General features: G+C 37.1%; 5 protein-coding genes across 9 annotated transcripts in view; 2 read left to right on the top strand and 3 right to left on the bottom strand.

The window, feature by feature from the left end:
* The window catches only part of LOC128198758 (uncharacterized), a 5064-nt gene extending 3362 nt beyond the window's left edge, over positions 1 to 1702 (bottom strand). Inside the window, exon 1 of one of the 3 annotated variants that reach the window (XM_052885588.1) lies at positions 1 to 1702. This exon is cut by the window's left edge and continues 1156 nt beyond it. The gene's annotated coding sequence lies outside the window, so the exon portion shown is untranslated. The other 2 variants (XM_052885589.1, XM_052885587.1) reach the window with 2 other exon arrangements.
* A 3365-nt stretch (positions 1703 to 5067) lies between these two features.
* LOC112047721 (uncharacterized) lies at positions 5068 to 8726 on the top strand. Its single transcript, XM_024084934.2, has 4 exons — positions 5068 to 5365; positions 5925 to 6063; positions 7562 to 7714; positions 8012 to 8726. The coding sequence occupies exons 1-4, from the start codon at positions 5153 to 5155 to the stop codon at positions 8218 to 8220; spliced, it is 714 nt and encodes a 237-aa protein (XP_023940702.2). The 5' UTR covers positions 5068 to 5152; the 3' UTR covers positions 8221 to 8726.
* A 179-nt stretch (positions 8727 to 8905) lies between these two features.
* On the top strand, positions 8906 to 10939 carry LOC112047722 (uncharacterized). The gene is made up of 4 exons (XM_024084936.2): positions 8906 to 9237; positions 9669 to 9763; positions 9830 to 9991; positions 10227 to 10939. The coding sequence occupies exons 1-4, from the start codon at positions 9162 to 9164 to the stop codon at positions 10290 to 10292; spliced, it is 399 nt and encodes a 132-aa protein (XP_023940704.1). The 5' UTR covers positions 8906 to 9161; the 3' UTR covers positions 10293 to 10939.
* A 13931-nt stretch (positions 10940 to 24870) lies between these two features.
* Positions 24871 to 51556, bottom strand: LOC112047718 (putative inorganic phosphate cotransporter). Of its 3 annotated transcripts, none has more exons than XM_024084932.2 (11): positions 51376 to 51556; positions 32905 to 33035; positions 30872 to 31051; positions 30402 to 30540; positions 29903 to 30129; positions 29358 to 29507; positions 28716 to 28848; positions 27995 to 28119; positions 27454 to 27573; positions 27071 to 27203; positions 24871 to 26681 (listed from the first exon to the last, which is right to left on the bottom strand). In XM_024084932.2, the coding sequence occupies exons 1-11, from the start codon at positions 51410 to 51412 to the stop codon at positions 26605 to 26607; spliced, it is 1452 nt and encodes a 483-aa protein (XP_023940700.1). In that variant the 5' UTR covers positions 51413 to 51556; the 3' UTR covers positions 24871 to 26604. The 3 variants fall into 3 exon arrangements, with proteins under 3 accessions (XP_023940700.1, XP_052741423.1, XP_052741424.1); XM_052885463.1 differs by lacking the exon at positions 51376 to 51556 and adding an exon at positions 38740 to 38898; XM_052885464.1 differs by lacking the exon at positions 51376 to 51556 and adding an exon at positions 33121 to 34637.
* A 19757-nt stretch (positions 51557 to 71313) lies between these two features.
* The window catches only part of LOC112047717 (putative inorganic phosphate cotransporter), a 16075-nt gene continuing 15299 nt past the window's right edge, over positions 71314 to 72089 (bottom strand). The window contains exon 12 of the mRNA XM_024084931.2: positions 71314 to 71687. The gene's annotated coding sequence lies outside the window, so the exon portion shown is untranslated. The remainder of the gene's footprint in view (positions 71688 to 72089) is intronic.

The following is a 72089-nucleotide window of genomic DNA, read 5'->3' as shown; positions in this document are numbered from 1 at the left end:
TTATTTGGCGTAACGGTGGATGGCCGAATGACTGGGCTCTGTCAGTCGTAGTTTCTCTACATAAAAAGGGATTTACGCAAAAATGCGATCATTATCGAACACTGTCTCTAATCTCCCACGCCAGTAAAGTACTGCTCTATGTAATTAACAACCTAATCCGACATTACTTGGATTAGCAGATCCCGCAAGAGCAGGCAGGGTTCGTTAAAGGCAAAGGCACCCGTGAACAAAATGTACGGCAATTAATTGAAAAAGCCTATGAATTTAACACGCCAGTGATCATGTGTTTTATCGATTATAGCAAAGCTTTTGACTGCGCTAACTGGGACTGTTTATGGAGAGCGCTAACAGAATTGGGAGTACCACATCATCTAGTTACACTGCTAAAGAATCTTTATAATAGTAGTGTAGGAATCGTAAGGATAGATGACATTACTTCGAATACTTTTAACTTTCGCAAAGGTGTCAGGCAGGGCTGTGTGCTTTCTCCTATCCTGTTCAATATATTATGAGACGGACTCTCGAAGAGTGGAATGGTGGCATCAGCATTGGTGGAGTAAAGTTAACTAATTTGCGTTATGCTGGTGGCACAACTCTTTTAGCAGGATCTGAGACTGAAATGAAAACCCTATTGGACAGAATGGCTCAAGTGAGCGAAGAAATGGGCCTCTCTATAAACAGAACCAAAACCAAAGTAATGATCCTAGACCGTGCTAATAAATTATGGGTTTACTGAATTTGGAACTCGTGCAAAACTTTGTAGATATATAAAGTTTTGCCCGACTTCCGGATCGAGTATCAATAATACCGGCTCGTGCGAAACTGAAATCCGAAGAAGAATAGAAATGGCCAAAAGTGCCATGTCTCAACTGCATAGAACGTGGAAAGACAGGAATATCTCTATAAACACAAAGAAGCGTCTTGTCCATGCACTGATCTTTCCCATATTTACTTATGCAGCTGAGACCTGGACGATCAAGTCAGCTGATTGGCAGCGCATAGACGCTTTCAAGATGTGGTGCTGGAGAAGAATGCTCCGTATTTCTTTACAACGTTCGTCTTTATTTATCAATTGAATTACGTACGCAGCTAGTAGAGGCTTTGGTGCTGTCTAAACTTAACTACGCTGACGTTGTCTTCGGACCTCGGCTTTTGTGTCGTACAAAGCGTCTCATACAAAGAGTGCAGAATGCATGTGCAAGATTTTGTTTTGACATTCCTTCCAGAACTCTTGTTACTCCTTTTTTAAACTATCACCGATTGTTAAAAATGAGGTCTAGGAGAAAATTGCATCTTGCAGGTCTTCTCTTTGGCGTTATCAAACTGGGCAAGCCACCTTATTTATTTAATAAGTAGAATTGGTCTAGTGACAATGAAAGGGGTCTACGAAGTTGTCGTAATGTGCTTCGAGTCCCTTTTCATCGTACTGCAGCTTTTAGGGGCTCATTCACGTACTCCGCCACTAAATGCTGGAATAATATCCCTTCGCCTATAAAGAACCTTAAGAGTAAGGTTACATTTAAGAAGAAATTAAAAAGATATTTGCTCAGCAAACAGGAGGAATTACAGGATTATGTGGCGGAGTTTTCACTTCTTTAGTGAATGAAATTTCCTAGTAATCTTCATAGATTTCGTTATTTAGGTACATACTACAGTAGTTTTGTAAACTAGATAATGCAAAAAAAAATATTTTCTTTTTCTTTTTGTTTTTATTTTTATTTTATTTCCTCATTTCATGTTTCATGTTTCAATTATTATACTCGTAGATAGTTAGATATAAAGCATATCATTATTGTGTATGTGTGTGTGTGTTTTGACGTGACAACGTCTTATAAATTGGTTTGCCGGGTGACACTTCAAGAAACTGTGTTACGCTCCGCTCACGTTACGCGCTCACAATGAGAGCGAGTGAGAGGCACGCGTCCCTTCCACTCGGGCCTGGTTAGCCCGTCTAAGAGCGAGAGAGACAGACATAAAAAGTGAAAGGCACGCGTCCCTTCCACTCGAGCACAGTTAGCCCGCCTAAGAGCGAGAGAGACAGAGCGAGAGAGAGAGAGAGAGTGAGAGAGATAGGCATACACACCGGTTCAAATTATGAATATTCACATTAAAATTATTTTACCACAAAGTCGTTGTCACGTAAAACTTTCGCCCGTATACCGACTTTACAGGCAACCAATTTTTATTTTTACATTTTAATTTTATATTGTTGCTTAATTTGTTGAAACACTGTTATTTGTTTAGCGTATTAATTCAAGATTGTTTGTTTTTGTTTTTAATTTAAAGGTAATAATATAGTATAATGTCACTGTGGCTATGTATATCCGTGGTGTCACCTGGATCGAGGTAGCAGCTGAAAATCAGCGCCGCTTGGCCAAGTACTTTGCTTGGTTTATGCGGCACAATGCTGAGCTGTTACCTTTTTTCAAGGTTGTGCCAAACATAATGAAGTGGTTCTTGATGATTCAACTACTTTAGTTTTGATTTTCAATTGATCAGGTGGTTGAAGCATCAGACACAACAATAGTTCTTACTTAGGCATTGTGGTGTATGGCACAATTTTTTAAATAAATGTTTTTTCTTTCTTTCTATTCCGTGGACAGCACATAGAACCATATATCACCATGTATCGGTGCTAAAATAACTTAACATCTCGAAGAGGCTGTCCACCACCTGTCTTCAGAGGATCCTCGAGTACTTCGATCACATTGCCAGGAGAGAAGGAGATAAATTACAGAAACTAGTGATCACTGGCAAAGTGGAAAGAAAGAGACCTCGAGGACGTAGCTCGATGCGTTGGTCCGACCAAATCCGCACCATTCTCGACACCAAAGTACACGAGGCTCTGAAAATCGAAAGGCGAAAAGCCGAGCCACATGGCGCGTCATTGTGAAGAAGTAAGCTTGTGATAGGGGGTAATGAGGAATACGAAGGAAGAATTCCCTTAACGTGATGCTACTTTAGAATTTTACTTAGTTAATCAATAAATTAGAATGTAACTAAAACATACTAACAACTTTTGTGTTCCACCGCTGCTTATCATTATACTCACCTATGTTATGTAACAGTTATTAACGTTCTTGGCGAATTTCTATAATTTAAATTCCTAAACGTGTATGTACCTTGTGTAAATGTAACAGTACTTCACATAATTTAGAGAAATTATGTGAAGTACTGTTGTATTATGACGTATTTGTTTTATTTCTTCTCCACTCCTACACACAGTACAGAACCCGAAGCCAAGATCTTGGTGGTGACACCGGGGTCCTGGTCTACAACAGAGAGCTAAGGTTGGCAACGCACTAAAATTTCAACTAAATCCAGTCATGTAACAACAGCCAAAGCTACTCTGCTGCACTATCCGAACTCCGACACTCAAAGACGACAGAGAGTTTGATCCGACAACTCACTGCTGACGATGGTGAGGGCGCAGCAGTAGAGCTGGCGCGAGCGCGACACGCTCACGCGCGCGGCGCCGCCCGCCGTCCGCCGCACGCGCAGCGGCGCCACGCCCAGCACGCGGCCCGCCAGCAGCGCCGCACGCAAGGCGCCGCGCACCGCACATGACTCCGCCGCCGCCTGCCGGACGAATCATTGAGAAAGGCAAAGAGCAGAAAGGGGCAAGTGGCAGTAGCACTGACTAGTGCCACTGCCACTAGCTTGCCGTGACAGGTATATTTCTTAAGCTGGACCGCGTGACCGACTGCGGGAGCTGTGTGTCACTAATGTAATAAAAAAAAAATTAAAGTTAAATAATTTCACTTTTAGTTTTAGCTGAAACTGAATTCTGAAGAAAATTAACATCGTGTATTTTCCATAACAATTAAATGTAAATTTGCGAACTAATAATTTTATTATCTTATATGTTCGGCGACTGACGTATAATATAATAAATAAGCTCTATGAACATGTAATTATGTCATTAGAATGTTTTATGATAATAATGTACTCAGCATTATAATGTAGAGAAATATTGACTCGACTCGAAGGAACGAATAGAATGTATGCACAGAAACGGTCATTTAGATTGTATCAAGAATCAACCGTGCAGCAGAAACAACACACATTAAATCCTATTTGTATTACATTGTATTTCATTCTAATAACATTATTTTATCAACCCTTACATGATTATTATTTCTAATATAATTGAGGGCTGTACTCGTATACATTGTTGTACGGCGAGTCGTATGGCCGAGTAGGTAGGCATCGACGCGTCGACTGAGCGCCTAGACACTGATTTGTCTGAGCATGGATCGTGGCACGCTGGGCGTGGTGCTGCGACTGTCGCGGCTGGTGGGCGTCGCGCCGTTCGTGCGTCGTGCGGGGCGGATTCGTGTGTCTGTCGCGTTGTTCCTCTACGGTGTCTTCATCGTTGCTGGCTCTGGTAAAGCTCAACGTACTCTCGCCCGATTACAATTATCGTAACGCATTCACCACCGTACTCTTCAAGTCAAGCGTGTATCTCAAATATCATTTTAAGAGTCAAAAATTTTCAAAATTCAAAATTCAATATTCTGAGAAGAAAGAAGAATTTCTGGTTCTGCTGAGAAGAAACCGGCAAGAAACTCAACAGTTGCTCATTTTAAAACAAATCAAACAGTATTATAATTTGCAGTTTAAGACAACATTACAACTTCTAATAGTTTTACTTCCTGTGTGAAGGCGGAAGCTGATCTAATGGCCTCCAAGCGTCTTTATCTTTAAGGAACTCATCAATGGTGTAGTAACCTCGACTAAGTAAATGTTTTTCAACACATTCCTTAAAGCTATGCATCGGCAGGTCCATCACAGTCTTGGGGATATTGTTATAGAAGAATACACCCAAACCAACAAAAGATATGTTTACTCTTTGGACGTCTCCAAAGAGTAAAAAAATGCAGAAATAACTAACTTATGCCCGCTTCCAGTAAGATGTGGGTTTAAATATCCTTGTTGTTTGTACAAATTAATATTTTGTCTTACATAAATTATACTGTTATATATATATATATATATATATATATATATATATATATATATATATATATTGACAGACTACTGTTAGTATACCTATTTCTTTAAACTTTTGACGAAGGGACTCGCGTGATTTTATTTTATATATTGCTCGAATTGCTCTTTTTTGAAGTTATAACGCTATATTTAGCGCTACATGTCTGTAGATTTTGATAAAACTTTCTCAGGTGTTCAGGCCCTGACGGTGGTGAAGTTAGTCCTGCAGAACAAGCAGACTAATACATGGCGGACCGTCGACGTCATGTACATCGGCTGCGCGCTGGTGGATGCGCTGCTGCTGGCGTGCGGCGCGCTGACGGCGGGCGGCCGGGTGACGCGCATGGCGGAGCACTTGGAGCACCTGGAGCGGGTGAGGTTGCGGAGCGCCACGAGTCGACAGGTGTTGGTGAAACTTGGACAGCCTTGCACAATCTGTACAAAGATTGGATCAACCGAGACAATCATCAAGATACTCTACTTTCTACTGAACTATTTTAAAGAAGAACGTTATATTCATGGCGAATGTACGGTGATCTGCTAATACTAGCTTATAGATCACTTCAGCCAGCAGCTTTTTAAAGTATTTTTTATTACCACTGCAACAGAGGCTTCAAATTAAAACATGATAATCAGGTGGTCACATCAAGGTTTAAAGAAACAATAAAAGCCACAAGTTAGAAAAGTCCTTGTAGATCAAGAAAACGGTGGGATTGTGACATTATTAGAAAAGTAGAGCGTAAATGGATGACACTTGCCAGAGATAAAATATATTTCTGAAGAAGAAAAAGGAACTCTTCACCCAAACTCGAACCACATCACAAGAAGATATTAAGCCAAACTAACATTAGAATAAGTTAAACTAACGCGACTAATAAACATTTGAAAAGTAAAATACTTATTAGATGTGGAAATATCATGCTTATTTACAGATCGATTCGAAATGCAATCCGCGACTGAGTGGCACACAGCACAAGCTGACAGCGTTGGTGCTGTTCTATATTTTAGGGTGTATTTTCCTGCGGTACTACGAGTTTACAGTCTTCAAGGAAAGATTCCTTGCAGATAAACGTACGTATTTAATTTTGAAAATTCTTGTTACTTTATCATAAGACTTATACAGGAAGAAATTTTTTTTAGTACAGATATTTTTATATTTTGTACATAAACAAAATTTAATGAACATGTATTTTTTCTTTTTTTTTTAAACTCAAAAATAACAAAGTTATCGTTAACTAAAGTTATTTACGTTTAAACAGAATTTGAGGGTCACCCTATCGCTGTACTAGGTAATAGACAACTACAAAATCAGCTGGTAGGTACTACGTTAGCGAGCGCCCGCGCCGAGGGCCGTTGACCTTTGTGCGTTTATTTTATTTTTGTTTGATACTTATTATTTTTATAATAATTAAAGGTCGTCACTTTTGAGCTGAGTACCGATATTCTCTTCATACTTTATTGGGCTTAGGACCATCAATAATGCCTGAAGTGCATGCGTAATAATAATGAACTATCTATGAACCTATGAACTTTCGATTGAAATAATGAAATACAAATGATGATTATTATTAAACAAACTTTTGCATTAAAGACGTATTTAAAAAATTGTAATCAGCTTATTTACATTAATCAATGATATCTACTTACTAAGTTTGTTTTTGTTAATTTTAAAATGTTAATCACTGTATTTTAACAATTGCTCGAAATGAAGTCCATTCCTTTCAAGGCACAACCGAACACGTTTTAATAAATTGTCATTTAGTTTATTTAAAACACTTGTCCCTCACATTAGGCACTGCGGGGTTCAGGATTCCTTGGGCTCGTAGCACGTAGCCTAGGAACACAATACAGTCGCATCATTTCGTAATATTCGCGATTTGAAAATCCCGACATAGTGGCTTGCACATGCGATTTATTAATTAGGTAACTTAAATGCGCACGCGACGGCAGATTGTCTGTCACTGGTCGCCCATCGGCAATTCGGTAGGCGTCCTCAGGGATTTTTCGATCCCCTCACCTCTGCCACCCCCGTCAGCCGAAGCCGAAGCGATATGCCTACGGCCGGTTTTTCTTTGTCGGCGTCTTGCAAAGTGCCGCCAGCAGTTGCGCAGTTTGTTTGGTAATGTATCCATTATTTTGTTATTTCTGAGACATAAATTGAAAAAAAAATATTTATGTAATATTTTTGTATCGAACTGTTTGTAGATTTATGTTCTATTAATGATACAGAACCACGAAAAAAAATATCGGTACTAAAGTCCGAATCACCCTGTATAATTAAGAAGTCATAGTTTCGATTCCCGCTCGCTGGATGATTATCGTGCCTAATCCTGACTGTTAATATTGTACAATTTTTTATACACATTTGTAATTAATTTATATTCGTAAATATCAGCTAATTAAAATTATATGTGTAATAATAGATTGCATTTACCTGTAGTGGGCTGTTAAAGTAGGCTATTAATGATGATGATAAAGATTTAGTGTAGTTGCTACCATTGAATTACTGAATTCTGTGATTTTTCCAAAATTTTCATGTCATAAATTTTTATGGCCACATGTATTTCAGCGGAGGGCTGGGTCTCTCAGGCTGTGTTCGTGTTCATGCATCTCGCGATAGATCTGCTCGTGCTGCAACTGTCGCTGGCGGCGCGCGCGGTGCAGCGCAGCATGCGGCTCATCAACGACAGCCTGCAGCGACTGATCCCCGGCCGACAGTCGCGTAAGTGTGCGCCGTGCCGCTGCCGCCCTACGCCGTCGGCCACGCATGCTTACGGCTGGTGTGCCTCAGGGTGGCGTGTTATCGACTGAAATATTGATCATGTTTTAACAACAAACATATATTATATTTTTGAAAAAATATATTCGTAATGAAAACCCCAAACATATCCTTTTATGCTCAACTAATTTACTAAATTTGCTATTTGTGGTTATTCTTTCAACAGCATTTATTATATAATTTTTTTATTCGATATATTTTAGCATTTCGGAAATAATGTTCCTTTTAAACACATTTTAGCGACATCGGAAATTTACAAAGTTTCTGAACATACACCGAAGCAGGCATGGAAAGCAGAAGAGCATAATGCGAGAAAGTCTCACGTTAATTTTATTTCTAAAAGGAGTCAGCACCAAATCGTGCAAACGTTCTCGGATAAGGTTGATTGTGGTAAGAATAAATCGATACAACTCATAAGTTTCACTATTGAAAGTTCAGCATCAGATTGAACACAGGGCAGAGGCAGGTGTGGGTGAGTTTGTGGGTGGGTTGGGTGGGTTATCCGCTGTTTAAGACCACCCTCATATTTAGTCCTAGTCGAAAGTGAACTCAGCATATTGTCCAATGAGGGCGATGGTATTTTCCGCTTTATGAACACTTCCTCAATAATATGGTTGCTATTTTTAAGGGTTATAATATAATATACCGTACAATAGTTGCTGGAAGGAAACAATATCAAGTCACAGCAGGGATACAATAGAGGGAGGGAGATTCTATCATAGAATTAAAAAAGAGGATACCAAGATTGAGAAGGTCAGCAAGGGACAATTTGTTTTTTGTAGCATTTAACTTATGAGTGAAAACTTCATGCCATTTAAAAGTGAAGGCATTATGATCTGAATACCAAGACACATAATTTGGACATTTAGCAATAAAAATTTTTGCAGCCTTGAGATGTCCCAACTTGTCTACTATTTTCTGGAAAGCCTTGTCATTCAGGCTTCATTCCATTTCTGAAAACTGAACGTCTTATCAAACTGAACGGTTGATGTGGACTGAAATGATACAGATAAGACAGCCCATTCCTTTTTATATTAGTATCACACTTTAATCGTGTATTCAATACTTGTGACATATGACTACAAATGAAAAAAAATCATTACTTTACCTCACAATTTTTTATATCTGTTTAAATAACATAAAACTAGTTACTTAAACAACAATGTTCTGAATACTCGTATTATGATCTGATAAATAAAATAATGTTCACTATGATGAGTTGATCCGTAGTATACATCCGTACTGTTGCTGTCGCCCAGCCCCCGCCGCCAGCGCGCGGCCGGCGCGCGGCGAGCTGCCGCACACGCTGCGGCGGCTGGCGCGCAGCTACGCCACGGTGTGTGACGTCATCGCAGCGACCAACTCCGGCGACGGGCTGCTCGTCCTGCTGATGCTGAGTTCCTTCCTGCTGTACATGGAGAAGTACATGTACAAGATCGTGGCGTGGCCGACCATGTACACGAAGTGTATGCATTTCTACTAGACTTTAGTAACGCTTTTATCACTGTTGATTATGACATCTTATTGGGGTTGTTACACTCTATTGCCATAATCTCTATCGGTGATAGACTGGTTGCGTGGTTACTTCAATGGCCGTCGGCAACACGTTCAGGTTGATTAAACTTTATTTTCTTGTGTTGTATTTCCTGGAGTACCTCAGGGTAGAGTGCTTTCACGCTTACACTTAATTTTTTGTGTTGATATCAATTCAAGAACTTAATTCTGTTATTTTTTTAGTTACTCGACGTATATTCCAACTTAAAGAAAGCTTCATCAAAAGCGGTTTAGTAGTTTTATAATTATGTGTGTAGCAGTAATTACAAATACGTGTTGTTGGCTTAACATTTTAAATCTAATACAACTTTCTTTAATAATTTAAATTTCTTAATTATTCCAGATAATTTAAATTTCGCGACAACGCTGATGTGGAGCGTAGTGCTGTCGCTGAAGCTGGTGTGCACAGTCGAGCCCTTCCACCGCACGCAGGCGCAGGTGACTCCCGAGAGTCTGCTCAACGGTCTCGTTCACGACCGATCTACATTTACATTAATGTTGTAGATGCTCAGAACCAACACGCTGGTCAACACCCTCAAGTGTCGCCAGTGGGAGGACGAGGCGGTCAGCAACGAGCTGGACACGTTCGTGCGCCTGCTGATGCTGCGCCGGCCGAGCTACGCGCCGCTCAGCATGCTGATGCTGGAGCGCGCCCTGGTGGTCAAAGTGAGTGTCAACAGTGAGCCAACAGACGTTGTACAATACTGTATCATGGTTCGGGAATGAGGACTTGCGAATACAACCGAATTATTGACTCTCGTGTATAACATAAAATAAACACGAGTTTGTAACACCTAATAGAGAGAGTAGCGTGATAATATTAAACATGCGTTCAATTATAGATGAATGATAGATTAATCGAATCGATTTAAATTAGTGCATCATTCGTTTTTTTGTTTAGATTTACGGCTGCCTGGTGACGTACTTGGTCATCATGCTCACCTACGGGCCAGAGGTACAACAGTGACGTCACAATCAGCCGACTGGCGTCCACTGCTGGGCATGGATCTCCAAAGACCTCTGTCTTGAGGTGCCTCCATCCAGCAGTACCTACAACCCGTTTTATGTCCCTGGTTCACCTATTGGGGGTTAACCAACACTGATTTCCGGTTTTAAGTCACCATTTCAGCACCTAGAAATCCCAACATCTATCGTCTCTTCAAACTACGTGTGATTGACTCGTTCAACTGTGTCAGCAGCTTTGTTTGTTCTACAGATCTTCTAATTTCTAATACAATCACGCAGATATTCCTATACAGTTCGCTCGCGTTTCACCAGACATGAATCGGTAAAAAATCGGCCTCTATCCACACCAATTACAAAAAGTTATAACATGTTCTTTGTTGACCTAACAAAAAGTTAAATTAGCGGAGAGTATCTCTAGTTCACTATTTATCACTCCATTTGAGGGAGTCTGGTAATTAAATTGTTTTCTGTCAAGAATGTTTGAATTTCAATTATCCTGTTCTGTGTTCAGAGCACAAAGACAGCGAGAGGTCGTGTTCGAGGACGATTTGAGGCTTTGCGGCTTTTCACCGCTTGCACGTTTGTCTACTCCATAACGACGTTAATTAATGTTTTAATTCAAATCTTGTATTACACGAAGATTGTTAATTACACGCAAAAGTTGTTTTATTTGTATAATACAATTAATACGTTCTTGTGGTACAATTGGACATTGTCATTTGTTCCTTCAAGTATATGCGAGGAATGAGACTTTTAATCATTTGTGCATAATGAAACTGACGTATTAATGTGTTTGTGGTTTAATGTTAAGTAAAATTACTTAACATTAAACCACAAACATATAAGAAGTACAAACATTTTTCATAAGAGCGCAAATGGCCACAAAGCAGCGTTCGAGTGGAGGCTCGGCCCGCCGCCGGCGCGCGCTGACACTTTAATTACTGCAAATGTTCAGCAAAAACTATTTGAAATAATTATTATTTTTCTGCGCCGGTGTGAAATTATTGTCAGATTTTTATTTGCATTAGATCTCAAACCACAGAAGTCAGAGTGGCTTGTGTGTGGCGACTGAGACGAAATCGTTTAATAACACTTAATTTTCGACGAAAGTTTATAATGGAAGTTTTTGCTGACCTCGAGCTAGCTAGGCTAGACCTGGCATACTATTGCCGATGACATACATTTCTCTGAGTTTGTAGTGTACCGACCAATATGATGAAATTCGGTTTAATTGAGACAACTTTGTTTCTATTCGTTCAATCCTAACGAAACAAGCAGCACATGAAAACATTATCGTTCAATATATCTACTCGTAGGCCGAGAGTGTGAACATACACAGATAGACAGGCACAAGTTACAAAACAATATAGTACTCGTTACTATTTTAAATAAATAAAATAGAAGTGACTATCTGTGATTTCAAAATAACAGTGATAAGGTGAAACTCTTATTACTATTATTAATATATTTCAACAATAACACAAAAACTGCGGAACCAGTTTCAAACACTCTTTGACCAATAGAAAGTTACATCCTTGTATTCTTTTTTCCCGGTACTCCCGCGGGGTTGATAGCATAAGCAGTTTTATTTTCCATAACGCGGTAGCGCTCGGCGTCAGATTTTAGTGAGGCCGCTGTAAATTACCGCGGGAGCATTTCCACGTAATGCACAACTTCTAAACTAAATTTTGAGTAAACTAAAAATATGGAGACTGAAAGAAATGTTTTTCTATTTAAGCACTTTAGTGAAAATTGTGTTTTCAAAGCCACATTTACTCCCGAGTCTCGAGAGCAATTAGCAGAATGTCAAGGAAAAATTTGTTTGAACGGCTTCGACTTCCGTCAAGATAGTCAGTGGTAGGAGTCACATAAAGTGATCGCGATTGTGTAATGGTGTAGGGGTCTGCGTGGCCAATGGTTTATCATTTTATTAAAGCGAAAAGTTAGTCAGCCATGCGCCGACCGTGGGTAGGTGCGATAGGATACCACTACGAAGATTCGACGTTCGACGTCCGTTGAACAATAAACTTGTGTCTCTGACAAATTATTACCTTTGAAACGAGATACCTCGAAGGTCCACCAAAGCCAAAACTCTGTAGTTGCTTACCGTAGTTAAATACTTAAAGGCGGGTTGATGGGCAGACGTACTTTTAGCTTTTGTAAATGACGGCCATCAAAGTCCCTCACTTTATCCGCCAAATATAGATATAACTTTTATTTTCATTTCCTTCCGACTAGCCGGTAAAGTGTTAGGAGTGGGTATGACAATAGTCCAGCGGACGGGAATTGAACCTCGATCTCTCGGTGATGAGTCCGGCTCCTTTAACGTTGAGCTGTTGATGCTTTTGGCATGTCATTGCGAAATAAAAACATTTTATTAGCCCAAGATTTCGTTCGCATACAATTCTTATTTTTACAAATCATGCGGAAACCATGGATTTTTCCAGTATAAAAAGTAGCGTGTGTTCTGTTCCATGTTCCTATTTAATTATATATCAAAGTTAATCTAAATCGGTTCAGTAGTTGAGTCGTCAAAAGATTACAGACAGACAGACAGACTTGCGCTTTTATAATAATATTAAGTATGGTTAATGAGCTTTAATAATTTATATGCAGGCTACCGCTGGAAGCACTTTGTAATACTACACGAGTGTATCATGAGCGAATGTTGTTCAAATATTTGTGAATAATGGATTCGCCGCCGCCCTCCGGTGTGCGGCGCGTGGTGTTTGCGTTGTGCCGACTGTGGCTGTGACCCGAGGCCTGCCGAGGAGTGTGCTAATGCGGATGGTATAACTCATAAAAAAATAATGCTACAGTGATTTCAGGAAATTAAAGCCTTTTGAAATAGCCACACTAAATCTCTCAAAAACAATGAACCCTTAACTTAAACCTTTTTTTCAGTTTCTACATGCCGTTTGAGAGACCCCGGGCGAAATATTTTACTGAAGCCAAAGACACACACGTGTTCTTGCTGTCGCAGAGTGCTTTTTGTATTTACAAGTTAGCCCTTGACCACAATCTCACCTGATGGGAAGTGATGATACAATCTAAGATGGAAGCGGGCTAACTTGTAAGAAGGAGAATGAAATATCACACCCCTTTCGGTTTCAACCAGACATCGTATCATCATATATAAGTATATACTCGTAGACGTTTCATGACACGATACATTCATTTCGTAAACTCTTAGCAGTCTTTGAAACCGGAATCAATGAAAGCTCCAAGGCGACTTCACTTGTTACCAGGATATCGGTTTTGTTGAGATTTAAAAATTTCCGAGCACAAAAGATGAAAGTAGTGTTTTAATGTGTTAAAAGCTTAAACCTTAGAATGACCACTAACAACCCCGTATCCCAGAAGAAAGCAATAGTTTGATCTAAGGATCCATCTTTCCGAAAATAAATGCGACACGATTCAGTAAGCAGCAGTCTGAGAAAGATGTCAATCGCGGAAACAATTTCAGCGTTGTGTTATGTAGTCGCACTGCGAGTATGAATAACAAATTTATTTTACTGGTTTCCGCCATTTTGTCTCCCTACATCGTATCGTCCTCAAGATCGGAAAAAACATACCCAATGTTCCCAACGCTCGATTTATTTCTAAATACAAGATACAAGATATTTGTAACAATGGCTCAGACTATAATATTATGATTTCAGGTATGGGTACCTACAACACTAATTATTCAAATTAATTTATTGTCAGAATGTGGTACCTAATGCAAGACTATGGGCACACAATGCGTTGCGGCGGCGATGCGGCGCCGGAGCGGTGTCGCTGCGTCGTCTTACATACACATATCTGTGGCATGGCACACGATGCGCTCCGGCGTCGCACCGGACTTGTAACCACCAAGACAAGGCGGGGAGGGGTGAATGCGTTGCGACGTCGGAGCGGCACCGCTCAGTTGTTTATGCGTCCCAACATTACTTTATTTATAACTGTCCAACGTTGCGGCGCCGCACCGCTCGTGTGCCCGCTGATACGGTGAAATCTTTGCGATGCGGTGCCGCAGCGCATCGTGTGCGTTCAGCCTTAGTGTTCATTTACACAAGCGGCAGCTGCTACTGACGACTGCAGTAGACTGCTTTCGTAGGTAGCGTTGCCGCTCGAACATAAATACATGAACCCTAAGGGATATGAAATGACATGGTGTGGCTCATACATAATCTGCCATACGCGCAACAAACTTACATTTATTACTAAAATACTAGCAGACACAGGTGACTTTGACTCCCGTGGGAGTGTCCCGTGTTGTAAAACTGAATTTCACGTGGACGGTGTCGCGGGCGTCCGCTAGTATATTATATAGCTCTAGAACGTGGGCTCTAATTACGGCCTTCTTTTATAAGTGCGGAATTAATAAAGCAATTAAGAAGTTTTCCTGGCGCGGCTGCTAACTTAAGCTAAGAAAAACAAATTAAGAGGCAACCCACAATGTTAACAAGGAAATTCAAAAAATATGTTTGCCTTTTACTTATTATTTTTTTAGATTTCACGATTTTCAAGTCTTTGGTTTTGGACCACGAGAAGCTGGGTCGGTTATAGAATACTAAGTTTTTGTTTCTTCTAAGAAATGTTCAGTAAAAATTGACTGCATACAGTTGGGAAGTTGGTGGTCTGACACCTTCGTGCCCCGGAAGCACGTTGAGTGGGGTATAATGATATTGGTACGTTTATGTCGTTGAAGTCAATTGTTTTTTTTTATATTTATAGCAAATCTAGTGTCTAGTTGATAGGTGCACTGATTGAACTAGACATTTATATTATAATAGCGACTCGGTTTGCATGAAATACTATTTTCGTTTATTCCGCTGGGGCTATGGATATTTCCGGTCTAAATAACCTCTGTTTATTTTGTCTCTATACCAAATTTCAGCCAGACCAGCTCAAAAGTTGCGGCGTGAAGGAATAACAAACATACACACGTATGCAAAAGAACTTTCGTCTTTAAAATATTGGTGTGAATTAACCGATTGCTAATTCTAATTGAGCTGAGATTAAAACAGAGTATCTGACTATAACGATGCAAATCGCACTGTACCACACTCTACCAAGGATGTCATCAAAAAGCAGTCAGTCGCCAAACGTATCAGTAATGTGTAATAATAAAGGTCATAGCACACAATATATCAACGCAGAACGAGATCGGCACCGTATCAACTGGAGTTCATCTAATATTCTTTATATGATCTTTATATGAAACTCCTCACTGCAACACAAACTAATAAATATGTCGTCACGTGATCGCCTCGCCTCGGACAATTCCTCACCTTTGCGCTTATTTCACCGACCTGAATAAACTGATTGAACTAGCGATGATTGACCATCAACCGGAGCACATAAAACTGTCATGTAACCCAAATACACTAAGATCTAAACGCGAGTCAGAACTTATCAAACCACACCATACGGCTGTTGCAAGCCGTCATTATTTCCACATAGGTTTAGACAAACTTTATAATTGAATTAATAAAATACTCAACTTTCCCTTTGCTTATACCAATTGCCAAAGCAATTTGTAGAATGTGGAAAAAGGTCCTATAAGTAAGTAACTTATCTTCCACACAATCACAATCTCCGTATAACCACTTCAATGGTTCTTTACATAAGCACAGCACAGTTTGTTATTTCTGTGGGGTCACCGTTTTCATATTTTCTTTAGGGATACTGTTTTTAAATTGTTTCAAATAAAACTTTTATAATCGTTTTTTTGTAACTGCGGCCTAGCCGTATCTGAGTTGAGCCTGGGTGACGGCGAGGCCATACGACTGCGGTCTCTCTCCGAGTTGATAAGTTTGCTGTGATCTTTGTTCGTTTTGTGACGATGAGGGTATTTCTAGTGTTCCGTCGGCCGGAAAGGACGACAACACGATCTCACGAGCTGATACCGTTACACACTATTACGACAGTAAGTTCACTTATCTACTCGCTCAGAATAGACAAAGTTATATAATAATCAGAGTCTACGCGTAAATGAATTCATTACTTCTAACTAAGATACAATATACGAGTAGTTAGTAATCACAAAATGTTCTTCAAGATTCAAAAATTTAAATCAATTTACTAACTTTTTAATCTGTCTGTATGTATATTAACATAATTACGATGTCGTGTAGAAACCGAAAGAAGTGTGGATTTTCATCCTCCTCCTAACAAGTTAATCCGCTTCCATCTTAGATTACATCATCACTTACCATCAGGTGAGATTGTAGTCAAGGGCTAACTTGTAAAGAATAAAAAAAAAAATTAACAAAATTTTGATCCGTCTGTCTGTCTATCATAGACATCTATCTATCTCATGTGCCGTGATAGTTAGCTAGTATAATTTTTACAGATGATATATTTTTCTTGCCACTATAACAACAAACACGAAAAAACAGAATAACGTGATTTTTTATTGCCGTTATTAAAGTTACGGAACACATTGTACACGACTCGCACTTAGCTGGTTTTAGCTTAAGTGACGTATACAGCTTTGTTGACAGATCCAGTTTTATTACCCAGCATTTAAAATATATAATTTTACGTTTTTAACGAGGTCGCTCTCAAACTGCTGTCGGGGTTTTCTCTCGTTTTATTTGAACCCCGTCTCCATTGAAGCCGCGGCTTTACACAGCTTATCAACGATGTATAAGCTCTTGAACAATAAAATAAAATGTAGCGCTCGTGCCCGCCACGCCCACCGCGCCCGTATTGTACTTCTTTGTTCCTATTCCGTTCTAAAGGATTTGGTATCGCTCCCTTCATAAATCGCTCGGACACGGTTTACTAATTGTACAGTTCACAGTATGTATAATTTATATATAATTATTATGTCACGGTAATAATTTTAATATATTTTTTGAATAGAAAAAGAGATAATGAAAAATTACCTTTTTAAATAAAGCATTTTAAGACTCTTTTTTCAAGTTACTCTTCATCCTTTTGTAAGTGGAGTACCATCATACCCATAACAAAGCAACACTTCAAAGTTCATTCTCTAAGTACAAGTCACACTATATCCTTAACCCAAAAACTAAACTTTACATTTTCTTAAATACCGTAAAATACTGCATCCTGTTTGGCACTATTTACTCAATACCTGATAGAATTTCTACTCGTACTCATTTTAATTTCGAACGCAACGTATCAAGGAACTATCGCCCTACTGTACGCTAGCTAGTCCACAGCAATAAAGTATTAGTATTGGTTCATGAGAGCCAGAGCCGGCTCACTCTACTCGATTGCTTCCACTTTGTTTTGTGAACAAGCGATATAACACAATACAGCCTGCGGTACAGCCTGCGCGCGATCGATACCCATTGTTATTTGAGTTAAGCGTAACTGGGTAAACGTTTAGTTTATTTAAAATTAATTTATTTAGAGTAGGCTTAGTTTACAAGCACTTTTGAAACGCCAAGATTGGCTATTTGTTAAGACTCTACCACCGGTACGGAATACAGGTTATAATTTGAACCCCGGTATTACATGCATCCTAATAAATAATTTTAATGCAAAAATAAGTTTGTAGTTCTTTAAAAATCACACACAGGCATTACAATTTTATTTTTTATACAACATTTGTATCGATGTGTATGTCATTTGCCTTTATATTATCTTGAAACCGATCTAATTTCATGCCATGATTCGCATTAAGCATGTATAATTATATCACTAGCAATTAGGAGGAATGTTATTATCATGCATTATAGGGATCTTAATCGTGTAATTTATTATACTGGCGGGCGCCTGTGGCTTCGTCTGCGAAAAATTTTTGTAAACTTCTTTATATACCGATTACATTTTACATTCTGACGACAGTTAATGTACCTTTGTACAATGTATATTCAATAATATTGTTAAAAGATATTAAGAACTGATCAAACGTTTAGTAGGACTGAAGTTCGACAATTAAAAGTTAATAATTAATTAAATTAAGTTTTGTTTGCACTCCAGAAATCAGTAGCAAAGGAGTCCTTGTAGACAGACAACCAACTCTGACAAACAGACCCGCATGAGCACACGAGTCTGTATAATTAGCGAACTTTATCCGTTTGTCGCGAAACAAACTTTTAAGGAAGTGACAAATTACTAAGACTGTTTTAAAACATTTTGGATGTGAAATATAACATCACTAGCTGACGCCGCGTTGCTTCGCCCACGTAGTTCCCGTTCCCGTAAGAATACGGGGATAATGTAAATGGGCTATCTGACACTGAAATAATTTTTGAAATCGGACCAGCAGTTCCTGAGATTAGCGCATTCAAGCAAACAAACAAACTATTCAGCTTTATAATATTAGTGTAGATAACACCATGGTTAACTCCCATGGTTTTTATATCTATCAAACACATGATATGTGCACTAGGATGTAAGCAAGAGTGTTAGAAGTTTTACTTACCTATGCCTATTTGTACATCGGTGGTGTTCTCAATGAAAATTACATTTTAGAAAAGTTACCTACTACATCGCTGTGCTTAGAAAGTGTCTGTCTGAATACGTTGGATTATGAATTTATAACGTATTTACATATTTGTGACTTTAAATCAATAGAACTAGCGTCCTACTGGAGCTCTAGTTATCAAAATTAATATTGTTTGCCTTTTAAACTGCTTATAATTCGGTAGATTGAGGGCAAGTTAACGCAAAATCGCAAATATTGGAGCATCGCCGAAAGGTTACTTGTGTCGATCAAGACTTATTTCGGAGAGTACCCCGGGAACTTTTAGATTTAATTTCTGCTTCACCCATTTATCAGAGAACTGGCTGGCACCACATTGCACCCTATGACTATGTCCCTAGGATTTGTCATTAGATTTTCACAAGAAAAGATCTTAAAACATTATGCCGACTTTGTTTTACAGAGAACATACAGATAGGTAAAATAATCCGACGAATTCTAAATATCAATAAATGTGATACACACATACAAAAATATGATAACGTGTATTGTATTTATTAATTGATTCCTGTCACATTGAATGTAATTCTCAAACCTGAATCCTCTCATCTCTGAAGTAAGAAGGCAACCAACAACGCATACAGAATTCAGCTAGACTTTTAAAACGCAAAATGCTACATTTAATCCAACTGAAACTACTACTATGTAACACAATTTAAAGAAATTCGTTTGAGCTCAGAAAATCGTTCTGCGAATTTGGGAAATTTAGTCAAATTTGAAATTCCTCCAACAGTTCTTTGAAGGTAATATCAAATTACCGTGAACTTTGAACCCCCGTCATGTCACGTGCAGGTATTTAGGCCTTTGACGGAACATTTTGATTGATTTTTTATATAACTGACCCGATACCTTTGAGATCGGGATTTCGCGAAACTCGATCCCCCGGGGAGGGGGGAGCCGAGGGGTACACCCACTAGTCTCCATACCTACTAAACATTTAATAAGATGGAACTTTTATTGAAATCTTACTTTATCTTGGTAATTAATTAAATGAGTGTTTTATTTATACCTACTTAGCTTTTCAGATGAAGATTTATAATTTATTATTATTGTTATTTATTTATTTATTTACAAACTTACACTAACATTACAGGTCACTCCCAATTCACTAGTGTAGCCATATACAATTTACAAGTAACAAAAAACTAAAACAATAAAAAATCAAAAACTTATTTTATCTAGGTACTATAACAAATAGCCCACTGGGCAGCCTTTGTGAGTTCACTCAAAGTACAATGAAATAAATCTATGTTGTCAGCGACGATGTTGAGAGTGAATGAAGATGAACTGACATAGAACATTAGTTGTTGAATAATGAACATGAGTTGCTGAATAACGACACGAGTTGTCGAATAATGACTTTTTTTGTTTGTTTGGACTGTGATGGTTTTGAAAGTTAACCAGTTTCAAGGGTCCAGACACACAACCGTCCCAGTATAAAGTACTTTCAATATATTCTTAGACACAATATGAGTCGCAATAGCCCTTCGGAAAACGCAATCGAGTAGTAATCTTGACTACAGAGTACATAATATGAATCTCTCTATACCTCTATCTCTCTAATATGAAGGAAGTCTGAGACGCTAGTGCTGTATACTTAGGTACTTATATCCCAGACATAACCTTCGCTCTTTCGCTAGAGAGGTCAGTAAGAACCGGTTTATGGTTGGCTTAGATATGTTTGAAACGTTCCCGTGCCCGTGGAAATACGCGAGGCAAAGTATAGCCTATCATACTCAGTAACGACGTGACTTTCTAATGGTGAAAGAATTCTCAAAATGGGTTCAATAGATCTAGAGTTTAGCCTCTACAACCTCACAAACTATACTTCTTTATAATATTAGTATAGATAAAACCTTGACGCAGGCTATACTCGTAAGTACTTCGGTTATATATAGTGAGTCCTTCCAACGTATAGAATGAATGTCGTTGTTTGTTCTCCGAAGCCTACGAAGTTGCGTTTGATGAACAGCTTGTGAATACGTAAATAATAAAAATGCGGTTGACTTCCATATATTTGTCACAATTTCATACAAAGTAATATACATGCTCAATTTGTAGGACGCGACCGTGCGCGGCGGGCGGGCGGCGGCGAGCGACTCGTCGGAGAGTCGAGCTGTTTTGGTACTAGGGAGTAGATTCAAGAATTCTAAATACATTAGTTCTACAATACAGAATTTCAATTTTAAATTTATAGAAATTACAGCAAATTGCAAATATAGGCTTTAAAAGGAAATACTCGTAGGTACATCCCACGATACAACATTTTGGTTCGATTCCCCCATTGGAAACTTATGCTGCTAACTAACTAAACTACAAATATTACTAAAATTAGCTACTCTTGCTAATTTTAGTAATATTTGTACTTTAGTAGTAGATCTGGAAAACAACGGTAACTTTAATTCACATCCATCAATTATACTTTCCTGTAATTATGAGCTTCCAAGATTTGACCGATACTTAAACATACTTCTATTATTTACAAACAGTGCTTTTATAAAACATAAATTTTCTATAATGAATATAATTTTTTAAACATGATTCTAATTCTATGTTCTTTATAAATAAAAGTACACAAAATGAAAAAATGGACATGCAAGCCAAACTCACTGGTGGAAACATTGTTTTACTTAAATTTTTAATGGACATGCAAAGCCAAATTCACTGGTGGAATTTAGTTTATTTTTTGCAAAATTATAGCATGTAAATGTAAAGCCTGCATCACTAAAATAGTACTTAATCGATCAAATACATGGAAAACTATTTTCAGACCCTGTGGTCGCATACTATGCCAAAGGTGTACTGTGTGTGTTCGTCCCCTAGGGGAGTTAGGGGAAAACATTTTTATATGCCATTTGTAAACTACAGTGACGTCACGCGCCCTACTTTCACGTAGCTATTCTCTTTGTAGATATCTATGTAAAGTCGAGCGATAAAATATATTTTGCTGCCATAGATCCAGTGGTTAGCTTATGTCACTTCTGACCGTGAGGTTGTTGGTTGAGTCATAAATTAATATGTAAGGTTTTCTATTTACGAGAAATTCTCAATAGAGAAAAGAGAGAAAGGTGGTGGAGTCACACCTGACGCCACGTGCCTCAGAGAGTAGGTATGTTAAAACCGCCGACTTCAAACTGATCATATGGTAAACATATTATAAGACAAGACTTTTCAGTTGTGTGCATTTTAAGCAATTAAATATCACGTGTCTCAACCGCTGAAGTAAAAACACCTTGATCAAACCTGCGTACCAGAGAATTTTCTTAATTCTCTGCGAGTGTGAAGTCTGCCAATCCGCATTGGGCCAGCGTGGTGGACTATTGGCCTGACCCCTCTCATTTTGAGAGGAGACTCGAGCTCAGCAGTGAGCCGATTATGGGTTGATCAAATCAATACGCGTTAAATTGAGAACCTTTATACGTCTTTGCGTCGGTTAAAAATGAAGACTATTAGGTTATATATGTATAATATTGAAATAGGTACTATTATAGAGTGGAAAGTTTTGTCCCATAAATTGTTTACGTGTTTAACTAGTTTGAAACAAAATAATAAAGAAGGGTCACAAAAGTTTGATTTATTTAGGTTGGGTCCGTGAGGTACCTACTATATAGGGACTTATTACTTTGTAGTACAGACATTTACATTGTAATAATAATGTTAAAACTTTGTTATTGTTGGCTACTTCAATATAATAATATTATAATAGGTATGTATTATTTTATTTTATCTAAGGCGTGTACTTATTTTCTAATTTCACACAAGAGTGAGTTTTGATCCCAGACCCTTACTATTAGTTTATTTAACAAACAAAAACTTGTGACAAAACTGAGTTTGTTGTGGGCTCTTCTCGAACCGAGGCGCATTTGGAACCCTCGTTACTTTGATTTTCAGTTTTGGTCTATTAATTATCACCATTATTGAAAAAACTTTCGACGTTTCAAAAGCTCTTGTAAATTAAGCCACATTGAAGACTTGGTTCCTCAAGAACCGGTAGTGTAACAATTTTCCATGTCAAGGCTAAGATTTTTTACTTGAAATTTCTTAGAAGCAAGAGTACCTAGTTCATTACACTTCCCGACCAAACTCGAACCTACGTCTTCGTTATCCGAAACTACATTTGATAACCGCTGGACCAACGGGGCACTAGAGGCAGTTTAGTTTGCACTCAATTACGTTTCGGAAAAGCGTCATCTAGTTTACTCGAGTAGAACTCAACCTGTAAGTGCACAAGGTTTAGGTAACTTACCTACTACCTACTGCTGAACCGCCAACAAGTAGTTCGACATAATGTTAACAGATGGCGCTTTAGACAAGTAAAAGGTGTTTGTAGTCAAAGGTGCTATTACAAAATCACAATAAAAATAATTATGTTATATTCACAGAGTTAAAGATCATACAGAGTGAGTCTTTACAAGCAGCGTAGTGAAGTCGGTAAAACCCATAAACAAATAACAAACGTCACGCGTCTCCTTGACCTCCGCATATACAAACTTTTCATATTTTGTAGATATTTCAAAATTTAACACTAACAACAATTATGTAAATTATTATAATAATCAATAATTACCAATAAAAGAAAACTCCATCTTACTTAGTTAGGTTAGTCAGTTCTTATACTCTCAGTTTTTGGGAACAGTTTTAAAAATATTTACAAACATAAGACACGGGCATAAGTTAGTTATTTCTGCATATCGTCTCCAAAGAGTAAAAAAATCTTTTGTAGGTTTGGGTGTACTCTTCTATAATAAGATCCCCAAGACTGTGATGGACATGCCAATGCATAGCTTTAAGCAATGTGTTAAAAAACATTTACTTAGTCGAGCGTACTACAACATTAATGAGTTCCTTAATGATAAAGATGCTTGGAGCCCGTTGGATCAGCTTCCACCTTCACACAGGAAGTAAAACTATAAGAAATGTAAACAGTAATTGTTATCAATTGTAAATTATAATACTGTATGACTTTTTCAAAAGAGCAACTGTTGAGTTTCTTGCCGGTATCTTCTCAGCAGAACCTGCCTTCAGTCAGTCAGTTGACTATTTGTAAAGATTCTACCACCGGTTGGTAGAATCTTTACAAATAGTCAACTGACGTGTCAAAAGTGCTTGTAAACTGAGCCTACTTAAATAAATGATTTTTGATTTTTTTATTTTTTTAAGACGCCATTTTTCTTGAATAATATTGAAAGTTACTGATGTGACGCTTCATGTCATACCGACTCGAGAATCTGCCTATTATTGATTAATCTGTGGTTATATTCAAACAACAAACCCTACTTTTAATTCTAATATATAAAATTCTCGTGTCGCGGTGTTCGAACTTGAACTCCTCCGAAACGGCTCGACCGATTTTTGTGATCCTTAGCGTGATTGTCGGCCAGGGTGGAGAATCGGCCAACATCTATTTTTCATCCCCCTAAATGTTAAGGGTAGTCCACCCCTAAATTTTTTTTTTATTTTTTAGGCAAAATTTTTTGTTTTTATTTTTTCATGACACAGCATACAAAAATACATACAACCCTAAATTTTCACCCCTCTACAATCAACCCTTATATTTTATTTGTTAATTAAAAACTATAATTTTTTTTGGTAAATTTTTTTTTTATTTTTTGATGACTTACAATAAAAAATCTCATAATACTTTCAATTTTTCACCCCTCTACGATCAACCCCTATTTTTTATTTGTTAATTATAAACTTTAATTTTTTGGCAAAAACCCTAAAATAGCCCTTTTCTTTTTCCCATACAAATGATTTGTAACTAAAACGTAGTCAATTTGAGCTTTATTGTTATTGTATAAAGTTCATATTAATAATAATTAGAAAACGGGGTAGGAGTAGGGTAGTGGTAGGGTAGGGGTAGGGTAGGGTAGGGGTAGGGTAGGGGTAGGGTAGGGTAGGGGTAGGGTAGCGGTAGTTGAAAGTTTACATCGAGTTTCACGCGGACGAAGTCGCGGGCATCCGCTAGTATTTTATAAAGGTATAAAAAAGATTTTACCTACTTACTAAGGAATTCTACCTACTTACTGACCTTAAAATGGTATTGGTTAACTTGGCAAATGCCTTACATTGCTGCTCTATAATTGTAGATTGGGTCTGCAGAAGGAAATAAATTACAATACAAGTTAATTTAGTATAATGTATTATTTATGAACTTCAAACACACATCAAAACATTGTTTTACTTAAATAAATAAATAACTATATATTTACAAAAACTCACTTAAACATCACTGGTCTTTGGTGACGTAAAATTGTTTATTATTATTAATTATAATAAAATTATATTAAAATTATTAAATAAATTTTATTATTATTAACTTAACTACCTACTGGTAACATTTCATAACTAATAAAATAAATCAGATTTTTATTAAAATCTTGATTACTTACTTAATTAAAAATTACACAAATTTTAGTTTGGTGGCGTAGAAAAGAGTTGTGGGAACTTACGAGTAGATACCTACCTAAACTTATACCGCGATCGATTCCCAGCAAGCTCTTATTTTCAATAATAAATTATTATTCAAATGCAATTACAAAAAACATAACATTTTTTGGTGTATCGTTGCTCGAAAGGCTCATATGGTTACTACGAATAAACTTCGTTTTATTTTAAAATATTAATTTAAAAGAAGAAATAATTTAATTAAAAAAGGATAATATATTTTCGAAGCACGCTTTCTATATCATAAACTTTTTCAGAAACTCCAACACACATTTTTTGAAAATACGCGTTAAATTTTCCATTCGGTCAAAACTGTAGTGAAAACCTAGGCGTTACTAACCTAATTATTTATAGTTAGTAAATGAAATAGTCAATCATAATTAAATATAATAAATTACTAAAAAATAGCGAGTTCGAATAGGTAAGGCACTTCATATTTACAAATAATTTAAAATAAATAAATAAATCGTTCTATACCATGTAACTTTTTGTCAATAACACACAACAAATAGTTATCAAAAGTAATTACGATCCACCAGTAACGATCGACAAGCAAGCCGATTGCATTCACTCGCATCGTACGCGACGAAATATTTAAAATTTCAAATATAGAGCTAGTGCAATGACAATTTTTATTGTTCAGAAACACGTACGTGAAAAAAGTCAATAGACAAGCGATAGGCGTGCCGATGTACCAATTCATATGTCTAATATAACTATAATAATATGATTTTAAAACCCCAACATATTGGATAGAAGCAGGCGTTACTTTGCGGAAGTTCATCATGATTATATAATGATTTATTTATTTTGCTATCATCCGCGAAAAGTCGACGAACCCGACGACTCTACAACGACTCTACAACGTGCAATTGCACGTTGTAGAGTCAACATCTCCTGAGGATGCTCCGGTTTCGGGGTGAAACGTACGTTGAGAGTATTTTGCCGGACCTGGGTGACGTTGTCGCATGGGTTCGTCGACTTTTCGCGGATGATAGCAAAATAAATAAATCATTATATAATCCCAACATATTGCTCTGATTCATTTTATCGCAGTAATTTTTGCCACAAAATACATTTCCTCTTGTTTTGGTCATCGTTATGCTTGATAAAACGGCACGCTTCATGCCACCAAATTGTTCTCATTTATCCATCTTGTTAACTTTTCGAGAGTATGAATTGGGTGCTTTCTAAGCGTCTTTTAGTTATCTGTCTACGATTAATCCACACAGGCATAGCGTAACGAAAAACTATCATATTGACGTCACAAATATTAGTATGTTCGTTGCTTTCGGTGAAGTCATGTAAGCGTTATCCTTTACCAGTTACCATAGATATAAGAACGAGATAGTATCACAAGACTGCAAGCAACTCGCTAGCGATGACTAGTGCTTCACCCGAGAGTTTAACTAACTGGTGATCAGAATTTGTCTTCCCCGGTGCCCTTCCCCTCTTTCTTTGTGCTGTTGGCTTCCTCCGCCTTCTTCACTCCGTCCTCTGTAAAGTTAAAAAGTCCGTCATTACTTGATGGCTTCTTTAAATTAATAAAAATATTGCCTGTGAGAGATACGGTCTTGGCCATATTTATAAATTTAGAACTTTTTATCGTTAAATTAGTCAGCGATACTAATCATAGATGACATCATCTTTCAACTTAATATGAAATTGATTGAGTTGTAAACTATAACTAATAAAATTTTGTAAATATGAAAAGCCACAAAGTAGAGGCTAGAGCAAAATTGCGCTTCATATTATGTAGAATTAACAAAGATGCAAAAGCTAAAAAAATACGTTACTGCTTTATTAAAAGCTTAAAAGTAATGAAGAAAGTAGAAAGGATACCTTCCTACAGTTCGTAACGATGTGCTGCAGTAAATTATACTGACCAATAGCGGCGGTGTGTTTGGGCTCGTTCCAGGGCTGCACGCGGTCCGACATGAACAGCAGGAAGAACAGGTTGGCGAGGAAGTAGAAGGCGATGCTGATGAAGAACACCTTCCGCCAGTCCGCGGCGCTGTGCTGCAGACAGACGAAACCATTTACTACTGATTACTAAATATGGCCGACGATAAGGCAAGCTTTACTCAGTATTTATTCGAAAGAATTTCAGCTCGACCCACGAATCGCGGCCTCAGGAGCTACAAGTAACAACAAAACCAACGAGGCAGTTTGGTAGAGGTTTAGTTGAGCTCTCTCACATACAAAAATAATAAAATATAAGAGTCATTGACCGTTATGGTCTATTCTTGTGAATGTGACGAGTATTTACCTCATCGGTAACAACGAAGGAGACGCTCAGCGGCGCCAGGATGGAGAAGATGTTACCCAAGCCGTTGGTGATGCCCATCAGAGTGCTGGCGAAGTTTGGCGACAAGTCGATGTGAGAGATCTGAAAGTAAAATAACCTCGTTATGAAATGCACACAACTTAGAAAAATTAAAACTTGAAAGTAATTTTATCAAAGATTAATAGGAAAGAGAAACTTTTTCATCTCTAAAAATATTTAATATTCAAAATTGTTTAAAATGCTGCTAGCACCTACAGTAACTCAGAATTTTACCAGTTAATTTAGTTGAGTTGAAACATTATGTGATTAGAGTTTAATTACAGAAGTGCCAATAAGAATTGAATTAAAGAAGTTCCATTAAGTAGGAGGATGCCGAAATAAGAAATGACCATATATCGCATGTGGATTTTTCCATTCCTGGAACCATTGATGAAAGTCAATGACATAAATAACTTACAATAAACTACAATGAAAAGATTACTCGTTACAAGTATAATTATTAACAAAGCTAGCATAGACTCACCAAGAAGCCGACGTAGTGAGCGCCGTTGAGGCCGACGGTGAGGGTCAGCATGGCGACCGCGAGCGGCAGCTGGCCGGCCGGGATGTAGGACAGCGCCAGCAGCGCCGCTGCAGGACCCCAAAAGGCTAGAACACGAATTGAAAAGAACAATCTGATTAAACAAATTCAACAATATTTGAATGGTTCAAGTATTGTAAAAATTATTGAAATGATTCTGTTCAAGTTGACGCAATGATTTTAAAATTAGATAATTGTTATTGTGAGCATCCTGGCCACAGTTTGTAAAGGGGATTCGTGAACGCATTTCCCAGCGCTAAAGATAGATCAGATGGTTGCTAGAGTTTCTGGACAGAAGATACGTTCTTAGCTTTTTTGAATCTCTGACTCCATCATTTTATGCGTTCTAATATAATAGTTTCTACTAATGGACGCCCGCGATAAAATATTTATATGTTAATCTAGTTTATAATATATGTCCGATTCCTTTCAGCTAAATCAGTAAAGTAGTTTTTGCGTGAAAGAGTAACAAACATCCATACAACGTTTAATTTTGTTCTTTATTTGTTAAGTTTTGTTATTGCTATTTGAATGCGCTGGCAACTTCACCCCAGTGGCTAGTACAATTACGTTAGCAACTAATAAGCTAAAGATGACAAACAGATACTAAACAAACAATATAGAGTTAATGCACTATTGGAAACAACGTCGCTGACAAAGATACCTATGGTGTTGAAGATCTTCCTGGTGGTGCCGAGTGAGCAGACCTTCCTGTTGACCATGAGCTCGGCGCACCAGCTGAACACGAAGCTGAGGATGTACATGGCTACGTACGGCAACGCTGATAGAAGACCGTTCTGGAAATAACAACATTTGTAATTAAGTAAATTTTATAAAACAATATCCCCTTTTGCTTGAAATATTCGAATAGCTTATGTTAGAAGGGAGTTTGATAATATTCCAATAGGGATTTTGATAATATTCCAAATGGGAGTTTGAAAATATTCCTAGATATATTCCTATATTCCTATATTCCTATAGATAGATTCCTATTTATATTACCACTAGAATATTAAACTTGCAATTAGAAGGACATAGAGAAGAGGATGGCCACAGAAAACATGCTAGACGTGTGTAAAAGAGAGAAAGTGTGAGAAAGAGAAGGTTTTAGTGTAATAGTATCACCCGATCAAATGTTGTCCGCGACGGTCATAATATATTGATACTACTACTTGTAGCTAGCTATCTGCGTGGAAATTTAGATTGAGTGCTCGCGCAAATACGGTTGTGCTTTTTGATCATAGGCTGAAACGAAGGACTGACACCACCAGAGGCGCAGTTTCAAAATATAATTAAAAAAACTTACGCTCTTGATATCAACTCCAAGAACTTTGTCCATGTAAGAAGGCATCTCGGTCAAGAGAGTCCAGAAGCCGAGACTCTGACCAGAATGCGCGAGAAGAATTGACCAGAAGGGAAGGGAGGTCCAAATACCCTTCCACGGTACAGGCATTTTCTGAAAACAAGAAGAATGTTTTAAAAAATTGTGCACCTATAGAAAAAAAGAAGAACGATCTGTCATTCTTAGGAAACTCTTACTGTAACATGAATTAATTGGAAAGTAGATTTTAATATTGGAAAGCAAAACATTAAGTTTAAATTTCTTCTATAAAATTTTTAGTAGCAGCACCGAGTTGTGGATTTAGTGGAGTGCACTGTGAAAATACGTTAAGAAATCTATCCCGATCATCTGGATGCACAATCATTCAGCAGGTACGCTAACTCCCCATCCCGTATTGTTCCAAGTTCCCACGGAGAGAAAGCTAGCTCATTAATCTATTCGACCTATAATAATACACCCGTTTCATCCTTATGAACAAAGTAATCAAAAATATGATTGCGAGGTGTTACCTTCTGCTCGTTGACGTCGTGCGATCCCGCACTGCTCTCGATGTACTTCCTCTCCTCCTTGGAGATGAGTCTGCTGGAGCCGGGGTTGGAGGCGCCCAGCAGGAACCACAGCAGCGCCCACACCACGCACGTGACGCCGGCCAGGTAGTACACGGACGGCCAGCCCCAGCTGCCGTCGCACAGCACGCCCGCCACCACCATCTCCAGGATCGTGCCCAATTGAGAACCTAAAGAAGAAAATTCATTATATTTTTTCAATAATATTTGTGCGGTATTGTAGGTTATGTTGAGGTTGCGAAGTTATTACTAGGAGCCAAGAAACTAAGCTTATCTAGAAGCAATGCCCATCCAAGTAGATGATGGTGCCCATGCAACTCCGCTCGTCAGCCGACACTCACTGCCCCACCAGGCCATGCAGGCTTGGGTAAAGTAGCTCCTGGAGCAGCCCCATGACGATCCTGCAGCCACACACCACCTGCCAGCGCCCCGGGGAGCTCACCCGAGTAGACGATGGTCCCCATGCGACTGCGCTCGTCGGCCGGCGCCCACTGCCCCACCAGGCCGTGCAGACTGGGGTACAGCAGTCCTTGGAACAGCCCCATGACGATCCTGCAGCCGCACACCGCCTGCCAACCGCCCTAGGGAGGTCAAAACAAAACACCATCATTATCAGCCCATTATAGACCCAGGCTTTCCTCCTTATAGAAGAGGGTATAATTATGGAGCTGGACCCGTGTTGTTGATGGTAATTTAACATTGTCACCCATAATAATCCCACCGATAATAAACCCACCAACCCGCATAATGATTTTTGTTAGAAAGCTGGTTTTCTGAAGATGGTCTGTATCACTTTACAAATGGAATTACTATTTATTAATTTCAAGAAGGCTTAGTTTACAGCACTTTTGAAGCATCAAGTAGGAATATTTGTAGAAACTGTACCACCAGGTTATGGGTGTGCCAACGCACCTTAACAGCAGCGTAAGGCAGCAGCAGGTTGACGAGGCCGGTCATGAGCATGGACACCAGGATGAGCAGGCGCGCGCCGAAGCGGCCGGCCAGCATGCCCGCCGGGATCTGCAGCACGATGTAGCCCCAGAAGAACGACGACAGGATCGTGTCGCGCGTGGACTGGTCCCAGTCGAACACCTGCATTACATATTGTTCTCAAGAAACGGTCGCCATCAAATGTGTGTCAGTGAGTCGCTGGATACTGGTGGCTTAGGACCAAGTTCTACAGAGCTGCAGGCGGCTTATGTCCAGCAAAACGTCCATCGGCTGGTGATAATGATGTTGATTCTAATAACGAAAATTCCAACAGCACTACAGTGAGGTCACAGGTTGCACCAGTGGTCTAGCAAGTGTATTATCTCGATCATTAGCTAAAAGAACCGATGAACGTCCATCAAGGACGAACAGAAGGCGCCTTGAACGCCATAGATTTCGACGTTTAAAATCTTTTAAGACATAAACTCTAACATAGATCATGAAACGGCACTTTTAATACAATTAAAATAAGTTTCATTGTTTTTGCTAAAACGCACATCGAACATTGAGAAACTGTTTTCCTGCTGTCATGAAAAACTAATAAACAAATGTTTTAGTCTAAGCTAGAAATTTTAAGTTTTATAACTATAAGAGACAGCGTCCGTGGTATGCGCGGTGGACCTGGGTTCGATCCCTGGCTGGGCCGATTAAGGTTTTCTTAATTGGTTTAGGTCTAGCTGGTGGGAGGCCTCGGCCGTGGCTAGTTACCACCTTACGATTTAGCGTTCCGGTACGATGTCGTGTAGAAAACGAAAAGGGGTGTGGATTTACATCCCCCTCCTAACAAATTAGCCCGATTTCATCATAGATTGCATCATCACTTTCCATCAGGTGAGATTGTAGAGAGAGGTTAGGGTTTACCTACTTGTAAAGAAGAAAAAAAAAATATTTATAAAACCTACAATTTAAGCTCGTGCTTGTAAATCCCTGACAAAATAGTCAAAACCGAGTTAACTCTTTACGTTCTTAAAAAATGGTCCCGAAATAAAAACTAAAACCATGCAGCGGCTGAAATAAAAGCTGACAAATTTCCAGTATCTCCGAAATTGGAGGTTTCTGTACTTTTTAAATCCTAAAATCCAACATCCCATAACATAGCGGCGTGAGAGAAGTGAGACATATCTATTACCCACGAAACTATTTGATATAAATAGAATTGTTAAACTATATTTCAAATTTATTTCAAACAGGTCTTGTCGTCATTGAATTAAATTAATTCATGACATGTATTTTTTATATAATGAAAATGAATAAATTAATATACAAATAAATTCGTTTTGAAATAAAGTCAAGTTTCGTCGCTTTAATTCAAATCCTAGATGCAAAATACTAGCTAATCTATTTCTACCAAAACTCTAATTTTCTGAAAGTAATCCCAATGTTTAAGAAAATTAATTCAATTTTCGTCAAAATAAATTCCACTACAGCTGCTGTAAGTAATATTTAATTAGAAAAGCAATTGTTATATTTTGAAGTTGTCTCAGAATTAACAGGCCGGGGCTTACTTTGCACTAAATTAAATATTTTAATTGAGTAAAAGAAATTCGCATTAGAGTTAGCACAGTTGACAACTTATAATATTATTGAGATAATACGAACAAAAAACCTATTCTACACATCATTATTTATCTAAATCATTAAATTCCTACAAATGTAATGACACCCTATTTAATGACATCCATCAGCATTCGTCATTTAGGCTGTAGTGTTCCAATCAATTATTTCCTTTCATTCTGCTGTTATTTTAATAATAACACATCATTATTTATTATACATATACACTATACAGGTAAGAAAAAAATCGCCAAAAGAGAGGTGTACGTTGCTCCGAGTCGTCATAAAACCTTGGATGAAGCGAAAATGAAGCGTTATCTGACTTAGAGATAAGGAGGTTGTTGAGTCGGACGACGAAAGAGCATTGCTGCAGCTGACGCGAGCTCACAACTCAGACTCACCTCGAACCCGTAGTCGTTGTCCTTGGTCATGGCGAGGATGGTGACGCTCATGCTGACGCGCGTGGCGTACGACACGACTGTCGCCAGGAACAGCAGGAAGATCACCAGGTGCCGGATGCCCAGCAGCTTGTCTGCAAAAAATGAGCTCATTTTCAATTTTACTTTCTAAAACGGTATTAATAGCATGAAATTAGTTTGATCAAATTCTCCGCTAACCAGAGAGTTAACGCAGCGGTGCATACGTCTTTGACGTGTGTCGTGCGCTATCCAATATCCCGATATTGTAGGTTGGTGTAATATCCTCTGCAATCCTCCGTCCTGTCAACATCTTAGCAGATGCATATTGAAAGGTTTCTCTCAAAAATACATGTATAATTTCATTTCATTTGCATTGCATATATGTGACATAATGTTACACACACGACTCATAGCAACATACGGCAACATTTTTCTTGCCTGGATCTATGTCTAGTATGATTACACTAAAAATTAAAAATTAAAAAGAAAAAAAAAATACAATCGACTTCAAAATCGTATAACGTACCAACTAATATGAAAAGCGAAAAATAACATCATATTATATTCTACCTTCTGATCACTTTGAAGGCGGCGCTAAGCTGTTTAAGTTTTGTGTTATTTTAAGTTGTTTCTGAAAGAGCTACATGATAGAAGTCTGTCTGAAAAACCTTAATCTTTATGATACTCTGATATGGCTTAAAATAATACATTACCGGGTTAGCACCGCGTTTAAAAGGATCAGCAGGTATAATATAATATGATGTTATTTTTCACTTTTTAATTTAGTTGGTACGTTATACGTTTTTGAACTCGGTTGTATTTTTATTTTTAAATTTTTTTTAAAAAAAAGTTCGTCTGTCTGTTTGTCCGGGATAATCTCTGGAACGGCTGAATCGATTTAATGTGGACTGTCACTGGAAGATAGAATAAGATATTGAGCACCTTATCTATTCTTCTCGGAAAAATCTATTGTTCTCGTGGGATTTGTGAAAAAAAAGTCGAGAGCATCCGCTAGTTTCGGATTACATACAATAGAGTCTCAATAGCTCCACTGAGAGACCGGCGGTGGTGGATACGAGCACATGGTGCTAACATGACAAGTACTTACTCGTACTTGTACTGCGCGCAAACAATACGCAAGTAGGCAAGAAGAGTTCATCTAAATTCTTATCAGCAAACACTGATATTACCTTCATTCGACAAACTTGCACGTAGCGAAACAAATTTCGAGGTATTTCGTTTTATCTCGTGAATAAAAAAAAATGAATAAGCCCTGAAACACAAGGCCTTCATGATGGATAATATACGATACTTTAACATACTTTTACGTGCTCTAACTTAACTCGACTTAGGAGAGAACTCAAATTGACAAACTGGGAATAGTTATATTGACGTTTTTAGGTTTCCGTAGTCCACAAGGAACTCTTATAGTTTCGCCATGTCCGTCTGTCTGTCCGTCCGCGGTTTATCGTAGAGACTATCACTACGAGAAAGCTGTAATTTAGCATGAGTAAGAACATTAAAAATGTTAACAAAGTCGTTAAATAAAATTTTCTAAAATATATTTTTAAGGGCATGTAAAGTGGGGATGATTTTTTTTTACTTTTTTATTTCATAGTGTGGGGTATCGTTGGATAGGTTTTTGAAAGATATGGAGTTCAATCACCAATATTTTTCAATTTAATGATGTTTGTAAAACATTAAGCTTTTAAGAGCTAATTTTTCTTAGAGTCAAGTATCCCCACCTCAACTAGCTAAACGGTTGTTTATCGATACGTGAAAACTTCACGAGAGTAGGGTATATAATGAAATTAAAGGAAAAGTATATCAGCTAAATATTTAATTAATACGCCACTGGCTTTGGCACCGCCTTCAAAGTGATCAAAACGTAGCACATACCTACGATGTTATTTCGCTTTATAGTTTATTTTTGTAATTTGGTTGTCGATTGAATTTTTATGTTAAAAAGATTTTATATTTAAATTAATCGACCGAAACAACGATTGTTTACGCTAAGAAGGAAAAATAATATCTATAAAATAATATAAATACCTGCAATTTGAAGAAATATGTTTAATATAATATGCGAAGCCATCATAGGCCAATGTATTAGCCTCTGCCAGTGATTCGGAGGGCGTAGGTTCGAATCCGGTCCGGGGTATGTGCCTACCTTAAATTTTTAAATGGTAAAGGAAAAACGTCCTGAGGAAACCGTTACCTGAGAAGTTTCCTATTTCTCTACATATGTGAATTGTCCCTATAACTTACCTACCTACTTGTAAAACTTAAGTTCTAAAAGAAGACTCCTGCTCAATAGAGTACCGAATATGGGCTGCTATTGTTGAATATGTGCAGATCATAATACTCTAGTATGCGAGTATGTACTTAATTACATCATTAATTAGTAACAGTTGTAATCGCAACCGAACATTTAACTTGACGCAACATAAAAAAGACCATCCTGGTGCAGTAATATTAAATATTAAATACTTTACTTTCTAAAACAATATTAAAAATGGAAATTCAGTTATAAATTGCAATTATTTTAATTAGGTTATCTATGTTAATTATCGGTTGAGGTTTAAATTCATTTGGACGGCGTAACTCGCGGTGAAATTAATCAGGTTCAGGCATTATTGGCAAGAGTACATGTGTGATTAGTGAACATATTACCTGCATGCCGAGGAACTAACCCGAGCCTAAACCTAAAGCAGCTACCGGTATCGATACGTAACAATCAAAACTCAAAGTTCGTTTATGTTGAGTAGGCTTAGTTTACAAGCACTTCTGAAACATTCAATTTTGCCTACGGGTAATTATAGAAGCGTTTTTTATTCTCACCTGTCCCCTCGGAGGAATATTAGTTATTAGGGGAGTAAAGAAAAGTATTCTATTGACGTCAGCACGAACAGTTCGGTGTGGAATTTTCCGATCCCACGGGAAATTCCAGATGAAAAGTTTATAAAAAGACTCTTTTATAGAAATGCAACGTTGTGTAAACATTTCTATACCCGGTGCATCTGCTATTTTTCGCAGTTTGTGGATATTGACGTAGGTACCTTCGGATGTTTACCTAATTTTTTAGATAAATTTTTTTTAATTTATTCTAGTTTTTGAAAGAATATTTGCAAAATTTTCTAAATGTGACTACCTAATATTCCCGTTCTTCTCTAATTAAATGGAAACAGAGTGGTAAAAGTAGATTGGTGTTGACGGGAAGAGATCGAACCCGTGACCTCTGCGTCCGGCCCTCACCGGGCTATTGAGTATAAAGAATGAAGTTTAACTAAGCGGATTAGTTTTTGTCGAAAGTGATTTGGATAAGAATAATTAAATCGTCAAAATGTTCACATTGTCTTTTCGAGTCTTCATGTAGAATTTAGCTATTATTATCCATTTACGATTTTCTATTAAGTCAGCTTTTTGAATAAAACCGCACTATAATCGATCTATTCGTAAAATACTCGACGTTAGAGATAGATACGTCAAATTTGTAATAAACCTCACTTTTTCGAGTTTATTGAAAACCTCAGATTAATGACAACTAAGATTAAAGAAAAATTACTTATCATCCAACTTATCGGTGAAAGAAAACATCGTGAGGAAACCTGCACCCCAGAGAATTTCTTAATTCTCTGCGTGTGTGAAGTCTGCCAATCCGCATCGGGCCTATTGGCCTAACCCCTCTCATTCTGAGAGGAGTTAGGTCAATAGTCCACTTGACTCGATCTCAGCAGTGAGCCGTATATGGGTTGATATCGACGACTTTTCGACCAGCATTGAAGCAATGTAGGTCTCAGTTCTATATCCTCTCTTCTATACAGACTGTCCCTGTATGAGGGTCGCTAAAGTGATGATGTTATTCAAGAGTTTAATATAGACCTACTGTATTATAGAATAATTAGGCGATATGAAAACAATCATTAATCATTTTAATATATCATTGTTACCGAATTTAGTCCGAGCAACGCGTTCCCCACGGCGAGACTCCCTGCGTCACCGAGTCAAAGCCTTCGTTACAGGCAGTGAGCACCCCGAGCACGTCGCTACCGAGCCATTACCCACCACCACACGCGGGGTGTGTCATCGTATGAACGGACTCGCTCGTAATATTTGGGTGTACAACGTAAACGTATACAAGTGCTAAGTGTGTTTTGCTGCAATCTATTCTCATTCAAATTCATTATTATTTCAAGTAGGCTCAGTATGCACTTATGAAACGCCAAGTTTGTCCATTTGTAATGAGAATCATTAACGGTTTGGAACATATTCTAATGAGAAGATCGACAGGTATGCCAGCAAACAGAGAAGAAAGGAGGTGATTTGTTAAGTCAACCTTATCTAGTCTGTTTGACTACAGAACAAGAGCTCCAATGTTGGATTCCCTTTCACATAAAGACTGACAGACACGCCAAATTTGAACTATGTTACTACGTAATTTTCTACAATTTTGTTTTTGTTTGAGTGTCGCTTGGGTTTTCCCAAAAATATTAAAATTAATCAATTATTCACTGTTGACATCAAACTTCCTCAAAATAATGCTTGATTATAGTTCATACTAACAAACACCCATGACTCCGTTCGCGTGGTTATCCGACAGGAGGTGGATAATTTTGGGTTCAAATTCGATTTATAAGTAGGCTTAGTTTACAAGCAGTTTTGAAACGTCAAGTTTGACTATTTGTAAAAACTCTACCATCCGTTTGGAAGGCAGATATTAGATTTATCATGAGAAGAAACGATTAAAATCAAATCAATATCAAATATCAAATCCTTTATTTGCTGATACAGTTTACAAGGTCTTAAAAAATAAATTTAGTCTGTGCTGTAGGTATCATTCAACTCAACAGTAATTGCTCTTTTAAAATCATACAGTATTATAATTTACAATTGTTAATAATTATTTTACATTTTTTACTTCCTGTGTGAAGGTAGTCAGTAGGTAGCTGATCCAATGGCCTCCAAGCACTTGTATTCATTTAGGAACTACTAAAAATTAAAATGTTCTGCTCCCAGGTTACATTTATCACTGTGCCAAAATTTATCTCAATCAGTTCATCGGGCTAGTATAAAAAATGAGAAGTTAACTGACAGGTAAAGGTAGTATGGACTTAAAGATGTAGTTCTATGAAAGACGAAAATATTGAATTGAGAACCTCCATGCTGCTACAATACGTCAGAAACAACGTCACGATAGTCAGAACTGGAGGCTATTCTCTAAGGATGTTTACCTCGCAAGTGCGAGCTTCGAATACACCTCTATCTGTCTCTTTAAATAGTAGTGTGTTAGACAGTGAGAGATAGAGGTTAATTTGAAACTCGCACTAGATATACAAAACATCGTTACAGAATAGCCTCCGCTGCGCGGCGGCAGATTGCAGCAAAAACTGTCGCTAATCAGAAGTAATTGCTGGCTGCAATTTGTGAAGTCGCTGTCATTTCTACTCCACTAGCGGATACAAAGAAATTATTACGAAACAAAAAACAACTGGTTGTTGTGTCATCTGGTTTTCTCACGGATTCTATCGAATACTATTACAATTGGAGTTTAAATGATACGATGTTAATTGTTATTATAGTAACGTTCATAACAAAATATAATATGCGCAGTGTGGGTTACTTTGCTGAGGCTCTCTATGTTAATTTGTGCGAAAAACTTAACTAAAAATATTTATTTACATGTATTATATAATTATTAAAACTAACGGACGTCTCAGATTCGTTTTCCGCAAAAGTTATTGATTTTTGCACGTCAAAACTTAAATTAGTAAATTCCACATCATTGAGTCAGACATCCCTAATTTGTAAAGAACTTACCGTCATAGTAGTAATCTCTGACAGCAATCGTGTACTCTGTTTTCTTCTTTTCCGGTTTTTTATCCTTTTGTACTTTTCTTATAACGTACGCCATTTTTAAATTATATTATCATTAACAATTTCCACTTTTATTATGCATGCTAGCACTCCACGGTACCGCCACGAGTTCAAAGAATTCGCGACTGAACGATAACAATTAGGTACTAATTTTATGATAGTAAATTTACTACTAATAACGTCCGCAGGTATTAACGTGTGTTGTGTTTGTTTTTATTCACATAACCTAAAAAATATAATATTAGCAGATATGCTAAATTACTATTTCTATATTGGCTTTTGATTCTATTTAATAAACTTTCATTTTATCCCAAATAAAACTATTAAGATATTCATAATAAAATACACGAAAACCAAATGCAAATATTTAAAATGAGTTGTTGTTACTTCCTTATGGTTAACGTAATCGTAACTCTTATAAAATAATGACTAGAAAAGTTCAACTAAGGCAAACAGGCCAATACTGAGTAAATACTTTTATAGTTTTCGTGAAACGTTAATAATTATAAATTTCATGTTTTTTATATTCACCGATTTTTATATCCATATTATATATATATATATATATATATATATATATATATATATATATAATTGCTAAGACCCTACCAACGATTCGGAAGACGACAAAGTCCGCTGAGCAGAGAACTCTTGAGACGGCAGAAATGACGATAGCTGTAGAAAAACCGATGACGTAGAAATAGATAGTTGTCACAAATACATCGTTAGATAGCATATAGATAACGCTAATACTTTTATATTTACATGATACAGTTATTGAGAGCGCGATAGCAAGAGATTAAAATATTAATAATCGTTATTCCATCTAATGCCCACTGTATTGCACTACGCGTTGTCGGGAGAGTCCTATTGTTCAAATAAACAATCTATCGAATGAATTACCTTGTGGGTCTGTAAAGTTAATAACTATTTGATTGCTAAATTTAAAGTAACAGCGTTAAAAGGGTTTCATCACCGAAAGGCCGTGGTTCGATCCCCGTCCGATGGACTATTGTTCTAACCTAACAGTCTTTTCCGACTGATAGATGAATATGAATATTGTTCATATGTTGGAAGATACTTATAGCCAATATTAAAAAAAAAAACCTTAGAAGACTATGCATCGCAAAAAATTAAGGACGTTGCCTAATTTTCTGAATTGCTTTTTGAACAGTCACAGAAAATACACTAGTTGAAATGAAAAACACGCTTATATTGAAAAAATATAAGGCTAGGGTAGGAATGTCCTGAAACTTACACCTGTACTATGTGACGTCTTTAACCAATAAACAACTTTCACAAAGAATATTTATAATGCCTATTGAACAAAACTGATTTTTTTAACTTGGGTAAATAACATTTAATCATTTCACCGCGGCTAGTTGTCTCGACTGGTGAAAGAAGGGCTGGCTCATTTTTTGTGCAAAGGCGCAGAAATGCATCATGCGACATGATTTGTTGAGTTATTATGTTAAGTTATTATGTTAAGTTAGATTAAGTTTTTAAAAAAGAAAAAAAAGGTAGGTAGTAAAATGAAATACTAGAAGTTGAACGGGGAGATATTCAATTAAACTAACTCAATAAGAAGGAGAATAAAATGCTAAGTCACAATCTGATAACTCAGAAATACCAAAACGCCATCCTGAAAACCCATGAAAGCCCATACATCTACAACAGCAGTGTGACGTCAGTGTCACAAACAGCACAAACGCCACTTGTGGATGTAGATAGTCTTCAGATAACAACAAATTAAGTGTGTACATTATAATCAAGAGGGTTTCTAAAATAGGTGAAGACCAACTCGACAACACTCCAGTGTGATAACAGAGGAGTACAAAATTACAACAAACCTAAAATCTCCATACAACTTTGGATGAATTTTCATCTGTTTTTAATGACTGATTTTTTTTTCTTAACAAAATAAATACAATCTATTTTGTAACCCTACCTTTTAACATAATTTTATTTCTGACACTAACTATAGTCTTACAAAATTAAAATATTAAATAACATATCCAATAAGTAACATAATGGAAAAAATAACTAAAAACAACTTGCTATAAATAAAACCATCAGATCTACACGTAAAACGAATGTACTTAGAGACTTATTGGGAGATTAATTCAAAGGAATATATGTATCTAATGACAGTAATTCTTAACCAATATTTGAAGATGTAAATTTGTACATAAAACGTAGATAGGTAGAAAAGAATATGTGAAAATACTCATGTTAAAAGTAAATATAAACTTGAAGGACGCATAAAGATTATAGTTAATTTTAATGCAATTGCCTACGTTATGTACGTACTTTATTATAGTAAAACATATATTTCAATCAATAATCTGTAAATAATATGAAAGTTTTAACAAGTAAGTATGTTCAAAGAAAATAAGATCACAAGTGTATTATATAATTGCAATAACTTTATTCATTTTTGTTGACAAACAAGTAGGTAAGTAATGATGAAACCAATTGGCCTTAGAAACTCGATAATTAATAATTACTATTAGCAACGGCTACTTATCTGCGATCTATTAGATACAAAGGTTTTATTATGTCTATTCTTTTAGGAAGTTGAAGAACAATGGTTCATAAAAATATTTTCTTGATTAATCAATGTTTTTGATCATTGACATTAAAATCAATACGAATTCTATGTTGAACTTACCGGATTCAGTTCCTATTAATTATTAATGTATTTTTTTTAAACATAGTTAAATTTTATTTGTAATTAGATAAATATTAAACAAACTAGCATTTTTCATGGTATACCTCTCACATTTCATGATTTCAGAGATGCAAAGCGCAAAAAGTTTGCGAAACACTGTCCAAGACATTAGACACATTTAAATAGGCATTGTAATTGAGAATAAATTAGTAACACCTAGTAAACTAGTAAATAATATTATCAAAACCGACAAATGTTTCAGGCTGTGGAGCGTGCTTCAATAATAATTTAAATATAATTAAAACACTCCTTCTAAATTCAGTTGAAAACTGTTCTAAATAGATAATGTCGTGCAATATGAGAACAATATAAGAACGTGAACGTGTTTTAATATTATTTCAATAGCAGGTGATAATTGAAAAATGTGTGCTTAATTTGATATGAATAACGTTGTACAAAAATAAATAATTGACCTTTGATTTTAAATGAACAATTTGAGTGAATAATGTCTATTGCCAATATAATGAGTTGATTTAGCTATTTGTGTCCCTGCGACCCTGAGGAGTGACCCTCGCCTACATACTGCTTCTACGAGTGGCTGAGAGTCCACTCCAGTGCTGGGAACACCTCCTACTGTATCTTCCTATCTTATCAGCTTTACCTACTGTTGTTTTCAATTAAGATTGACTCATCTTTATCTATCTCTTTCGACTCTGTGTTAATTTCTATGGAGCAACGTTGTTTAGTAAGACCCAGTGTTCGATTCCTATCTGCATTCTTTAAATAATCCGCCTACGAAGTGCACACCTATATTTAATTACAAAGGGGGATTTGTAGTTTATACCCACCATCCCCTGCAATGCCAGTTCGTGGCTGATTTGATATAGAGCAACATAGCGTTGAATATGTTTACCAATTACTGTATCAGGTGATATTAAAACAAGTCATCATCATCATCATCATATCAGCCGATGGACGTCCACTGCAGGACATAGGCCTTTTGTAGGGACTTCCAAACATCACGATACTGAGCCGCCTGCATCCAGCGAATCCCTGCGACTCGCTTGATGTCGTCAGTCCACCTGGTGGGGGGTCGGCCAACACTGCGCTTACTAGTGCGGGGTCGCCATTCCAGCACTTTGGGACCCCAACGTCCATCGGCTCTTCGAACTATGTGCCCCGCCCATTGCCACTTCAGCTTCGCAACTCGTTGAGCTATGTCGGTGACTTTGGTTCTTCTGCGGATCTCCTCATTTCTGATTCGATCACGCAGAGATACTCCTAACATAGCTCGTTCCATCGCCCTCTGTGTGACTCTAAGCCTTCTTATGAGGCCCATAGTTAGCGACCAAGTCTCGGAACCATAGGTCATCACTGGCAACACGCACTGTTCGAAGACTTTTGTCTTCAGGCACTGAGGAATTTCGGACGAAAAGATGTCGCGAAGCTTCCCGAATGCAGCCCAGCCGAGTTGGATTCGACGGTTCACCTCTTTCTCGAAATTGGACCTACCTAACTGGATCATATGTCCTAGGTATATGTATTCGTCTACAATTTCGAGTGCAGCGTTCTCAACTATAACTGGGTGGAGCGATACATGAGCATTACACATTATTTTTGTTTTGCCCATGTTCATTTTCAGGCCCACCTGTTGAGAAACGCTGCTGAGGTCATTGAGCATGGTACTAAGGTCATCCAGAGTCTGTGCCATGATGACTACATCATCCGCGAACCGCAGTTGAGTGATGTACTCGCCATTGATGTTGATGCCAAGTCCGCTCCAGTCCAGAAGCTTAAAGACGTCTTCCAGTGCGGCGGTAAATAGCTTCGGAGAGATCACATCTCCCTGACGCACTCCTCGCTGCAACTGGATTGGCCTCGTAGTCTGATCCTGAATACGGACTGACATAGTGGCGTTTTCGTACAAGCACTTCAACGCTTGGATATACCTGTAATCAATTCGGCATCTCTGCAATGACCTTAGCACAGCCCAGGTTTCCACCGAATCGAAGGCTTTCTCATAGTCCACAAACGCTAAGCAAAGTGGCTGGTTATACTCGTGAGTCTTCTGTATAACCTGCCGCAGCGTATGGATGTGGTCTATGGTACTAAAGCCTTTTCGGAAACCGGCTTGTTCGGGAGGCTGGAAGTCGTCAAACCTATTAGCGAGACGATTCGTAATGACTCTCGAGAACAATTTGTAAACATGGCTTAGCAGCGAGATGGGTCTGTAATTCTTCAGCAAGGTGTTGTCACCTTTTTTGAAGAACAGAACCACCACGCTCCTATGCCACGCCTCAGGCGTCGTGCCCTCGTGAATGACGGAATTGAACAATCGCTGAAGGACTTTAAGTATCGGTTTTCCACCCGCTTTCAGGAGTTCTGCTGTGATTCCGTCCTCACCTGGCGCCTTATTGTTCTTCAGGTGTTTGAGAGCCACACTAATCTCGTATAGGCTGACGTCCGGGATATCTTCGGTATAGTGTCGGGTCAACTTGGCTCTGGGGTCTTTAGCCAAATTGGCAACAGGCTGCTGAGTAGTCGTGTATAGCTGTCCATAGAACTTCTCGACCTCACTTAATAACTCGGGCTTGGAAGAAATTAGATTACCGTGTTCGGTCTTCAAACGCGTCAGCTGCCTCTGTCCAATAGACAGATCTCTGGCGAAAACTTTCGAGCCTCGATTATTTTCAATCGCATTTTTAATACGCTCGGTATTGAAATTTCGCAAGTCGCTGGTTTGCGACTTAGAGATCTGTCTACTGATTTGTCGGTATTTTGACGCATCTGCTGAAGACTGTAATCTCATTTCTTGCCTCTCTTCCATGAGTTTAAGTGTTTGGTCCGAGAACTTTTTGGTTCTTTTCGCACGGTGGGTCTTATAGAACTTAGACCCAACGGAATGGACAGTTTCCACGAACCTGTTGTTCAGATCGTCCACAGTTTCGCAATTTGCTAGGCAATCAAAGCGGTTCTGCAGTTCTAGTTGAAAGGACTCGGGGTTTTGAATATGGGCACGAGTAGGTCGGAGCGTAGACTTCACCAGTCGATACCGTTCCAGCTGAATGTTGATATTCAACGTGCCTCTAACCATTCGGTGATCGCTACCGGTTTTCACCCTATGGATCACAGAAACATCGTTGAATATTTGCCGTCTGGTAGACAAGATGAAGTCGATCTCGTTTTTCGTGGAACCATCGGGGCTCATCCAGGTCCATTTCCTGTGTGGTGGCTTCTTGAAGAAGGAGTTCATCATAAAGAGGCCCTCCTTCTCCATGAAGTCAGCCAACATTTGGCCCCTATCGTTCCGTTGCCCATATCCAAATCGTCCCACTTTCAACTCTGAACCGCTACGTTCGCCCAGCTTTGCGTTAAAATCCCCCATCACAACATTGTAATAAGAGTTTGAGGCATGTATGGCTTTAGAAATATCCTCATACAATACCTCTACCTCCTCGTCGGGATGTGTCGAGGTCGGTGCGTAAACCTGTATAACCTTCAACGAATACCGTTTGGTAATTCGGAGGACCAGGAACGCTACCCTGCTCGACACACTCTCGACTTTTACAACATTGTTCACGAGGGACTTGTGAACGATAAATCCGACACCACCCTGGGACTGTTGGTCGCCCTCCCGGTAGTAGAGCATGTTGCCGGATTCAAGGATTATCGAGCCCTCCCCCTCTCTTCGGACTTCAGACAATCCTATGATATCCCAGTGCAACTTGCTCATAACTTCTTCCAGCTCGATGACCTTTTCGTCGGACCTCAAAGTGCGTGCGTTGTATGTTGCCAGGTCTAGTCGTCGGGGTTGGCAGCGGAATCTCTGCCGGAGATTCTTAACACCCCTTGCCCCGCCGTTACCATAACCGCTGCCAGAGCCAGGAATAGCGGGGCTGCCGGGGACTAGGGGCTGTGTTTTGTTTTTGCCGTCCATACAAAGTTTTGCCCAGTACTGACCACGCTGGGCATGCGGGTTGGTCAGCGCAGTGCTAGATTACTCGCGCCGGTGTCGCTGCTGCCCGACACCGGCCTGAGGCATTTCGTAATCTAGCCTGTGGGAATGGATATACCGCCATTCGTCGGTCGCCAGAGCCTCGTCGGTCCATCTGCAGGGTGCACCACGAGCAGGTGAGGTTGGCAGTTGGGGAGACTGACTGGTACTAGCCTCCCCCTTACACCCCAGCCTCCCCCTTACACCCCTTACTTAAAACAAGTGTTAGCAACAAAAATAATATTTAGTAATTGCGTTCTTATATGTCTGGCTATAAAAGTTAGATATTTATAAATAATGACTTACTTATAATTAAATTATTAATTAAATCAAAATGACTTCTGCAAAGTAACGCAAACTTTTATTAAATGCTTTAGAAAAATTATAAATATTTGTAGGTTCTTAAAGCTGGATAAACAATGATGTAAAATGTCAGCTATAATTCTCGTCAGAACAACTCGCTGACAATGGTTGATTGCAATCATGTGGCGACAATTGTTGTGATCAAGTGCACGGCTTAGTTGCACACAGAGCAGGCACTGAGTACACCATCTATGTATAGTTACGATAATAACAAAACTGTAACAGGTCAAATCGATATTGATGCCAAAAACGTGGAAAATGGATTCAGTAGTTTCAGGGTGATGCCCGGTCAAAAAAAAATCATTATATTAATATACGTTTTTTATTAAGTACTTATAAAATACGCAAAATCTATATAGAAATATGCTCTTTCCTCAAAATTTCGGCATATTAAACTAGAGTAATAATAATAATTATAAGAAAACACTGCTATTATAAATTATAATATAAAGTCACGGGCGTCCTCATGACTGCGGAAATTTTAGTTTCTTCCAATGATTTAAAATAATTGCAAATAATAATTTTTATTATAGCTAGATTATAGTTTTACATAGATAATAGTTTTACGGTACGTAAAGTAAATTTTTTTTTAATTTTTTTTTTATTCTTTACAAGTTAGCCCTTGACTACAATCTCACCTGATGGTAAGTGATGATGCAGTCTAAGATGGAAGCGGGCTAACTTGTTAGGAGGAGGATGAAAATCCACACCCCTTTCGGTTTCTACACGGCATCGTACCGGAACGCTAAATCGCTTGGCGGTACGTCTTTGCCGGTAGGGTGGTAACTAGCCACGGCCGAAGCCTCCCACCAGCCAGACCTGAACAAATTAAGAAAATCTCAATCTGCCCAGCCGGGGATCGAACCCAGGACCTCCGTCTTGTAAATCCACCGCGCATACCACTGCGCCACGGAGGCCGTAAAAAAAATTACGTAGTATTACGTAGCACGTAGTAAGTATTCTTGTAAAGAACAAAGAAATTGATGAATTTCAACATGAAGAAGATATTATTTTTTTTTATGAAATAGTTCTCAAGCTGTGTGAGTGTGTGTAGCACGTGAGGCGTGTGCGTGTGTGTGTGTGTGCGCCGGAGTCACGGTCATTATGGGTCATTATGATTGTCACTGTAATCGATTACATGTTGCGTCAGAGCATTGTTGCCGATTTAATGGCGACGTGCTTACAGACCTCAGCTACAGTAGTATACAGGTTTTAATGTCGGAAATTCCTTTAATTATTATAGAAAAACGTATATATCTTTCAATTGCATTATCAAATCAGAATCAGAAATACAAAAAAGCGCATTATATTAGTCGGTCTATTTTGTTAAGAAATACGGAACAAACAAATTACTTATAAAATCTCTATTTCCTAATCATAATTTAATTAATTACTCGTAATTCATACTTTTAGCTTTTATTGTAAAATGATTTAAAGATTCTATAAATATAAAACCGGCTCCACTCAACGTAAAACGTCAGATTGCAGTTGCAAGTGACGTCACTAACCTGTTTCACTGGGAAACCTTCATAATCGATTTGTACAAAGAAATGTCACAATGCGAGAGACAGACACACCTACAGACGAACTAGTTGTACCGACCTTGACCGCGCCACAGCGCTGGTGTAGTGCAGGAGCTGGAGAGTGATTCCGCTATAATATTATGCTCGTCGATATAATATTCGCCTATAACAAGTTTCATTAAAATGCCAAAAATAAAATGTCACTAACAACGCAGTTGCCATGGAAATGAGCGATGTCACATCGCTGTAACGTTACAGAATGCAGGCTGTGCGGCGTGCGGACGACTGCTGTACGCTCTACAGCTTGGTGTTACATACCCACAGGCAACTGTTTTGTATTATGAAACAATGCTAACGTGATGATGATGTTTTTTGCTTGTTCTCTTAAACCACAGAATTTATTTAAATAATCTTTCACCAATTACTCGCGTCAATGAAAACACAAAACAAGTATATTCCGGAAGTCCTCACAAACAGCTCCAAGTTTGATTACTTTTTGTGAATCATGTTTTGTTTATGGTTCTGTAGTCCACGAGGAACCCTTATAGTCTCGCCCTGTTCGTCTGTCTGTCCATGCGTCCGTCTGCTTATATTAACGAGTGTGCCTCGCAGGGCTAGAGTTAGCTTCCGCAGCGACGGACATCCTAGGATCTATCGGCCGACTATGACACATAGGCGACGGCTGACTTGACGCGAGTGTGCATGCTCCCTTATAATTAATTTTCTCTACAAGGAACAAACTGCTGGAGATAATTAAATTTCTTCTTTTGCAATATCTTAGATATTTTGTATTACCTAAATTCTAAGAACTGGTGAAGACCTCACAGAAGCTATCCAGGCTATGTCTCTCGTCAATTACTTTGTGCCTACATTAGTCTCTATTTAATTCTGAAATTTATCGCCTCATTGATGAAAATGTATAAAATATAAATATTTATAAATCTACCCGATAAGCGTTACACTGTCTATCCCGACAAACGTTAGTGGATTTACAAAACATTTATATTCATAAAACTAGGTTGTTTTATCTTTTATTTTAAGATTACTGGACGGTAAGTTACATTTTGTGGATTTATGGAATTTATAACTGTATTTATTCAAATTAAAATTATGTGAAATAAACATTTCATTGCAACTAACTGAAAAAAACGATTGTAATTTCAATTGCTAAATCATAATTAAGAAGATATTCTCAAAAACGCCAACAACATTTATCAATATTGGTTTAACTCTCTTTTATAAATTAAATTAAAAATATTTGACTTCTAGGGGATGCCAAATATGTTATTCTATTAAATATTTATTTAAAAGTTAGAGGAGAGGAATCATTTATTTATGAATCACAAATAATATTATACATAGCATTTTATGTAAAATACAATTCATGAATATTATGGCAAATTACTTCTACAATAATGTAATTTATTTTTCACTTTGCATTGCCTTAGGCGTTGTTTATTTTATAAATATTTGAACTATCGAATAGGCCACGACACTGTGCACCGCCGCGGGCAGGATACGCGGGCGGGTGTGCACAGGTGTTTCCAACACTCGTACGTATACAAATGTATCAAACATGTGCCTCGTGAACATCGAGACAAATCTTGTGTCTCTCTTCTGATATGTCAGAATATTGTCGGACCGTCTTTTGAAAACATATTTCTAGGACAACAGACAGATTTATCTGTTTTTTTTTAAACTTTATTGAAGTTGGAGACTCCATTTTTTATACAAGTTCATGTCGTGATGTATTACTGTAATATCACTTGAAAAATATCAAATTTTCATGACAAGCTTTTAGACTTTTCATTACTTGGGATGTAATTCAAAATAATTACATTTCCTCATTTTCCAATTAACCTAACTTCTGGTTTCTTTATTATCTGATAACAACGCTAGAAGATGTGACAAGCGACTTCGTTATAACATTTGGAAATTTTTTGGTAGTGCAGTTTTTGTAGGACAAAAGCAAAACAAAATGTTAAAAGAAACTCAACTGACTTCATAAAATATGTAGATGTTACTATACTAATAAACTAAAAATAATATCGTATGTACGTATGTCTTATCTACTGATATACCTAATGTTACAAGGCGTTGGAAAAACAAAACAAAATACCTAAAACATTAAGAACACCTTTATTTGTCTTGGTACCGCCTTAAAACCGATCACTAGATAGATACGATACGATACGATGTAATTTGTCGATTTTTGCTATATTATCTACATAATATTTGTATTCAATGAAGTTGTTTGTATTTTTTTAAAAGATTTTATTTATCTAACTTCATTAACAATAATCGTAAAATTTGACCTTAAAATAAAAAAAGTACTTTGGTATTGTAATAAAATAGCTCCAGATCGTTATTAATTTCCCTATTAGAACCTAGATAATAGATATTTATTCTTGGTAGGTATATAATAATCAATTATTTGAGTAAGTACATTTTTATAGTTTCCCTAGCTAGCTAGAGCACCGGGCCGTGTTTTATTATTACACAGAAATTATATAGAATATTAGAATATATTTCAAATATTATTATAGTGAGCACTTTTTTTGTAAGTCACTATCGAGGAACAAGGTACCTAACACCAATTTTTACAATTAGGGGCGAAACTAAATAATGTTTTTTTAATAAAAAAAAATCATAGCGAGATTTAAAAGAATGAATCCAGAACCTCCGAATGCCTAGCCGCACAGGGTAACCACTAGTCGCACAAGTCTCACACCCAGGAGTTACGCTTCAAATCAACAAGACACACCTCTCAAGATAGAGCTTTTAAGAGTTCCACCGTGTAACAGTGAATATATTACTATCATTGATAATGTTTACTGGATCAATATCTCGAGCAAACAATAAACACTCAAACAAGACGAGCCGATATTAACTGTGACGCAGATTATAGTATAATAATAATTAATATAGGTATAACTAATATAATAATTATTATCTTTTTTATTTCACTAGCTGAGTCTGCAAACTTTGTTCTGCCAAGAATGCAATTGGGGGTAGGAGGGAGTTAGTAGGTTGGTCTTCCTATATTTCAACCTATTCTGTAAAAATCAGATGTCCATCAAAATAATTGCTTCCAAATCAGTTCGTCCGTTTGTAAGATACGACTGACATACAAAGACGCACGCAATAAACTTGCAATAGCACTCTGTTTCATCGACGGATGATTATTTTTTATGGACTTAGCATTGTAGTTTAGATGTTTGACGCACACGCATTTAACTGGACACTAATCGCAAACTACAGATGCAAGAAGCTGAAAGCATATATGCAAATAATTACTTACTAACTATCTAAATTAATAAATAACTAAATTAATAACAGGTGAATATTGTTGATATTTTAACTAAATATCAACAATATTCACCTGTTATTAATTTCAGAAATTATATTATTATTATTATGTTATTTGGTGTCTTCATTTCAAATAGCGTTTAATTTTACATTGCGAGATATTGGCGGGCGCCTGTGTCGCTGATAGTGCTGACATTATGAAACTTGTTTCACTTTTATTATAATTTTGTTTATTCAGGTAAAGGTTATTGACTTTTTAACATTCTGTATTATCGCTGTAATATGACTTATCAATGTATTTTTCAATTATTTTAGCTTTCAAAAATAAAATAAAACCTAAATACCTAGATATTTCGCTCGTTAAAACTATTGATTGTTATTGGTTAAGTTTTGTTGTAGTTTAATGAAGTCATTTCAATAAATGAATAACACAGTCCTGGTAATGAAGCACTATGGTAAAATTTAAACTTTAATTGTAATTAAATAATTAGGTTAATTTTGAATTTTTTAAATGCAAAATTTCAATATTCGGTAATTGTTCATAACTTGTTCATAACATTTAATAATAATATAATTGAACATGTAATAATTAAAAGAAATTTATTTTAATAATTAAATTTAAATTATTTTGAATTGAAATTATTTAATATCATTTTCTGAATATTTAAATTGTACCTTATTAATATTATGTGTCTAAAAAAATTAAGACTTAAACTTACCCGGTTTTGGAGCAGTAGTACAATCGTCAGCACTCATCTTGAAGCAGGAACAACTTAAAAACTTTTTTTTTTCTATTTTTATTTTTTTAAATAGTCGTTATAAATGCACAGTCCACTCGCGGCCGGTAGTATCGGCAAGGGCAGCGCCTTGCAGTGCAGGAAGCCTAGACAGTGCGCGGGCGCCGCTCGGCATTACTTATATATCGGCGTCAATATCCGACCGCGCCGCGGATTTCCTTCCTATTTTATTATTTACTGCATTGTTTACTAATATTCATTTTGGTGTTCATATATTTGGCAGTGCGACAGCCTTATATGAGCACCTTAACGTCCAACTAAGTGAAGAACTAAACATTAGATGGTTAATGTACGACCAATGAGGATTGTAACCTAACCCTCCAGAATTTGAGCTCGGTCCTATAGCTTAAAAGTAACCAAATTTTAAAAGTATGCGGCAAAATGCTGAGTTGGGGCCTTTTTCTAGGTTATGCCACATATTACAGGGAATTCTTTAGTGCCCCAATATTTGAGTGGACAGTTAAGCCATAATATAATTTAGATTTAATATTATGTGGCACTACTTAAAAATAAAGATCTCTTTTTTCTATTATATTCGGTTCTAAGTACCACTTAAAGGATACCTTTAAGTGGTACTTATCTAAACCGAATATAAGACCAATTTTCATATATTGTTGGGCCCAGATTTGATGAATGAACCATTGCAATGTCCAAATTAGTATCATTTATTAGGGGTAGGGCAGTGCAGGGTAGGGATAGGGAAGAAGTGCACATAAGTCAAAGCGAAGCTTGATCGGGTCCGCTAGTTTTCATATTATATTGTTGGGCCCAGAAACAAAAAACACATTTCAAGAAATACATGGGGCAAGCTAAAAGTTTTGCACTTCTAGCTAATCGGAACTATTTGAATTTTGAAAATTTTAAACGTTGCAACCTTCTTAGTAATAAAAACAAAATTGGGAGGAAATCATTTGTCAATTTTTTTTTACCCACATCAAAGTTCTACGTACGCAACGAAAATGGAATAAGTGGAAAAGATTTTACAGCGATGACTGTTTATGATTTAAAAAGTTCGCGCTCTGCGCAAGACTGTGTTGCTCGTCTCCAAAATGCTTTTGGGAGAGAAGCACCGTGAGGCGATGGTATGCTGAATTTGAGAGAGGTCGAGTTTTTTGCATGACTCTAGCCACAAACGGTCAATTATTCTCACGTTTCTCTAGCACCCACAACTATTATTTGATCGTGTGTTGGTCACTGCGTAAATGTCTTGTATAGTATGCCGCGTGGGTACCGCCGTTTGCTTTACAGAAACGTGAGAATAATTGACCGTAAATGGCGACCTTGACGAAAGTTGGGCGGCCTTCAACTGCCGTCAACGTAAGCTACTGTTAAGAAAGCACCCTGTGATTTCTTTATTTTCCCCAAAATTAAAGATCTGATGAGAGGTTTTACTTTTACCAACTCCGAAGAGGCTGTGATAGCGTTCAATCAGCACGTAGAAAACATGCCTTTAGATCTGTGGTGCTCCTGTTTTAAAAATGGTTCGATCGCATGAAAAAAAAATTAAAATGTAAAGGGGAGTATTTTGAAAAGCAAACATAATAGTTTTTTATTTTGTGTTATTTTTATTGTAGTTTGTAATTTTTTGAAGTGTTATTTTTGTTCTAGTTAGTAAATTGTGTATCACCTGTACCACAGTAGATATAACAAGCCTGTACTGTTTTGTTAGTAATTATATAAAATTATAATGTATATTTGTAGCCCGGGAAGACGAATTGGGCAACTGTAATGTCTTCCCGGGTACTGTTTAGGTAAATAAATAAATAAAATATTTTGAAAAGCAATAAACATATATTTTGGTTATAACATGTTGTTTTTTTTTAAGTTACGCAAAACTTATAGTGTAACCAACTATATGTATTAGCAATTGTGAATTTTAATGATTTTTATTTATTAAATTAATAGTTTGTCGACATTGTTTTCAGTAACTCGCTGCGCCCAAAATGATCGGTTTCCTTTATTAATTCATCGATCATCATTATCATTAGAATGAATTTCCACTGCTGGACATAGGCCTCTTACATGGACTATGAAATGGCATCCAGCGGCTCCCTGCAACCCGCTTTATGTCCTCAAAGTATATATTGCAAGTAATGGCCATAAATGACCACGTTGGGCATGCGGGTTGGTCATTCGCTGGCCTAGACTTCTCGCACCGGTGTCGCTGCTACATTTGTGAAGTCGAATGGAAATGGTTACACCACCATTAGTCGGTCGCCAGAGCCTCGTCAGTCCATCTGCAGGGTGCACCACGAGCAGGTGAGGCTGGCAGTCGAGGAGACTAACTGGTACTAACCTCCTCCTTACACCCTAAATTGAAGGCTTTTAAATAAGTTGTCTATTCTGCTCTGCAGACAATTATAATGATACATTGTTTATCATGTTAATTGACTGCATGCACTTGAATAGTAAAAGATTAAATAAAAAACATCTATCATAGTAAAATTAAATGTTTTCATGTTAAGTAAGTTTTTCAAGTTAAGAAGGAGACAAAAATGGCCTTAAACCTTGTTATTTTGTTATTAGTTCTCTGGACTTTGGCAGAAACTTTCCACGCGTCTCGATTAGATGATTTGCACACTATATTCGCAACGAACGAATACAATTTGATGATTTACATTATACGATATTATACAATATCTAATATTTATAATAATTTACACTTGTATTATCATAAAACTTCACTTAAGAGAAAAAAGCATTATAATATGTCATTATTCACGATCACAATAAAGTAATAAAATTAATTTTCTTAAAAAGATAGTTAGCTATTTAAAATAACAAAGGTACTATTATAACCATAGATTAAAGATAGGTCTCTCGACTTGTGAAGCAAGTAAAAATATATTATTTAATAAATAAAATAAAGATAGAGCTTTGGAGTTGATGGTGTATAATCTGTATCGATACTAATATTATAAATGGAAAGAATGTCTGTCTGTCAGTTACTTTTTCACGGCTAAGCTGCTTAACCAATTTAAAGAATTTTAAACAGAGATAAATAGGACCTTGGAGCAGAACATAGGCTTATTTTTATCTCAGGAAACACCATGATTACCGCGAGATTTGTGAAAAACAGTAATTTGCGTGGGCGTCCGCTTGTATTTAGTAAATGCTTTTCTGGTGCTCATTCTTCTGATTGGTTATACTCATAATAGAGTATAAATCCGCACAAACTTAAGCTTTTTTTGTTTTTTTTTTTTTTTTTTTTTTTTCTTCGGGGAGGAAAAAAAAATCCCTCCGGACTTCTGCCGGCTAGTCGGCAGGGCATGTCCGACTTGCACGGACTAAAAATAACCTCCTCGTGCTTCGTGGTCAGCGCGGAACCGCTTAGCATTTCTTCACGCTGGCCATGTTTTATATTTAGATCTGTCGCTTTTCTTCTGCCTCTTTTTTTTCTCTTCTTTTCATGGTGGCTCGGACCATATGGGCGTACTTTTGCCACTCTTCATCGCTCGACAGCATGCGGGTGATAAGGTTTGCCGCGTTTACCTCGCCGCTTGTTCCTTCAGCCGCAGCTCTTAAGTCTGAGCAACCTGAGCACTCGAAAAGTGCGTGCCTCGGGGTATCTTCTTCGTCACAGAAGTAGCATGTCTCGTTATGAGCTTTCCCAATGGCGAAGAGGTAGGTCTTAAAAACTCCATGACCGCTGAGTGCCTGCGTTAGCCAGCGGTCTACCTCTCCATGCTGTCTCTTGTGCCACCTTATAAGGTCCGGGATCAGTTCCCGCGTCCAGGTCCCTTTCCCTTGTCCCTTCCATTCACTCTTCCACTCCGTCACAAACTTGGGCTTAAAACAATATAATTAATGAATTTTCTGTCATCGTCATAATCAGCCGATGGACGTCCGGCTGACGCATGCCTGGTGTAGTTCTCGTCGCCTGCAGCGAGAGGCTCTCTGTTACTCGCTTGATGACATTGTTCCACGTAGTCCCCAATAAACTAGGATCGACTAACTTTGTGCTCACCGGTGCGGGGTCGGCATTCCAGCTCAAAGGGACCCCGTCCGTCGACTCTTCGAGCTATGTCCCCGACCATTGCCACTTCAATATGTTATATAGCTTTGTATTCAATATGTTATATAGTTTTCGACAAGCAGCATGAAAGCATGCAAGCAAATATGACTGTGTGGCTGTTGTACAAAGCAAACTGTCAGCTAACATTTGGTGGAGCTCACAATGGACACGCCCAACAATACATATAGGTTTATGGCCATACAAAGTAAGGCCACTTGGTGTACTTAATAAAAAAATAGGAACTACATCGAAATAAATTACAATGCACACAAATTAAATAATAATTGAAATATTTTAACAAAATAAATTGAACCGACTTCAAAGATGCATAAATATAAGAAGTGAAAAATAAGATCGTACTATCTTTTGATCAGTTTTAAGATGGTGCTCAGCCTTTACATCCTCTTGAAGTCAGTTCAATGTTAAGAAGAGTTTATTTTTCCGTTTTTAGTGTGTTATATAGTAACCGTATATGCCACCAAAAAATAATATAAGAAAACTATTGAATATGTCTATGATATCGAACCAACACAACAGTAGGTATGTAGGTGATAATATTTATAAATAAAGGCTTGCAATAAGAGCATTATGATAATTAACCAGCTGGTAACATAGCAGAACTGCCCCTTGGCGTAAGCTAGTATTTTGTAAACAAGATAAATTATTTTTTCAAGTTAGAAAAATATGTTAGTAGGTATATAAATATTTTATTTTTTCAAACAACATTATCTACCTACACTATGTGTATATGGTGGTTAATTACATACAAACGTACACACAAAGGCTACCTACATGTGGGGCACTGCGCTTAAGGCTTTTCTAAACGAACACAAATAGTGCACGCTCCTTCTGTTTATTAATTTTATGAGGTCGTTTACCTTTCATTTATAGTAATACTTGTTTTTGTTCGCGACTTTTCCTATCTGTCGTGATAGTAACTAGTGACCATTATGACAGCTCATTTTGACCCCCTACGCAAAAAAGGGGGTTTATGATTGACCTCAACCAACTACTTGATTTGCCTATTGCAAACGTTACTACAGATATATAGATAAAAAAATATTTAATGCTAAATTTTTTATATACCAAAAAATGTTTTATGGCAGATATGTTTTATTGTAATAAAAAAATTAAAAATAAATAAAACTTTAATAGTAATTATAAATGAACAACCTTCCACTAAATGCACCTGAAAGTACTTTTAAAAAAGTATTTTGCAAAACGAATGTTACAGCCACATGTGATATTATAAACGTGTTTCTGCCGTCAGTGTTATACAAACACGCCTACCTGTAAACATTACTCTTACGAGTACAAGCAAAGTTTAACTGTATTCTCAAAAAAAAATCTCAAAAACAGAATAATTGTAACTTCGACCAAATTCCCCTCTGGTGTGAGCATTTTTACTGAAAATAACCTCAAAGAAAGAAAAGCGAACCTACGACCCGACCCAGAATTCGAACCCAGTACATTGTGATTTGAAACAGGTTAACCATTGGACCTGCGAGACGGTTACAGAGATTATAAATTGTGATAATAATAATTAGAGGTAGTTAATAGAACTATCAGTGGTAGTTTTTACAAATACGAAATTAGATACAAGTATAAAATATGCTATTTAAACGAGTAGTAATATACAAGACATTGCGAGCAAAATGGAAGTTCATCCGAAAATCGGAACAAAAATGCGGAAACACAAACACATGTCGCGTCACCTTGATACCGTATCGTAGTGCGGCACTTGTGGCGATCAATATAATTATTGATTGATAAACACTGGCGCCTGCTGCCTACGCGCTATTTATACCAACAGTTTTATACTTTTCTACATTCCTTTTATTTGATACCACCTGGTGCAGAAAGTTTCCACTGGAATAGAACTTTGTGGACTAGTAGCTGGTTAGGGAATTAGACAGTTTCTTTTACTTATCTAGAGCAGGTTTTCACCACAGAAATAAAGTTTACAATAGCTTCTAACACTTAAATCAAATGAAAACGAGAAGTCTGAGAAGTGCTGAATTGTACGAAGCACCGCGTGGTCTTTGAGCTTTTGATCGAATGCAAGCCAGATACTACGTACGAGCCCCAGCCGTGTCGTGCTCACGAGTCTCAATAGTTTTCAGTATTAAGAGCGCGCAGCGCGTCGGTACGATATAGATAAAACTCGAAGCGCAAACGAGACGCCGAATTATGACTTTCACGTGAGTGAAAAGCACGGAGCGATTGACGCACGACGCAAATTTTATGACGTGACGTGAGCGCCAAAACCATTTTTACCTAATTGCAAGTAAATTAAACAACATAACGAAAAACAAAATGGCCATGTTCAAGATATATACCTAATTTTCTATACAAAACAAAAAATTAACAAAATAAGTTTGTGTTTCCTGAGATTGAAAGCAAAATGTGAGCAAAACTTGTATTTTTCAAAAAAATAAACTATCGAGAAAAGTTTTACAAATTGTGTATTTTGTATAGTCATATCGAAGCTAACACTTTGAAATATCATTTACCCAAATACCAGACTCCTAACTTTTCCAGAATCTGAGATCCAGAACCATTTGTAACCACCAAATTACATATTGCACACTCTTAAGGGAAATACTGCATGCCAAACTCTACTGCAGTGGGCCGGTCTCAGAGGTAATAATAGCCTAACATAATAATTTGTCAACTTTTACTCCTATTGTAGGTAAGTATGGTAGTCAATTATGGAATTTGAATCGTGGTGACTTCAGAAGGAAGCAGATTCAAAGAGTTTAAGGCTTTAAGCCTGTTCAAGTACTTATAAAGCATTTTTTTCAATATTTTTTCTTGCGATTTAGTCTCGCTACCGTCATTTTCTCCTTATTTTATGAAGGCTGAAAAGCTGTCAGTCTTTATGAAACGAGGTCTGTCTGAATATTGCAAGTTCTCGCTCTGAAAAAACCGATGAATGAATGTGTTGCTACAATTAGTAACAAAAATTGTATTTCTTCCATGTAACCCTGCCACTGGCTTAAACTGCACTATCTCTTAACTTCAAGTAAATGGCAATCAAGCGCTAACTTGTCATTGAAGTAACCCTTCAGGTGGGTCTCTCTGAGTCTGGAACACAGCAATGCTGTTTGTTAGCAGATAAGAGCAGATAAGAATAAAACACGGTGGTACTTCCTCAGATGTCCTCTGTTTGAAACTCCACAAATCTCTTCCTGTTTGATTAACGTAATAAATAATAAACAGAGACATTCCGTCATCACATCCATTACAGCCTCACTATGTTTCATCACAATGGACACAGCCCGAGTAGGTGTAGGTAGTATGCATTTCCCAATACGTCACGTACATCCGGCGCCATTTTCCTCAAGCGGTTGCGTAATTATCTGGAAAATGCTAATATTACAGCTACAAAACAAAGCTACTACATTTCCACGTTTCCGCATTGTTTCATATTTTCAATAAATAATAGTTATTGAAAAATAGTGCGGAAACCTTCTGCCGCAGACAAACGGATGAATCGTTTCTGACTCAACTGAAAATCGAACTCGTAAAATTTTCCAACAGATTTCAAAAGAAGAGGTTCTCACATTATCATAACATATCGCACCGTTTACCTGCTGACCTATATACCTCTCAACCTAATGAATGTAATAAGTTAACCCTTTAGTTACCACCATTAAATCATGACATAACTGGACGTTTCAAAAGTGCTTGTAAACTAAGCCTAATGAAATAAATGAAATTTGGCTTTTAACCTTAAGTAAAATGTAAATAAAAATATATAATAATTACATATTGAAACTGTACGGGTATAAACTGTAGGTATTATAGCAATCATGTTAAACTTCGGAATAAAATGAAGTTAGTTGTGTATGCAAAAATTAAGGTTTACCTACCTGTACAAAAATACAGTGTATATCCCAGGTTGTGTGGGTTGACCCATAATTTTAGCTTAATTGACTAGTACTGACATTTATTACCATTTATCTAAAGATTTAAACGCATTTGATATAGAATTAGTAGACATGGCCAAAGTACCAAACGCTTGCGAGGAAAATTTTTGAGGAAAACCGTTGCGGTAAACGTCGTCTACCAGCTGGCTGCTGGGAGGTGACGAGGACGATGTGGTCACTTCCTGGTCTGCTGCAGCCGATCGTTGACACGTACGGCATACGTGACATAGACCGAATGCTGAACCGTCACACAAGTCAATCACTTACTCACTCGTTGAGCACTTCTGTGTACCTATTATGTATCTCGGTGTACGATTTACCTTAATAATCATCATTATCAGCCTATTTTGACGGCCCACTGCAAGGTTTCCCTCCTTAGATGAGAGGGGATATGGAACTTAGGCCCACCACGCTGATCCAATGCGCGTTTAATTAAATGGCAATGATTTTATATTATAGATAGGGTACGTGCCCACGAAATCACCGTAAAAAGTGATCCTAATTTAGCTACACCACTAAGCGCACATCATGCACAATTTTGTCTTTAATTCCATTATATATATATTTTTTTAGTTTTTACACTTCCTGAACATATAACTTGACATTGTAAATTATATTTAGGTATTATTTGTTTAAATAAAGTTCGTTGTTTAATATGCGACTAAATGAAATCTGGGCACTTTACCTATGATCGTCGATTCGAACGAATTCTACGTCTACGTATTACGTATTCACTTGATGTCAGATGAAAAATAAGTAATTATTTCTACTAATGAATAATATTCGACAATACCTTACCTTTGAGGCTTTTAACTGACTGAAGTTGATTTAACTTCTCACTAAGTCAATACGATGACATAACGTATGCTAAGTACTGGCACGGGAAAGAACTTGCGACCTAGATACCTACCAAACAGTCTAAGCGTTTGCATTTTAATAGATTTTCGTTAAGAAACAGAAACTGCAAATAACAAGGAAAACTATACATAAATGTGTAATGAAAACTAACTACCTACCGATTAATTGTTACTTAATCTAGAAATAAATTTTCCATAACAAAACCCACTCGAGAAATCAGTATTAGTTAGTATAAAACAGTAACTTCACTGCATCATAGTCGGTTACTAGCCATGCCCAAAGCCCTTCACAATTTGACGACGAATACTATAACCAGCTTATCTATTTATATATAATCTTTATAATATTTTTGTCCATTTGAATAACAGCCTGTGTTACTTGATAATACAAATATTACAACTAGAGGACGCCACAAAATGCGTGCGTCCTGCGATCTCCTTAATACGACCCTGTCGCAAAATCCGTTCTTACCAGACATCTACTAACTATAAACTACCTCCCTGTCAAATACATCTTTAAACGTAAAGTAGTTTTCCATATTTCGTGATAACCTTTCGCTTAAAATCTACTACTATACTACTATTTCGCTAGATACACAGAAGCATTAAAACTTTTATATTGTAAATAGGAAATGGAACTATATAATACTTTGTATTAATGTTATTGCTTCTTACATTACGTTTTAATTAACAAATTAATAGCTAATCAATAGTTCAATTAATATTATACCTACATCTCATTAGACGTGCAAATCGTTACGAATTGTGTTGTGGACTTGTATACAGGCTGATTTTTTTATGGTAGGTACTGTAGACAATCTAGAGTTCTGGAAACTTCTGAAAATTGTGAAGTATTTGGCCTGGTGCCAGAGGCTTGTCCTGCACATATATGTCCATTTTTTCCCCTATTTAAGTGGGAAAGAGGCTGGACAGATGTAAAATAGAAAAGTGCAATGCAATTTGGTACTTTAATCATAGGAACATACCCCATTGTGGCTCTCACAAAGGTTATTCAAGTATTCTTTAACTTGTTTATTTTAAAATGCTTTTATTTTGATACGACGATCTGTATTGAAATGAAATGAAATGAAATGAAATTTATTGTTAAAATAATGTATTACTGTACAAAGCTACTGTGTTAATGCTTATAATTATATATTTTTTGCCGTATTTAAAAAAAAGGCTTCGCTAATTAATTAATTTTTCGCATTAGTCAAATAAGAACAAAACGCTTTAGAACAAAAATTTTGTAAGTAACAAAAAAAATTAAAAATATTAAAGTCATATAGTCATGTTGTAGCGATTAGAAAATTTAAAAAAAAATCTAGTTCATTAAAAAAACACGACCTGTAAAAGGATGCAAAATGCAAATTAGATTTAATTTTCGAAAGCTGTAAAACATCGAAATGATGTTGCATTCATATCGTGACGATGTCGCAGCACCAGAAGAAGTGTGTGTTTGATGCTGATGTGTACCTACTGTACGGAACACGGAAACTGAACTGAACTATAAACTTTGTAGTGTAACATATCTATTGCCTTGTTAATCCTGTTGATTCAATAGTTAGCCTGTGGTTTTAAATAATGAAGTCTTTGTTTCGAATCCTAGTTACGGTTATATGAGATACTGAGTTATTCTCTCTTTTAGTTGCTGGGAAGTTGATGGTGTCACACCCCTCTGCCTCGGAAAGCGCGCTAAGCAGTCGGTGCTGGTCAAAGTCTTACACCTGATGGTGGTCGTTAATGAATCTAACATTATCACCCTAAGCCAGTCAAACCGTATTGGAGCGTGGTGGGTCTAAGCTCCATATCCCCACTCCTTTATGAAGACCTAACCCTGTAGTGAGGTAGTCAAAATAGGCTGATAATGATTGCCTTTTTATTAAGATTGTGTACATGCAAACTCGTCATCAGCCTGTATAGCGGAGAGGGTCAAAATCGTAAACATTGTCATTGAGAGAGCGCGCGATGCTCACACCGTCAGCAGGAAGTTCCTGTCGCCGACACGCGACTGACTCAGGCTGTAGGCTGGAGGCTGTATGACGAGCACCGATTGTGTACTCCTTCTGGAACTTCCACCACCTATTGAATCTAATTAACACACAATGTGAAACGGTTGAAGACACGAGGGATGGGTTGGCGGCCTTCGGGTGAGAATGTTTTACTCTGTCACGAAAACTACCGGATGTTTATGTATTGACTAGCACTAGCGTTTGCAGCCGCGTAGTTCCCAGAGCCGTAGGAAAATGGGGATAAACGTAGCCTACATGCCCGGGGATAGTGAAGCTTTAAAATACAGAATTTTTGAAATTGGGTCAGGAGTTTCAGGAGGCTATTTAATGCAAATAAACCAACAATCAAATGTTTTATCTTTATAATGTTTTTTAGATGACCGGGATACTAGGCATAAACGGCCCTCTGATAATCCGGTGGTGTAACACAACGGAAACATAACAATTCCGGGCCGAGAATTTTTAGATTATGCCGGATATGCCGATTATTTATTAGGCCGGATAGAATATATTTAATTATATATCGACCCATGAGCTAAGACCCCAATGAGGCAATCAACTTGAGGCGCAAATGGTAAGCCTCATCTGCCTGCAATTCGCAATGCCGCTTGGCATCAGGAATAAAATATAAGATAAGTACCTGAACATAAATTATTCTGAGTAGACATTTATTCACTGTATCAAGCGACATTTTCCCCAAACATGACTTCACACAGCCCCATCATTAATAATTATGACATGTATGTTCTCCATGTGTGTATGTGTGTGCCGGAAGTGGAGTTTTCCCGAAGATGATCACGTGCGCCATTTGTCCTTTTAGAACTTAATTACAAACACATTTGAAGGGTCAAGCTGTTTTACTGTGTTCTCCAACTTGATCGTCAAGACGTGATAATAATATTAGTTTTAGAATTATTAATCATTGTTTAGACCACCTAATGTATAATTTAGACAAAAGGGATTGACAAAATATATTGTTTGGGATATTAGTAGAATTGATAAGAACCTTTATAATTGTGATACCTACTTGACCACCGCTCCGTACAAATTTTGTATATTTATAAATGAACTCGTCAAGTCTGGTGACAAACTCCGGTCATGGCCAGTTCTCGCCCTAAAGGCAAATATGTAACCATCAATATAATAACTGTTTGCTTTCGTTGAAGTACCATTCCTGGCGCACGTCAGCTCGATACTTGTTTGTTAGGCCATACAATACAAACTGAAGATGAGTAGATAACCAAGTATCGCGTGCAAAGGCGTAGTTAGTAGTAGGCGTAATAATAATAGATTATCAATTTTTAATATCTCGGAATAAAAAACATATAAAGAATTTCTAAATCCCAGACAATCCAATCTTTAAGGGTTCTATAAGAAAGCGCATTACCTTTAAAATTATTTTATATTATAATATATTATGATTATATATGAATACTTTACGGACGTGTCTCCTATCTATAAAATTGTACTCAATTTAAAAATTTTAAAAGTAGGTAAATACAATTAAACATGAAAGTACGTAATAATAAATTAAAAAAAAAATATTATTAGTTGTGTAAAAAATGCCTATGCATTTCTTCAACATTGAACCAATATCCTCTAGTAGCTATGTACTACGAGTATGTTTGGATATTTAAATGAAAGGATTAAATCATGTACCATATTCTTGACTTCCAAAAAGTTTAGCCTTCTTGACCTTCGCTAAAACAATATTTATTTTATTTTAAGCAAATTACATAACTTACATTATCCTTTTACGTTTTATTTGTATTGTATTAGTCGTAAATCGCAATCCTCAAAAATATAACTGTTTGCTATCGCTCTCTAATATTTCCCTCCAAATGGACTGGCAAATAAATAAACAGAAACTGCCCATTGATATCTTATTCAAAGATACACTTAAATGAATCTAAAAAATATAAATATTAGAAGTGAAACTGGAACATCACAAATACGTGCTAGATGTCAAACTTTACCTACCTCAGGTTCGCCTCGGGTTGTCAGGCGACAATGTACTGTCAGACGAATCCTTTCACATCCCCTAACACTTATTGCTCTATTATTATAGGCGATGCTTTCTAATTTTCTACCAAAAATCAATTAGCTGGACTATTTTTAGGGGGCCGTTTATCATTTTTAATAACTTACATAATTGAAAAAAAATATATTTATCATGATGCAAACATGTGGGTCAACTTTTCGACTTGATATTATATTATTTAGGTACTAATAATCTAGGCTAGCTAATAAGTTATAAATAAAAACATAGTTTTCGCGTCACAATTGCGTATTTTAAGCTCCTGAAGCTTAATTCTGAACAATATTAATGATATTAATGACTAGATAGTCTATTAAAAGCATCTGGCTAAATAAAGGAAGCTAAATTCGAAGATGAAAATTGTCTTCAAACTTAAATTGCTTTAAAAATAAACGTTCCTGGTAGTCTCTTTATATTTGACCCCTGCGAATCCACGTAAAATTTTGTTTTAGAAAAATATCGCGGGAATTTCGGATTTTTTTGGGATTGAAAGATTGTTAACTTGGGAAATAATCGCGATTACAAATTTACGCTAAGTCGGCTTAGTAGTTGCGGCCTGAAAGAGTAAAACCATACTTACAGACAAACTTTTGCCTTTGAACGATTTCCCAAGTGCGTATCCATGTGAGCTATCTATCGTGGTGACGGCGCGATCGTCACAGCAAACAGTACGTGCCGCCGTATCGGTGAGTGGAGGGTTTTATTTATCGGCGGGCTATTTGCCGACCCCGTAGTGCGCCTTATGTACATACTAGACAAATCGAGATAATACAAGGTGACTATCTTTTTAAAACGAATATTTGAAAATTTTGAAAATACTGTGTTAGGTACGGGAAAGATGAGCGGTCGGGGATCAAACCTCTCGGCGTGAATCCGGCCAAATATTGAGGCTTCCTAATTTGATAATATTTCTTTATCATTACCTAAAGCCTATCTTTAATAGCTTATTGCAGAAATCTGAGGAGAAAGGAACGGATTTGGAGCTTGGACTCACGACGGCACTCCAATGCGAAAGTCAGAGAATAAAGAATTCTTTAATAATAAAGAATAAAAATACTTAATTCATAACTTAAGAGAAACATAGGGTATATTATAACAAATTATGTTAAAATTCCACAGTTAAGGCTTATCTCAAGTGGGAAATTCGAAAAACCCTTTATAGGGGAAAAAGACTAATTAATATTTTAGTTAGATCCCTACGGAATAGTGCGTGTTCTAAGACACGTATTGAGTACGGATCCATAAGTAAGTCGTGTAAAATACGTAGTTCTTGCCTTCAAGATGTAACAAACGCCCGTCATATTTCTCGATAAACATCAACTTATCGCCGTAACAAATGTCTTTCGGGTAAAATGTAAACGCGCTATGAGGACAAAAAATGGTGGTCATTACAGGACGGAGTCAAAGAGTTTAGAGATTCTAGATAGTCTATTAAAAACTCTACTTACCTACTCTACCTACACGGCCGTCTGTAGTATTGATTAACGTCTTCAACGTTCTAACGTAACTTTAAACTGAAAAAATATTCCATCTGTTTAAGCGCTGCCACTGAAACGCCGATTTGCGTCAAAATTAGTTTAAAAGTAGATATTATTTAAAAAAATGTCTTTGTTTTATTTTTGTTGAAAGTTATGTACTGTGCTTTATCTTTGAATCACGACTCGGAAAATACAATAGGTTCAAAAGGCCTAGAATCTAGAATCGTAATACGAGTTGTTAAATAAAAGAAAAGTGGTATTCGTATTTTTCAAGATGTCTTAATTCTTTCTTAAGTTTGAATCAGTCTTAAGTCTCAATCAATGAATGTTTTTATTATAATAACAATGTCTATCGCTGGTGCTGATAAGAAATCGAGTTGTTCTCAATTGTTGTCATTTTGTGGGGAAACATAATGGAGAGACAACATAACATGTGAGGAGACTCTCACAAAATAGGAAAATTACCTACGAAGTCATTCAACGTTGACATTAATTTTACTTCATAATTCTGGAAATACAATTGTTTGATTTTTTGAATGCTTAGTTGGAAGTTTAAAATACCTGATCAGTTTTAATTTAAAACGAAACTAAATATTTAAAACAAAATATATACATGCGTGTTGAGCCACGCATGTATGTTTAAGACCTCTCCACACAAACACACACACACATATATGTAGCACACAATCTGATAAAAACAAGTAGAAAAACCATTCCCACTTTACATGTAGGAAAGGTACCCCAAAACGAATACTTTGAGATTTTACGACTTTGTGGGCATTTTCAATGAACATAACTGACTGTTACTGTGACTGTTAACATTGTTAGGTAGGTTGTGTGGGGTTTACCTTCTGCAGGTTTTCGTATTCTATGCCACGGCGGAGGCAAATTATGGGCAGCGCCGCGGGCAGAGGGCGCTGATATCGTGACATGTGTAACGCATCGCACGGAGCCCTATTTTTTGTATGGTTTTTTTATATTTTTTGTATCTTAGTCTTAGGTAACTTGTAAAAACCTACCTAATCAGTTTACCTACCTAACAATGTTCATCAAATGCGATTTGATGTAAAAATAAAAGATACTTATTTAAAAAACAACATTTGTCCTCAAATATCACATACGAGTAGTCTCCGTGTGATACTTCTAAGACTACAAAAACGTTTTTACAAAAAATCCATTCCATAATTATCTTGCACTTTACAGGTCTCAACTTTCCTGTTAGAGGAAAAGGTTAAAGAGCCATCGCACCACTGTACTGTACGTTGGCGGGCAAACACCGAAATCCTGAAAACCAGAAATTCATAAAGATCAATGAAAAAGGCTGATATATACGTATTTGTACATCACCGGCTTAGCACTGCTTCAAACTGATTGGCAGGTAGAACATAAAAACATTATGATGTTATTTTTCGGTTTTTAGTTTTATTGGGTACGTTTTTAGGGTTTGTGGTTTTTTAGTCGGTTGCATTTTTTATTATTTTTTTATATTATAGATCACCCAATAAAATGAGTTGAAAATACCGAAGTCTTCCACCAGTTCAAGCTACAAACATTATAAATTAAAAAAAATACTTGAGCTGTAATACTATTTAGTGGAAATTACAATTGAACAATGAGTAAGTACCTATCTATCTATATTAAAATCTGAAAAATCAGGACGGACAAGCCCGTCACCCAGACCTGAGAAATAATTTGCAAAGAACAAAATTTTGACTTGTTTGAAAGTTAAAAAACTTGCAAAGAATCAAAAAACAAATTATGTTGCAAGCAAAATTGTGAATCAAGATCTATGATGAGTACAACATAATAATATTATCACTTTTTTGGTCAATGTATAAAACATTTTAATATTACAAAAACTTTTCACAAGAGACACTTTAAAGGTAGACTTGAGCATTCACTTGTAATGAGCATTCGTGCGAGTGTTACATCAGAGAAAAATACGAGAATATTTAGCGAGCATTATATCTAGCGTTCTGGCGAGCATTCTAGCGAGCAGATTTATTTGGAATGGAAACATCGAATAAAGCGTACGCTAAAATTCTCAAGATGTTCGTAACAATATTTGGCTCTATGCTTAGCTCGGCTCATTGTTCAGTTCGACAAACATTAAAACGGCGAATGCTCGATGTTCTGTTACAAGTGAATGCTTAAGTCTATCAGCACCTTAAGATGTCTAGCTCTAGATCTAGCATATAAGCCCCCATACAAAAGTACTCGTCAACGGCCGTCGTGGCCCACATCTGGAGTGCTGATGAAACACCTTTGAGGCGCGTTTGACTTGCAGATTGTACCGCGAGTTGAGCGCACTCAGCTGTTTCACATTCACTGCGTTTGTTGCGAGCCGTTGGAACATTAATATTCTCATATTTTGTACTTTTTGCTATTCTAAAATGAATACTTGCCTCGAAATTTCCGTTTAATATTGCGACAGTATCAAATACACGCTTGGTTTTTGGGAACATCTTACGAGAAAATAAATTGTAAATCTTTACTAAGAAATACAAAAGATGCATGTGCATAAATTAGATGCACACATTTTTATTTGCATGTAAACTGTTTTTTTATTTAGGTTCTTTTTTATTGACACCCAGTTACATGAATCTTTTTATAGCAGAAATTCGACCACATCAATTATCTAGGCGTGGAAGCCTAAAATACGAGTACAAACAAACATTCATATTTAATTTAATTATTTATATAATACTAGCGGACCCGGACAAGGCAGTGCTTTGACTCATTCCCTACCCCTATCCTATTCTACTCATACCCTACCCCTACTCCTACAATATTTTAGGATTAAGTAAGTTATGATAAGTATTTTTAGGTATTAGTTAGCTATTAAAAATAATTGTAATATTTTAGGTATTTTTCACATCTTCTGTTACATTATTGGAAGGAACACTATTTTTTAAAATACAATATAGTCCATAGCTCTCAGAGAGAGAGTGTAGCTTCCGAACCAAACCCAGTTGGTTTTGTAGTTTCGGAGCCTATTCATTACATCATACAAACAAAAAAACAAACAAACAAATCTTTGGTCTTTATAATATTAGACTACAATAGTTGAAATTATAAATAGCTGTATGTGAATAGCAACCTTGCTAAGTTAAATAGTCCTGTTATTAAAAAGGTCCAAAATTATTCAGATTGATGTAACAAAAGCTTACCTAAGCCTTCTCGTAACGTTATTTAGCATCAGATGAGCTCTGATTCGCAATCTTCGACAAAAAGAAACTTTATTTTGAGTGGTCGTATCTCCACGCAGGCTGCTCGCGGAGATCCTTTTTTATTGTGCGCGCGTGGCGCTCTGCAGGCTTTGTGCGGATACGCGGTGAAAGCCTTTCGCAAATTCATTTCGTAGGCTTTCTTGAAAGGTTACCCAATGAGTTCTCACACGAAACTATTACTGTTCGAAAATATTTTGCAGATTTATGTATTAAAATCTGTTTAAGTATGATGTCTAGATAGCGTCTATATCTATTGTCTATTTTTATTGCCTTTTTTCACAAGCACGTGAGCTCTGCTCTGTCCGCGTCTGATCACTCTCCGATCGTGTCCCATTGGACCATGGGTGTGAGAAGATAGACAGTGCACCAATGTTGGCCCACAGGTTTGTGCATTAAAATATTCCGTGCATAGAAGGCTATTTCCAAGTTGAGATTGGACGGAGTCAAACTTCAGTCAAAATTATTACTATACATGTAAATGAAGTTCTTATAAACTACATTTAAATTGAATTTCCCGCGCATTAATCAACGTCAAAGTATTATCTGTGGTGGCAGCACTTTTTTATTCTATGTTTAGTTTATAATTCATCTGTCAGAAAATTCTCGAAGTTATTTTGTACAAGTGAAGCGTTAACGATTTTATTGGAAATAATTCTATTGTAAAAGAATATTTGAAGCAATAGCTTTTAATGTTGTTTCTCTTTACAGGTTTGTAATTATTAGTTGTTTGTACCGTAAAAATAAGTTGTATTTGCAAGAATGACTTGATGTTCGAAACAAATAAATTTCTCTTTACAGAGCAACAACTTTACTTTTGTTTCAATAAGCAGCAATCAGCATATTACATACATGAATAAATTTAAACTGTAAATCCTGTTTATTAACTATTTCTCTTTGACATTACACTATCTATGTACTGCGAGAACTCCTTACAACGTTGGTGGCGAAGAAGCCTAAGAAAGGTTTTGTTAGGAAAAGCCCCTAAAAGCCTTATGCAAATAATTCGGGCGGCGGATCTCGTAAAGGCTCACCTTACAGTATAACCTTTTTCTCTAACAGCTCCAAACAAAGGTCTCGGTTGTATTGATTGATTCCCGATAATTTATGTATTACTTACAGTGATAGTTAACATTGGAAGTTCGACAGATAGGACATTCAATCTGCAAATTATGAATGCTTTACCGTTTATTGTAGTAGTAGAGCTCTTTATGACAGAACTCGTCCAGTCGCGTACTACAGCTTTTCCTATACTTTTGCTATTCCTTAAAAAGATAATTATTGCTTCTTAATTTCGATGATTTTAGATCAACGGGGTTTCATTCCTTTTGCAAAAGTATAGGAAATGCGATATTAATATCCAGGGTATCTTTTGAATATGTAGACGAGAAAGAGGACACTGGTGCCTTAACTCAGTATTAATTTCAATTTTATAGTTTCATGCATTCCTAAAAAAAGAGACAACGGTTAAACAGATAACAAATTTTAATGAAAAATAAGAATTTTAAAAAGTTCTTATAAAATTATGATTGACTTATTTGTTTTGTTACTGAGAAAAAATACATTATGGAATTTAAGCAGGGAGTTCGCGATGGGACTGGATCAAAGAGGTCTGAAGGTTCTTTCAAGTTTGTATGAAAATCCTTATTTTGTTACAAATTGCCGGTTTCCAACCAACTCCCTCCCAAATTACAAACTTGTAATTTGGGAGGGAGTTGGTTTTTCAGTTGGTAGACGTCAAGTACAAATGAATTTGCAACAGTTCCGGATTAAGGAGTTCTAAAGACTTTGCAAGTGTAGTACTTACTTTTTGTGCTACAAACTTGAAATAAATAAAAGTTTGCTGTGAATAAATTTTGTGATAGGGCCGGATTAAGGAGGTTTAAAGGCTCTCGCAGATTGGTATGTAAATACTTCATTTTATTGCTACGAACTTGATATTTAGCAAAGAGGTGCGTTATTCTTGGTACAGGTTACGAACCTATACCAAGAATAAGTAATGAATTGTGCGACTGGGCTGGATTAAGGAGGAGCATATAATCGACTAGCGGACGCCCGCGACTTCGTCCGCGTGAAAGTCGATGTAAACTTTGAAATACCCTACCCTACCCCTACCCTATACGTCTATTGCGTCTTTTAGAAATGTTGTGTTATCTTCGAAACTATATGGCTAATTAACATACTCATAGGCAAATCTTACCTCGTAAATAATTAAGAGAATATTATAGTATTCTCTTGATTATTAAGTAATTAATTTTGATAAGGAAAGTTTAGTTGAGTAAATAATGACGTAAACCTTAGTATTTGATTTAAATAATTTATTCAAGTACAAAAAAAAACAAATAAATATGGGTGAAAACAGATGTGTTCCATAGAAAGTCCTTAATTTTTCAAGCTTTATTTATGAAAATTGTTAAGTATACAGTACAAGTTACTGTATCTGTAATGTGGTTGTAGTATGGCTATGGAATGAACTGTGCAGTCCGTTGATAGTCAGCAGTATTAGCAGCGCGGCGCGGGCGAGGAGGCGGCGCCTGTGTCACGGGCTTCGAACCGCGACCCGGCTGCGGCCCGGGTGCGGCGTGCGGCTCCGGTGCGGCGTGCGGCTCCGGTGCGGCGTGCGGCTCAGGTGCGGCGGCGACGTAGGCCGCCAGCGCGATCACACACAGCAACAGCTGACAACAACAACAACAATAGTTACGACACTGATCACACACTTCCATGTTAATATTATAAATCTGTCAGTCTTTTCACGGCCAACCCACTAAATTGACGGCGGGTTCCGTGACGTGCTTATGGATGTTAACTAGGGTAGGCATTATACGCTACAAATAATTATAGTAACATGAAAAATTCCTTCTTTAATACAGGTTTTTAGTGAGTCGTCACTCGTCAGGATATATTGCAATTCTGAATCTATGGGGTGCACGTTACTGTCTATTATGATTTATGGTTAGGCTTTACATTGTAATATATTATCATCATTCATATTCATTCTAAAGCCTATTTTAACGGCAACCTCAGCCAGGCCTCCTTCTTCTTAGGAGAGAGGATATAGAGCTCAGACTCATCATGCC

The sequence above is a fragment of the Bicyclus anynana genome, chromosome 14 (assembly GCF_947172395.1).
Source record: "Bicyclus anynana chromosome 14, ilBicAnyn1.1, whole genome shotgun sequence".
NCBI classification, from domain to species: domain Eukaryota; kingdom Metazoa; phylum Arthropoda; class Insecta; order Lepidoptera; family Nymphalidae; genus Bicyclus; species Bicyclus anynana.
Note: the sequence above shows the minus strand (reverse complement) of the source record. Positions and strands in the feature narration are given on the sequence as shown.

What these genes read in the sequence shown, in the direction of transcription:
- LOC112047721 (XM_024084934.2), top strand. Translation starts at nt 5,153, where the DNA reads ATGTCTGTAGATTTTGATAAAACTTTCTCAGGTGTTCAGGCCCTGACG. An exon ending in ACTTGGAGCACCTGGAGCGG is followed by an intron (nt 5,366 to 5,924) that starts GTGAGGTTGCGG and finishes GCTTATTTACAG; the next exon opens with ATCGATTCGAAATGCAATCC. An exon ending in AAGATTCCTTGCAGATAAAC is followed by an intron (nt 6,064 to 7,561) that starts GTACGTATTTAA and finishes CATGTATTTCAG; the next exon opens with CGGAGGGCTGGGTCTCTCAG.
- LOC112047722 (XM_024084936.2), top strand. Translation starts at nt 9,162, where the DNA reads ATGCTGAGTTCCTTCCTGCTGTACATGGAGAAGTACATGTACAAGATC. An exon ending in GCCGACCATGTACACGAAGT is followed by an intron (nt 9,238 to 9,668) that starts GTATGCATTTCT and finishes TAATTATTCCAG; the next exon opens with ATAATTTAAATTTCGCGACA. An exon ending in AGCGCGCCCTGGTGGTCAAA is followed by an intron (nt 9,992 to 10,226) that starts GTGAGTGTCAAC and finishes TTTTTTGTTTAG; the next exon opens with ATTTACGGCTGCCTGGTGAC.
- LOC112047718 (XM_052885463.1), bottom strand. Translation starts at nt 38,833, where the DNA reads ATGGCGTACGTTATAAGAAAAGTACAAAAGGATAAAAAACCGGAAAAG. An exon ending in ACAACGACTACGGGTTCGAG is followed by an intron (nt 31,052 to 32,904) that starts GTGAGTCTGAGT and finishes TATGTAATGCAG; the next exon opens with GTGTTCGACTGGGACCAGTC. An exon ending in CCTTCGTTGTTACCGATGAG is followed by an intron (nt 27,204 to 27,453) that starts GTAAATACTCGT and finishes GTCTGTCTGCAG; the next exon opens with CACAGCGCCGCGGACTGGCG.